Consider the following 72,089-nt stretch of genomic DNA (forward strand, 5'->3'; position numbering starts at 1 on the left):
GGTTACTTGAGGGGTTACTCGGTTAGAGTTAAACACTGACATCCATACATAATACACAATATACACTTATTATTATTATTATTATTATTATTATTATTATTATTATTATTATTATTATTATTATTATTATTATTATTATTATTATTATTATTACGAAAAAAATTGGGTAAGTCGGACTTACGGTGAGTCCAATATATTTGACTTTGACAATCTAATGTGAAATATCTAAAATTAGATTATTAATGTCAGATATTATATTATTAATGTGAGATATATTGGACTCACGGTGAGTCCGTTCTCACGAAAAAGCTTTCCTTATTATAATCATCATCGATCCTTGTCAATATTAATATAATGTACTTTATTAATTCAAGAATAATAATGTACTTTATAAAACATGATTTTGGACTTTAACCATCAACGAAACCTTAAACTTTTTCTTAAAATGATCGGTTAACATAGAGCTAGATAATTCCTGAGCCTGCTAGCGAGCCATAGTGCTCGATTTTTTAAATTATTTATAATTGAAATATATATAACACAATAGTCAATTAAAATAATAGCAATTGGTGGTTCGTACACTCGGGTGAAAGTGAAATGAACATAGTATATAATTGTAAAGAACAACATGAATTCATAAAAGAACGACTGAAATATAAAGAACTCTATAATTTTTTAGAAAGGGTTTCTAAAAAGAATAAAAGATAAATACTAATCGAGTCTTACCAAAAAATTTAATGTCAAATCATTCAAAATCTTCATATATCAAGAAGTTATCTATCTAAAATTAATTTCACCCAAATATAATTCAAATTTTCATTTTCAAATTTCAAAAATTAAAAATTCAAAATTCAAAAACATATTATACAAGTAAAAAGAACATACTTTGTATTGTTGATACCCAAAGAACATGCTTAATTTATACGAAATATACCTTAAAGAACATTGTCGTTAATATAAAGAGCATATAGTTTAAACTCAAAGAACATGTTCATCATACTCAAAAAAAACATATTTCATTCCGTTTTAAAAATGATAAAAGAACATTAATCATAAAATGAAGAACATCATCTTCAACCTTAGAAAATAATACCAAAACATTGATAAAAAAAATTAAAAAAAATACCTTCTTTCAACAACGAATTCGCCAATTACATCTTCCAATTAAAAAGATTCATCGAGATGATAAAATCAACTCCATAATAACATTAAATCACTTCAAAATCTAAACATTATCATGGTTTCTCTCTATAAAATCTCAAATTTTCTCTCTTAACAAAAAAAAAAAGAAATTTTGTTTACCAAAAGTAATACAAAATGTAAATAATAAATCAATTTCATAAATCAAAGAATATAAATAACAAATCAATCCCATAAATCAAGGACATAATCATTTTGATTTTTTTTTACTCGTGTACTTCTTAATTGCACACAATGTTCTTTACGCGTTTATAAAACTCTTGTATTTTATTGGGTGTACCATGAGCATGGTACACCTGGGTGCATGATGAAAATTTCAAAATAATAGTCTTAACAATTTCCTTAAAAATAAACATGATGAATTTCCTACGAAAATTAATGCTTCAAAAACAGGTAGAGTTCGGGATGGATAAATCCCTCCAAAAATAATAATAAAACTCTAATTTAGGGTCTGTTTACATTTACTTAATTTCAGTTCAGTTCAGTTCAGCTCTAATTAGTTCAGTTTAGTTCAGTTCAGTTTAGAGTTCAGCTCCTAATTTCCTCACTCATAAAATATTCATTTCAGCTTAGTTCAGTGTAGTTGATTTCTGCTCCAATTAGTTCAGTTCAGTTCAGCTCTAATTAGTTCAGTTTAGTTCAGTTCAATTCAGCTCAGTTCAGCAAATGTGAACAGACCCTTAGTATTGTATAGAGTAATAGATATGTTTTATTTTTATCACTTTGGATGACTTTCCCATAATGACTGTTAATGAATTAGGGGTGTCAATCGGGTTTTCGATTCGGTTTTGGGTTCGGTTATCGGTTTTCAGTTTGCAACGGGTCGGTTTTTTACGGGTTGGAATTATTATCGGGTCAGTTCGGGTCGGTTTTAAATAATTTCGGGTCGTATCGGTTTGGTTTATTTTTATCACAGTTTCTTTTCGGATCGGATTCTAATCGGGTCGGGTTATAATTGGTTCGGGTTAAATTAGGTCGGTTTAAAAATGGGATTTATCAGTTTAAATCGGGTTTTGGGTCAAAACAAATCGGTACCTAATCGGGTTGGGTTGTAATCGGTTCAAGTCATAATCGGTTCGAGTTGAACTCAGTCGGTTTGACAACTTATTTTGCCAGTTTTAAACGGGTTTCGTTAACGTATATCTTCTACTATAGCCTCTACATTCTTTAATTAGTTATTCCAGTAGATCATATGGAGGATTAATTAGTTGTTTAGTTTTATGTCCCTTTCTTGTATAATGATTTTCAGGATCAAATGATATTAACAAATCTAGATTTACCTTTTGATTCAGATTTTTTTTAATACAATTTAGTGTTCCACAAGCCATTACTCGTAAAAGGACGATAATATTTTATCATAAGAGTTTCATTGACATCAAAATTCCAAACCTATTCAATATAAATACTTTGTATTTCAAATTAAGCCCTTTTGTTTTACTATCGATAAAATATACAAACAAAAAAAATAATAAATAAATAAATTATCATCTACGGTCATAACTGGTTACAGACTTATGAGTTATAAACGGTTTGGTTATAACCGGTTACGGGTTGTAAACTGTTCAGTCATAGTTTAGTACGGGTTATAAATGGTTCGGTCCTAACTAGTTACAGGTTGTAAGCAATTTGGGTTTACCGGGTTTTTGTCGGGTTTAAACGGTTTCAGTTTACAATGGGTCGGGTTGCTACCGGGTTCGGGTGTACTCGGTTTGGGTTGTTCTCGGTTTCAGGTTGTATCAGTTTGGCTTGATAACAGGTACGGTTCATTATCGGTTCTCAAACATTCGGATCGGTTCAGTTTCAAGTTTTGAAAAATCGGGTCGGGTCGGTTTATGGTTTTAAAAGAACAAGTTCTTATCGGTTCGGTTCCTTTTTGAAACGGTTCGGATTCATTAGTTCGGTTCGGTTTTTGACAGCTCTAGGTCTAATAAATAAGTTATTTGTGTCAAAAAAAAAAAAGTTATTCGATCTCATGCAACTAGGTCCAGTAAATTCCAGTTGGATTTAAGAAGTTCAAAATTAGTTTAGGTGACATTAGATGAGGAGAATGAGCCTTTTATTTGGTTGATATTCATTGATTGCTTGGAAAGGAAAAGGGGAAAATCCCTGTTTCTCATGGTGAGAAACGAAATTTGTTTCTCATGGTGGCATTTTCGTGAATAAATCAACAACTTTTTCGTTATTGTGGGCTCCACGGTTGAATAAAGTTGTTGATTTATTTACGAAAATGCCATTTTGTTTCTCACCATGAGAAACTGGGGCACCCTCAAGGAAAAGTACGCTGCAAGCTACATTTCATGCCTACCAAGCCGATAAATAGCGAGCGGATTAGAAGACATATTAGCATCGAGCAAGAGAGAAAAAATAAAGAGAGAAACTCACCTTAAAATTTAACTCAAAAACAAAACCAAAAAAAAAAAAATTAAGAATGGAAGATTTGATGCAAATAAAGCAAAGTCTTAAAGAAAATAAAGACAAACTAATATCTTTAAAGAACAGCGAGGCTTCTAGAGTTGAGGGTGGTATTGATGATGTGAATAGGCTGTTGAAGATGCTGGAAGTTATTGAAGCCAAGCTTTATGTTGCAGAATCTACATTGCAATCGAGTAGTGGTTCTCTTGACAAAGGGTTAGTGGAAAGGGTTAAACATATGCTCTTTCTTTTGGAATCCTTTCTTGAAGGTAATTATGGTTATTCTTATTCAATTAGGAATTTGTTTATTGAATGATTTATTACTAGATTTGTTTAAGAACTTTTCTTAATCTATGTAGAATTAAATGTACAAAAAGTACTTCTTCTGTTCTTTTGTAAGGCAAATGCTAATTATTGGATTAGACTTGCATTGTAAAACTAATAAATGGCAGCCACTCACTCACCCACACACCGCACTTTCTCTATCTTCCTACAACATTGGCGGGCTACCATTCAGCCACACCCCTTCTCCTTGTCGGTGTCGGGTCATAGGAATCAGCAGTGGGGGAGGGATGGGGTGTTTTGATGGTGGCGAAGGCTTGGTGCGGCTTCTAGAGGTGGGGGAAGGGTTTTTCGTGGGTGAGGGTTTCGTAGGTGGATGTGGTTGGTCAGTGGGTGGGGGTTTTGTGGGGTGGGAGTAGCCGGCTGTGGGTGGGGGGGTATCGTGAGTAATGTGACCGGTCCGTTAGTGGGAGTGTCTGGTTTCAGGGGATGAGGTGGTTGGGTGGAGGGTGGCTCCACATCTGGGTGGCCGCCTATCCAAAATTAATGGAGGAGGGGAAGGGGAAAAGGAAAGAAAATAGGAAAACTTAAAAAATTAATAAACGCAAGCTAAGTACCAAATGTAGTACAAAATAACGTAAATGCAGAAATTAATTAATAATACGAAAATAATAAAAACACTAAAATACCTTTTTCCAAAATGGAAAAACTAATTCGCCATTTCCCCGGGCTTTTAGTGTTTTTTTTTTTTTTAAGACACCGGGCTTTTAGTTTATACAGTTTTTATTTTGCAATTCATTTTATTCGCCAATTTTTTTCATTTCATTCACCATTTGAGTCAACATTTTTTTTTTTTTTTTTTGCAATTCATTTCATTTCACCATTTCCTTTAAAATTCTTCGATATTTAATTTTTAGCGCGGCATGTAGAATTATAAATTTTTGTTGTAGCCAATTAAATAAGAGATTATTAATTTCTTTTAAAATCAAATAATTCAAATGCCACATAGGAAAAATTGCCGAATGTAATTTTTAAGTTTAAATTAACTAAATATTATATATTATCTTTTAATATTAGGTATTTTATCTAAATATATAACAAAATTTAGCACATTAATACAAAAAAAAATTATTTACAAAAAAATCAAATAAACCATACATCGCACGGGCTTCATCTAATGACCTTCGAAAATCTTAGCCACATAAGTTGGAGATTTTATTTTGTTTGATTGTTCATTTATTACAACACATAATTTTCATACCTCAAAAAAATGTTGTAGTGCACTTTATTATTATTATTATTATTATTATTATTATTATTATTATTATTATTATTATTATTGTCAATGAATTTGTCTAGTATTGAATATTAAATATGATTCAAGTTTGAATACGTTAGAATATAGTTGTAAATTAATTAGTAGGGACGATGATTATATTGTTAGGAATAAAAAATAATTTAATTTTAATTATTTAAAAAAGTGTAAAGGATTAAGGGTTTGTTCACTTCAACTTAATTTCCGTTGGTTAAGCTCCAATCAGTATGTTAGTTCAGTTCAATTCAGCTCCAATCAGTTCTGTTCAGTTCTGCTTATAATTTCCTTTTTCCATAAAATATTCATTTCAGCTCAATTCATTTCAGTAAATGTTAACATGCCTAAGTAAAATTAAGGACAAAATTAGAATATATTTTTTATTTAAATAATTTATTCTGCATATAGGTAAGTTTTTCCCTACATTTAGTACCCACCTTAATAAATAAATAAATCATGCTTTTTATAATAAAAAATATGTTCGGAGAAATCACGAAGTGACATGTAGTATTTGGACCTATCATACCGATTACCAACTGATCTAGCACCAATTGAAGCAAATGCCCCTATGTTAAGATGAAATTATTAGAATTAATTTTCCTATGTATTACTATGTTATGTTATGTAAGGCCCCTTTCATTTCACCCTATTTTTTTTTAACTGAAACTATTTTTACTGAACTAAAATTATTTTTGTTGCACTTTAATTATTTTTAGGGAACTAAAATTATTTTTTTTTACTGATTTTCTATTATATTTGTTCTTTAATTTTACTGATTTTTACTGAACTGAAATTATTATTATTTTATTTTGAGGAAGCTAAAATTATTTTTTTATTGAACTAAACTTATTTTACTGGAAAAAAAAAATAATTTTATTAAACTAAAATTATTTTTACTACATATTATTTTTTGAGGTAAAGTGAACAAGGCCTAAAGATATCATTTGCTTTTATCAATCAAATCTATAATTTTTTTTTTGACAACATAATTATTAGATTAGAAAGAACCTTATATTAAACTTAGCGTAATGTTTATCTTAACTTGCAGTGAAGAGGCTAAATATGGTGTTTTATTTATTAATTAATTTTTTTTTTTTTGGGATTGGCTTTTATCCATAGGTGATCATATGAAAGGAAAGGCCAAGATGTTTGAAGAGGAAAGTAAAGTGAAGCCTAAGAATCTCCTAGAGAAATTGTTCAAGCTTTTAAAAGATGAGGAGGTGAGTGTTAAACTGTTAATGAATCTGACGATGGGAATATGTTTTTTTCAAAGAATATACTACCTCCGGTTCAATTTAGTCGCAATAAAGGAAAATTTTGCGCAAATCAAGGCAAAAGATTGAAAGCATGAATATGGAAAAATAAGGGTACATGCTTAACTATTAATCCAATCCAAAAAAACAAAAAAAAAACCTTAATTAAATTAAAACAGTAACACACCACCACCACTATTGACACCACCAAGCATCACCCAAACCACCCACCACCACCACCCAGCATCACCGAAACTACCCAGCACCGCCGACGCACCACCACCGCACCACGCACCCAGCAACCCGTCGTCCCACCACCACCACCACCCCACGACGTACCCAGCAACCCACGAACGCAACCACTACCACGAACCTAGCAACTACCACGACCCCACCACCACCACCCCACGCACCCAGCAACCCACGAACCCAGCCGTGGATTTGAAACCCACGAATCAAACCCACGAAACCAAACCACCGATCTGCAACCCACGAATCAAACCCACGAAACCAACCCACAAACCACTATCGCCGCTGATCGGAAACCCACGAATCAACCCCACAAACCAAACCGCCGATCTGCAACCACGAATCAAACCCACGAAACCAACCCCACGACGCCGCCGATCTACAACCCCCGTCGCTTGTAACACCATGAAGCCACCATGAAAATGGGGTTGGAGGAGGAGATAGAATATTAAATGGGATGAGAGTATAATTAATTAAGATTGGGGTTTAATTTAATGAAATCAGATTTGTAATTTAATAAGGGTGTTTAAGGAAAAAAAAAGTAAGGGCATATATGTCATTTTACAAGCTAAAAGTTACCAAATAAGGAAAAAAAAAATTGTTACAAGTAATTTGAACCACCCCAAAATGGAAATTGTTGCAATTAAATTGTACCGGAGGTAGTAATATAGAAACTTCATGCTTAATTAAGAAATATTTTTTAGGTTGTCCACAAGCATAGACAAATATGATAGAGAATCTGTTAAGATTTAATTCGGTAAAATAATTTAATTTAGGGTAAATTGATGATTATCAATCCCAACTTTAACCTATTTTTTTGCAAAAATAAATAATCCCGAACTTGAATTATATTTAACAATTCGAATTTTAATGTCATTCGCTTTCATTGGTGCAGAAAATGGACCAAAGCAAGTACTATATGTTTATATACAATAATATGAATGCAAATTTATATATATTTACCTTCTTTTTCATATATACTACGTATATAATTGCATTATTTGTCTTTTTGGATTTAGTTACATATCATGAATTATACTATAAATACACAATTAAGGAAAATTCTCTATAGTAGCTCTCAACAATTATTATAGTAAGATGGTAGCTCTCCCTTTTTTTTAATGGCGCAAATTCAAAACAAAACAAAAAAAAAAAAAAAAAAAAAATAAGTCCCACAAATGGCAAATGTAGATTATTATGATAAATTTTTAGTAAAAAATTAACTAAGGTTAGATGTTTATAAAAAATAAATAAATAAAGTAACCTCATTACTTCGCAAGTAACTAAGAGACGGCTCCAGAAACTTGCTTTGTATAGGACGGGCCGTATAAACTACGAAGTACAAGAATTATTTGATTTAAAAAACACACCAAAAAAATGGTTGTAGTGAAATTTAAACCCTTACCAAGGGGCTCTATAGCAAGGATATTATAGCTAGATGTTTAAAACCAACTCATCTAGCTATCTTTTAATTTGCACAATAAATATATCAACTTTATCCATAAAAGTACTACAAAAATCAAGGCTAGGGTGGGCCATGGCCTGGGCAGGCCCGCCCATGAATATGTCTTTGTTAGATGTTCATATGTGGATGACAAAATATTGTAAATCAAATCCATACCATTTACATACATCAGTACTCTAGGCATTACTAAATACCTTCCTTTCATGTACTGTTAAATATTGTTAAAAACAAAAAATAATATAGTCATGTGAGATCTTATAGGATTCGCTCGATTGATATTAATGAATATCTACTTCATAATTATTAATAGGTTTTGTATGGACCCGGTCTACACAAAATCTATTGTAAACCCAATATTTGACACTCCCAATTAAATAGTCACATTTTGATGACATAAAATAGTTCTTTTTTAGATGATATAATTATTTTGTTGCGAGTCATATTTGAATGATATAGTTACTATTTAATACTTTTTTGATACATTTACTGTTTGAATTATATACATGGTAAATAATATAAGCAGTTTCTAATAATATAATCACTTTTGGATGATATATTTAGGCCCTGTTCACTTCATCTTAAAATAATACTCCCTCTTTTTTTTTTATTTGCATCACTTTGGATTGCACAAAGTTTTAGGAGAGTAATATAATATTGTGAGTTGGAAAATAATTATTATAGTAAAAGTAAGATGGTGATCATGAAAGAGAAAGTATGTGAGAGATGATAGATATTTTTATTATTTAGTGGGGAACATAGAAGAGAAAGAAATGATAAAATAAATTGAACTGGGTTTAAAGTAAGAGATAGAAATAATAAAATATACTTCCTCTGTTCTTTTTTACTTGAACTGTTTCTTTTATCACGCTTGCCAATGCAAAACTTTAACAATCAATAACATAAATTATCCATAAGTAAAAGTTATAAAAGTTATATATTATGATAGTACTTATTGAGAGGAATCCAAAAAGATCATACATGATTATATTTTTCCTTACATATTATTCACAAAAGATGGTCAAAGGAGGAGTGGTGAATAATGTAAAAGTCAAAGCGGGTCAAGTAATAAAGAACGAAGGAAGTAGTATAAAGTTACCAAAAATAGAAGTGGTGCATTTAAAAAAAAACACCCCAAAAAGGAAATTGATGCAAATAAAAAAACAGAGGGAGTAATATTCAGCAAAAATAATTCCAGGTTAGTAAAAATAATTCCAACTCAGTAAAAATAAATTTTGTTCAGTAAAAATAATTTAATTGCAATAAAAATAAGTTTAGTTCATTAATAATAATTTAAATTTAGTAAAAAAAATTTAGTTCAATAAAAATCAGTAAATTTAAAGATGAAATATAATAGAAAATCAATAAAAATAATTTCAGTCCAATAAAAATAATTTAAGTTCAGTAAAAATAATTTTAGTTCAGCAAAAATAAGGTAAAGTGAACGAGGCATTACACTTTTAGAATGTTATAATCACTTTTGGTATGAAATAATCGATCACATTTCGATAGATATAATAGATGGTTGGGTACACATAAAAATAAGTTATTGTGTACCAGACCTATTAAAGAATATCTATATAGTTATTACACATATAAAAAAAGAGATATAATCAATTTAAGGAGCACCTTAGAAACCGTAAAAAGTTAAATGGGCTAAAATATTAGGGACGGAGTACATTGATAAATAAATAAAAGGAAAAATTGTCAAAAATAATACAAACTTTTAATGGTCCGCTAAAAACAAGTCAAACTTTTGATAATTTCAGAATAATACAATCTTTAGGGGGTTTTCGCTTTAAACAAAATATTTTACCTACAACTTACATAACCGATTAACATTTTTCTTTTTTTAATGATAAGTTCGATTTAGCAATTTAATTAACTCTTAATTAAACTTTAAATATAGTTGATTAACATTTAAAAAATCCCTTCCTCCACCACTAGGCACCCCACCATCCCCCACCAGAAGCTCCCATCTCTCACTCCATGGGCGGACCCATGAAGGAACAAGGGGGACCATTGTCCCCCCACTTTCGGGAAACAAAAAAACAGAGGAAAAAAAATTTAGGAAAAAAAATAATACTGTGAAAACAGTTATATAAAATTGAGTGTAAGAATAAACAAGAAGTTTGCCTTAGCTAAGTTGGTAGTGGGCTAGAAAAAATATGTCAAGGGGCCCAATTTCATATTTTCCTAGATTAGGGTTCGAATCCCCCTTGTAACATATTTCCTTTTTTTTTTTTTGAGTGTTTTATTTTAGGCTATTTTGACTTTTATCACCCACAAAAAACGAAAAATTTGGTATTACCACCTCCATAAAAAAAAAGTTTTATTTTACGACCACATAAAAAAAAAATTTGGCTTTTACCACCAATCACCTCCAACTAACGGATTCCGTCCATAAATCCGTTAGGGGCGTACCATACATGTCCACGTGTCATCATATTATTGGGTTTTGTTTTTTTATTTGTTACTTTATTTATTTTTTTACCCAATAATATGGTGACACGTGGACATGATAGGCCCCACTAACGAATTTATGGACAGAATCCGTTAGTTGGCGGTGATTGGTGGTAAAAGACAATTTTCATTTTTTTTTTTATGTGGTGATAAAATAAAACTTTTTTATGCAGCTGGTAAAAGCAATTAAGTTGTTTTTTGGAGGTGGTAAAAATAAAAAATTTCCTTTATTTTAACCAAACCACTCGACTACTCCATTCTATTTCCCAACCACGAGGCACGAACCACCACCCCACGCGGGCACGAGTCACAAAATGCAGCGAGCATCTTCGGCAAATGTTTGCTAAGAAATTAACATCACAATTTAATATGGCATTCGAATCCCCCTTGTAACATCACTCCTTTTTTTGGGGGGGTGTTTTATTTCAACCATACCACTCGACTAATCCCTTATTCCTATTTCCCAACCAAACCCAAATTACTTGTATTGTGTACCTTTTTTTTTAAATAGGTTGTTCTTAGTTGAATTATCGAAATTGTCCCCCCATTGTCAAATTAGGTCCGCCACTGCGATTCACTCCACCACTACAAGAAAATATCTTTTTCGTAGCGATTATTTTAACCTTTAGTATCGATTGTAATTGCAATAAAAAGTTTTCCCAACGAATGGTCATTCAATACAATATCCCCCGTTGCCTTAGCCTTTAGTAGTGGTTTTCAATATCGCTGGGGTTGGCCTCAATAATCGATACAAAAACCTACATCCAATCGTGGTGATTATTGTAGCGATTACAATCGCTATAAATGTTTAACTCATTTTCTTCAAAAAAAAACATGTGTATGATCTTTACAAGATTCGAACATGCAACCTCAAACTCTTATATTAAATGTTTCACCAATAAGCTATGACATATTTTATGTATTCTCAAACAATATTTATATATGTAGTGTTGAAAAGGTTTTTCGTATCGATTTTTAGGATTTCGTGGCGATTGTAAATGATACGATTTCTCAAAATTATATAAATGTGTAAAAATGGTGTGGATATGTATTATTATGTTTTCCGTATCGATTTTATATAGGAAAACCATGGCGATTGTAAAATGATACGACTCCTTAATTATTTCACAAACATACTTGCATATTGTAGCGAATGTACAATCGCTACGAAATAATCGCTACAAAAAGGCATTTTTCTTATTGTGCACCCTCGGCGATGCCAGCCCAGCTACCCCACCGAACTACCGCCAACACTGTCGTCGCTCTCCGCTTACCCCGAACCACCATCACCAAACCCCACTCCCCTATATATCCAGAACCACCATCATCAAAATCCCCATCCCTTCCTACAAAAACCCAAGAAAATTCCAAAATTATGCAACATCCTAGCAATTATGGTCTAATTTATAATTATTCATTCCTAAAAGACAAACAATCAATCAAAGATTTCAAAGGGGGATAATCACATGCCCTGTAAGATACAACCAAAGCCAAAACTTTAAACTTATTCCCACAAAGTTCTCAAGAATCCTCAATACCCGCCAAATCAAACTCCTTAATTGCTGACTTAGGGCTTGTTTACATTTACTTAATTTTAGTTCAGTTCAGTTCAGTTCGATTCAGCTCCTAATTTCCTTCTCTCATAAAAATATTCATTTCAGCTCAGTTTAGTTTAGTTCAGTTCAGTTCAGTTTAGCTCCAATCAGTTCAGCTCAATTCAGTAAATGTATACATGCCCTTAATAAGCAATTTGTCCCGTGTTTTTCGTTGACCACGAGCTAAAATGTGAATAATGGTGACGATGGAGGAGAGAGAATGGCAGTGACGCGTAGTGAAAAGGAAGAAGCGGAAGGCGAGGTGGGGATTGTTGCATATGTCGAGGAGGATTTGGGAGGTTTGAAGTGGGCCGGGGTGAAGCCGCTAGTGAGGGAAGGGTGGGGGTGCCGCCGGAAGTGGGGTCGTCGCTCGCGGGGAGGCTGGCAGGGGGTTGCAGAAGGGGTAGCTAGTGGTTGTTTTTTTAAAATGATAATAATAATAAATATTATATATCTTTTAAAATTAAGAATTTTAAATAAATTAGGGATTCTTACGCGTGCGATGGGGCGCAGATGACAGGCTTTTAAGAAGAATTATTACGGGTGGTCTTTATGCCTTATGCATATTTGCATGGTATTTTATTATATCTATTTGCATACTAATTTTTAACTACTTATTGATGAGACGAATTAAATAAATTAAACAAGTCATCATATAATTATATATTTTTTAAAAAATAAAGTGTCTTAAAAAATGCTTTGAACATTGAAATAAACACAAATAATTAATCAATTTTGGTGATTCAAGAGACATAAAGGCCTTGTTTAAAAAAAAGAGACATAAAGGCTTTTGAATTCAATGGGGGTTAAATATGTAAAAGAACATTATTAGAGCTATAAATGTCCATGCACTATTCATAATTAAGAGCATTCTCCCAATATTTAATAAGGTAGGGATAAATAATCAAATTATATTGCTAAACAAATAAAATTTTGACACGTGTCCTGTATTACATGTTAGCTAAGTTATTTATCGATCATAACTTGTTTTGAGAAAAAACCCCCTAAATTTTTGACAATTTTTCCTAAAATACAAAAGATCGTTAAAATCAAGAAATAAAGAATGTATTTTTGATAAAACGGGCTTGGGTCACACCCGTCACAAGTGTCCACTTTATCCGACGGGAGTAGCGCCTTAGCCTTATAAAGTGGACACAACTTTCTCTTTTCTTCAATGTGGGGTACACATTCCAATATTTTTCTTCACTTTTTCACTCTTTTAATGCGGGACAAAACTTTCACTCACATGTGGATTTGCTGATAGTCCCAACACTTTTACTACATGGATGTTCTAGCACATTCATACACATGTTATATCTTGAAACTATATATGGCAATAAGAGTAATAATCACTTAATTATTAAAGTGATTTTCATCAAATTTTTTTAAACAAGTGGACTTTGTTCAAAAGCAAAGCATTCAAAGATGAAGCAAAGGAATCTAATAATGAGATTTTGTTGGAGATTGCTACAGAACTTTTTAACAAGTACCATCATAATCCAATCTTCCTAGACGTAGTAGCTGCTCTTTTTTCGTCAAAAAAAACAGCAAAGGAATGGGAATCTTGTCGTGACAAAGTGTTGGAAACTTTGGGAGATGCATCAAAAACCAATCCATTTTACTTGAAACTTAGCAACTATGAACAATTACCCTCAAACATTCAGATGTGTGCGCGGTTTTGTTCGTTATTTTCGAAGGATTATACGTTCAATAAGACCGATTTGATACACTTGTGGGCTTCTCAACAAGAGGACTTATTAAGTACAGCAGCAACAAAGTCGGTTGGGGATGAATATTTTGAGGAATTACTGAAAGAAGGGTATTTCTTTGAAATCATTCAAGAGGGTACTGGTGACATACTTGGCTATAAGATGCACTATTTAGTGAATGAGTTCCTAAAGGAAATAGCAAAACCCGAGTTTTGTTTAGTCGATGAGTCTATTGGGGAAATCAATGCTGGTAGTATTTTGAATTTAAGTTTTATTGTCGACTCTTCATGGAAAGCACCATCATGGATGCTTAATGCTAAGAATTTGAAGTCTCTTCTTTTCTTGCCAAGAAAAAACTATGAAGATTTTGTAGAAGTTTTAAAATTGGACGAAATCTTTACAAGTTTAACATGCTTACGAGCATTGGATTTGGTTGCAATGAATTGCGAAACACTTCCAAGTTCTTTGGTAAAACTGAAGGATTTAAGGTACCTTAGACTCGGCATCTCCCTTGGAAGGCTTTCTGAGAGTGTCACAAGGTTGGAAAATTTGAAGATATTGGACCTTCGACACTCTAGTATAATGGTTTTGCCAAGTGACTTTCACATAAATTTAAAGCATCTAAGGCACTTGTATGTTGGAAGTAGATTGATTGATATGCCATCGGAAATTTCGGAACTTAAGTCTCTCAACACATTAGATGAGTTTATAGTCGGGAAAAATAATGGGTTAGATACACTAGGTTGCTTGAAGCTTGTTGGGAAGCTAACAGTTCGTTTTGAAAAGAAAAATAAGCATCATGAAGTATTAAAGGATAACAACTCAATAACTGACTTGTCATTGATTTGGTCGCCTTCATATGGAGGACAAACCACAGGTGATAATAGGCATCATTTCTTGCAGCCGCCTACTAGTCTTGAGAGCCTAGCAATTCGCGGTTGGAAGGAAGAAAGGTTCAGTAATTTCCCTATACTCGAGAAGCTTGTTTCTTTGTGTATTGAAGACTGCAACAATTGCAAAAATCTACCAAATTTGAGTGGGTTGCCTTATCTGAGGTCTCTTCAACTTTGGGACCTTAAGGCGTTGGAGTACGTAGAGAATGGTGATGATAATAATGAACACGATGCTTCTGCTTCATACTTCCCATACTTGAAGTATCTAACGTTGGCTAATTTACAAGAGCTCAAGGGCTGGTCGAGTCGAAAGAAGGAAAAAGAAATCAGTTTGAATTGTCTTCAACTTAGAATAAAAGGTTGCCCAAAGATGATGTCAATGCCCCAAGTTCCAAATCTTGAGTCCCTCGAAGCACATAACATCCACAAGACATTGCTGAAATTTCTCTCAACATATTCGTCGTCGTCGCCACCGCAACCCATTACCAAAGTGCAGAATCTGGAAATTGTCTCAGTTGTTGAACTTGATTCGACTATCTCATTCAGTAATATCATGAAGTCCTTAACAATCAGACGCTGCCCAAAACTGAATAATTTGTTCTTCACGGATGATATGAATTCGCTCCAACAACTTGTGATCCATGATTGTAGTGGAAATCAAGGGTTGTGAAAAGTTGAACTTGGGGGATGACAACATGGTAAAAGTATGGGAAGGTCTCAAGAGTCTCCAAACCTTGAAACTCATAGGTATCTCCAACCTGGCGTCCCTCGAAAACAGCCTTATGGCCCTTGAAAAACTTGAGGTACTCTCTCTCCATTCATTTTATGAACTGAAAACCCTCCCGGAGTGGATTGGGAAACTCACCAAGCTTCAACGCCTCGCCATTCGAAATTTTCCTTACTTAATTGCACTTCCTGAATCACTTGGTGACCTATCTGCTTTAGAAGAGTTTCAAATTCAATGTTGCCCACTACTCAAACAAATTCCCGATTCTGTTACTCGCCTAAACTCTTTACAGCTTAAGATTTAAGCTGTTTAAGAGATATCAGAATACGAGTGATCCAAACAATCCTCTCAAATCACACACTGATCTCATTCTTTTGGAGTGATGTGATGGCCTTTTGTGTGTTATGCCTTTATATTCTAAGATTTCCTTGCATGAATAAAGTTGTTACGTTACTAATTTCATTATAGGGTGTTTTTATTTGATATACTCATTTCTACATTTTTTTTTCTTTTTGTATTTATTTTGTAAATCAAGAATAATATTTGGGAAGTGTGCACTATAATATATGCTCATGTAAATACTGTTTTTATTTATTATCATGTATCTTAACACAAGCCATCAAAGATTGACTTCAATAACATTTTTGCAATTAGTTATAACACATGCAGTTACATACTGTAGGAAGACTTAAAGTAACAAACTTGATTAATAAAAAGTTTTTGGATGTGTGAATTTAGTAGATTTAACCCCTTCCCTAACTATTTTGAAAACCAGTTTTTGAGTTGCATTCACGGATCGAGAGTAGGACAAGGGGAATCCATATTGAATTAGCACAGGATTAGAAATTCCAATCAATAATTAACATATGAACAAGCTAAGTATTAGTTCCCTAACTTTTGCACTATTTTGAGACATCTTTATGTTTAAACATCTAATAAGGCAATCATCATGAGTCATGTACGGAGTATATTTTAACTTTAATTTTAAGATATAATCAGTGTGTTTTACCTATTACTTCAAAAAAGCTCACAAAGAACGACAAAGTGGTGGAATTATTAAAGTTTTGATGTACTAGTAGTTAGTACTACTAAACTTGCCAACTGTCTTAGTGTGTCGTGCACAAAAAATGACTAGCCCCGTCTCCATCAATCTAAAAGTGAAGGATTACTACGGGTACAACTCTGTTATCTGTATACGACTATACGAGCACTCTGTAAATATCAAGTGATGTTAAATAAGAGATGCTCGATTTTCCTTTTACCTTTTTGCAATAGTCTAACTTTGTACTTCCTCGATGTTTTATTAATCGCAATACAAGGCCATAAGGGGATGTACATTTTTTTTAAAAGTGACACGGAGTAAATGATGTAATGTTACAATTTATGTTAAGCTAAAAACTACTTGACAAGGTAAGTTAAATGCCATCACTTAAACTGTCTAAAAATACAGTTAAGAATTACACCAGCATCTGATATGTTCTACACTTACAATTAGTTATCATTTATGAATAATCAGTTTAGTCCATCCAAACCCCTGATTTTGAAGGAAACGTTCTCCTAAACCAAGATGAGCCATCAACAGCCACACTAATGTGATGAGTTCCCCGCCTTTACTTAATTGCGCGACATGGGACTTGGGTGAGCAACGCGTAGCAGCATAGCATAGCAGCTCTACCCAAACCTTGCTCGTTATCTCCCATTGAATGTCACCAAATGTCTTTAGTTGCTTCGCGAGAAGACAAGCATCAAGCAGCACAGATTTGCTCTTTTCACACTTATTAGCTGTCATAGGCAGAACCTCTGCTTGCATCTTAAGGACTTTATTACAGAACTCCTGAAAAATTAACTCGTCTTTTTTTGGACATGTATTTTGGCCTTCTACTGATGAAATCTGACACATCAATTTCTTGGTTACAAACTTCTTAGCCCCTGCACATATTCTTGTAAACCAACCACTGTCTACGTTCCGGTTCATAACCTTCTTAGCCTCTTCACAGGTATCCTCGAATCGAATCTCAGACATTCCCACCACCAGTGATACCAATGACTTCTGCCTAAGCAAAAGATATGTCATGTAATCTGAAACTTGCTTACAGAAATTAGGATAGTTTGTACCTCGAACATTGTCATCAGCAGTCCAGTAGCATATATCAGTAGCAAGATGCCAAATCAATACACTCTCATCATACTCAACATCCAAAGTCCAAGGATTTAAGTACTTTGATACAAGAAAATAATCATTCTCTAAGACCAAATTACCTCTAGCAGAGTACACTTCTTTACTCGCCTTTATATCAGTAGCTAGCTTTGCTTTCTTCTGTAGTTCTTCTATGATGAAATTCACTACAAGTTGTTCATCAACTTTCTTCGTTTCAACGTATAAAATTCCCATAAGTGCATCCCTAATCCGCTTTATTATAATGAACTTCAAGAATGAAGGAGGACTCTTAAAACATCGATCTAGTAAGTTGTACCTTGAGATGGACTCTGCCCACCTAAATCGACTGTGACCTTTTGTACACCTTAGAAGCTTAAGAAACCGCATCATATAAGATCTCATGTGCTTCGGCAAGCCAACCTTAGGGGTGGTAATAACCCACCAATCCGAGACCATGAGCATGATCACGACGTATACATCAAGGGCTATAGCACCCCCCAACAAGGCAAAGGTTATGCCAATATCGGTCTCATGATAATGGTTTTTGTTCTCGAAAACAAACAATAGTAGGGATGCCACAACCGAGAGGAAGCTAACTATACGAACATAAGCTTGTTTCTTTTGCAACAAAAACACCTTCGTATAGAAGATATCATACACGAAATTAAGCTCTATTTCTATTACTCTGTATACCTTTGATGCAGCCTTATCAAGGAAAAATGAACGACTTTCTTCGCGATCCTCTAAGCTTAGAAAAGCATCAGCTAGAAGACCTTTGAATTTCATGTAAAATTTATATGCATCTTTGATCATTCCATCTTCCTCCTCTTCTGCATAAGCATCAATTCTAGCCTCCCATGTGTTAAAGGACACTTCATTCCTTATGTAATTTTTCAAGTCATTTTGGTGATCAATTCCTTCTAACTTGTTGTCTTTCGATCGATCTGTAGAAAATGTTATAAACAACCAACAAATTAGAATTTTGACAACTTAATACGAACTATGTAGCAATAATGAAATACTCGCGAGTAATATTAATTAATAAAATGTGGCACCTTAATTAGTTGGATTGAAGCTTGCATAATAACCTTATATTCATATAATTCATATACTACGTAATAACCTTTTTGTAGCTAATTTTTTCTAGTCTTTTGGGCAATTAGAGATTTTGTTATGTCCAGGAACATCTTGGTGAGCTCCTAAATTATTTTGTATTAGACTAAGTATAAAATGATATACTCCCTATGTCGGTGCATATAATTGTTTCATTAAAAGAAAATACAAAAACTCTAATTATGAATTAACATTGATATAATTGTATAAGAAATAATTATCATAAAAAAAATATTTGTGCAACTTTTTACATATAATTTTTGTCTTATTATTGATACATAACTAAAAAAAAAATTAGCTAGCAAATAAGTGTCTTAAATAACGTGAAATGTAAACTTGTAAAGGAGGGATCCCTTTCTTTGTTAAAGCAAATCAATTCCTACCACACAAATCATAAAAAGTCCTCAAATTTCCTACCACAAAGTTGCACAACACCTAGAATCTAGACTTGGAGGTTTGAGTCTATTAATAAACTACCAACCACATATACGTACACGATTTTTTAAAAACAAATTTTTTTCTGTATAGGTGGATGATGTTTTAGAGCAAAGGTTTACTTTTGCAATTTAGCAATTAGGTTGTCACTTGTCACTACACTTCATTCATATGGGTTAAGAGTTTAGACAGCCCATTTTGTATGCAACTAGTCAAATCAATCGAATAACCTCAATCGAATAACCCTTAAACATTGATGGAGTACCCATAAAATACTAATAAAGTAACCTTTGTAATAATAGATGAGAAACCTCTATAAAACTAATGAATAATCCCTATAATGGCTCATCACACGAAGTGGCTAGTTACATGTAATAATTTGTACGAGTACTTAAAAAGGTATGACAATATTTTTATTTAATAAGTTGAAGGGTGTGTTTGATTCACCTAATACTTATATTAGATCTTACTTCGTATTAAATTTACTTTAGTTATAATTTACATTTGGTTATTTTGTATATATCCTTATTAAAAATAAGGTGAACAAAACAAGCCTTAAATATTGTTAAATTACTTTTAAACCATATAAGTTCGATTTATATTCCATTTTAAAGTGTTCTAATTAATAAACTCGTCTTATTTTTTACGTTAATCAATTTTTCTAATTTGATATTATCATTTTAATTATTTATATACAATATCAACCTTTTTCCCTCACTCTCTTTTACTTTAATTACTTTTTTCTTTGACCGACTTACATTTTCATTACATCTCAACTATTTAATCCATACACTTGAACACCCATCCCACTCACTTTAGAAAACAAAGAGAGTAATTAAGCATATCAATGATCAAATTTATTAAATTAGCAAGTCTTGAAAGCCAAAATGTTTCAATTAAAAGAGAAACAAAAAACAATGGCTAGCAATTTCATTAGATTTGTTTTTCTTAATTAGACCATTTATATCATCATATGGACCATATGGTCCGACAACCAAGAAAATATCTTTGGCAATTTGACTTGTGAACTACCAAGTACTTGACAATCCAAGCAACTTGTTAGCCAACTTTACCCAAAACGAAAAAGAAAATTAAAAAAAGCAGTTGGCCATTTCACAAATAATCAGCTGTTGTTTTTACCAAACATGATCATAACCGAATAATATCCATAAACGCATCAAATTGAATACAATTGACATTTTTTAAGAGCTATACCCAGTTAATTTATCTGGGGGTATAACTGTCTTTTTAAGTACCAGTGAAGGAGTATATACGTCTTTTTATGTACTAGTTGAGGGGTACATGTGTAATTTCCTCACCAATCAGTAAAAGCAAGTTGCAAATAGTAATTAGACAGCTCACCAAAAGTACTGAACATATAATCATGTTTTTTCAATATATTTACAAAAATGTCATATGATTAACAAAAATTCGTTTATCTATCATATTAATTTGTATTTTCCCATTTTTAAAATAAATTAACTACAACAAAACTAACAATATAATTTAATTTGTTGAACCACAAAAAACAATATCATCTAACATACTAACACCTTATATGTGTGTATATACAATATACGCGTACGTACCTTGAATATCAATTGAGACATGGGAACTACCATTGCAACAATGTTCCTCCTCCTTGAACCTCGCGTAGTCAGGTCCAGACTCAGGCTTACTAGCAAGTGATTCTCTAAAACTATTCATGCTAGCAAAGTACAAAGCCTCAGTTCTCTCAGTATACTTGATACAACCATCCACATACATAAGGACCGTCGGCATCCACAACCGATTATCGCCTCGTAACGATTGTACAAACACATAGAGCGTGACAACAAGCTGGATAGCGAGCTGCAGCGCGTGCCGGTGCCATAGCTCATTGTCTTCCAAAGCAAGAGCAGTAATAGTGTCCGGACCACCAAGATGTAGCAAAAGAAATGGTGCCCAAAATGCTAGAAGATCTTGCCTTTGCGGCGAGTCTACGCCTTGGCTACTTGTGATCAATCCAATGGTGAATAATGCAACCGCGTCGGCTGATAAATAGAGCAGCCACAAGCAGAATTTTAGTATGCGGCTCGCACACCGCTTGCGATACGGTGCTAGGATTGTAAGCAATGCTTGAATCAAGAGACTAGTAAGCATGAAGAATCGGTCGTCCCATGTATTCCATAGCTGCATTACTCTCTCTACCGTTATATTCCCCATTGGGAAGATCGTGTGAACGGAAGTTGTATCACCCTTTGTTTTGTAATAATCGTAACGTAAGGAAAATTCTGGACTATTGACAAAAATAAAGTGATCAAAAGAGATTGAAAGAAACGTAAAAATAAAAGAATAATGTTGTAATTAATCTGAAACTTTTATATAAAATTAAATTAAAAGAGGAACTATATTATGTATTATATATATATATATATATATAGTGTTATAAAATACTCATACTAATAAGTGTGAATGGTTGAGAAAGTCATATATTAAGAAAAGTTGGAAAATAGAAAGGACCAATAAGAAAGACAAATAGTTTAGTCGGACAAAGTAGGGCCTGAAATGACATGGGAATTAGGAGGGAAGTATTTTGTGTGTTGTATTTTTCATTCTTTACATTGATTTTGAGTGGCCAAGAATCTTAAGTGTTTTTGGTTTGTACTCAAATTAAATCTTAATGGTACTGCTTCAATTTGGACTTACGGTTGTAATTTGTTATGCTATGGTCCTCAATAACTCATGGCTATTGAGGAATTGAAAGTCTATATTGAGGTGGCTTTGTGAAGTTTCTCGTCGTACTAATCCGTACTACTACTTTTGTTTTATTAAAATTGTAATAGTCGTTAGGTGGAGATATTTTTTAAAATTTTGCATTTCTGTTTTTTTGGATAACTTTTACAATTAAAAAGGTTTTTCCTTTTACTTATAATTGTTACTCCATCCGATCCTCAATTATATGTCTATTTTTCTCTGTTATATGAGTAATAAATGAAAGAAATTGACACTTAATTAAGGGATGAAGGGAATAATTATAACAGTTTGATTAATAAAATTTGATTTCACGGTTTCAGTCAAATGGTTGCAATAATTAATTATAAATGAATGAAAAAAAGTAATTTATTATTTAACGTATACATATACTTTTAGCTTGACCTACTCTTCATTTTTATACAAGATTAACTCCCGTGTGATGCACGGATATAATAATACAATTTATAATTGTGTAAACTTCAAAGACATACCAATAAAAATATGTAAAATCTTTGTATTATATACAAGATTATTAACGTAAATCAAATTTCCAAAATTAAAATAATATAAACAAAAGAAAATTCATTTCTACAATAAAATTTTGCGAACTTTGTAATTAGTTGGAGTAATCACACATACTGTATAAAAGATTAAAATTAAAATAATATAAACAAAAGAAAATTCATGTCTACAATAAAATTTTGCGAACTTTGTAATTAGTTGGAGTAATCACACATATTAAAGATTGATATTTGTTTTCCTTAAGATATTTAAAAGGTTTTTTTTAAAAAAAAAAAATCTTGAAAACTAAAAAGTTTAGTGTAAAGTATTAAACTACTTTGCAATCAGTATTTAGATTTTTTTTTTTAATGAAAGGAAAAAAAAGTTTAAGCGGGAAAAAAATGAATGAGAAGTTGACACTTGTACAATTTGAAAAAAGTAATGATGTTAGCGGTTGTTATTTTAGTACTCTGTAATATTTATAGATTGTTACTAGTATATATATATATATATGTTACTTAAATTACTTGTATGATATTTGTACTTATTATTTTAACTATCAATATGGCCTGGGTAAGCAACCCATAAACCTCATTTTACTTAGCTAAACTATTAAGATGTTACACAAAACTAGAAATAAATTTTTATCTACATAACTAGCATAGTGCCCGTGCGATGCACGGTTTATAAATCAAATTATTAAACCCATAGGAAAAATAAAAATAAAAACAAAGGTAATTCATTTACTATTAAAGGACTTGGTTACTAATGGTCAATAAAACAAATTAAAGCCCGTCAAAAAAAAATTAAAGGAACGTTATTTGAATAGTATATTATGTTATTTGAATTTCTTTTAATTTTTTATAATGTTATTTTATTAATTGAAAAATAATTGAATAATACTCCACATAGCTATATAAGAAGTGGACTAATTTATTTATATCTCCCGTTGAGAAAAAACTAAAAAAAAATTATCATACCATCCGCATCAGTAGCTACAATCAATCTAATATATACATGTTTTATTTACCTGTCGCACTCATTAAATCTATAGACACAATAATAACCTTATATTTGACCTACCAGAACATATATTTTCCTAAGTTAAGCATTGTGCCAAAAACTATATATTATATAATAGTCATATATATAACCTATAGCTGATTAAATATAGTATACAACACAAATACTTCGTATATAGGTATGGATACTGATAATTTTATATAAATAAAATATACGGAGTATATATTACTAAGATTTATTAATTATAAAATGGTTAAAAAAACTCTTATAATAGTGCATGGACATTTATATATCTAAAAATGTTCTTTTTACATATATTTTCCCCCATTTAATTTAAAAGCCTTAAAATTGTCTCTCGAATTCGTTAAATTGATTTAAAAGGTTATGTTGATTTCAATATTTAAAGCCATTTACTATTTTCATTTCCTTTTGTTTTAATTTTTCTATTTAGAATTTATTAGACTATTAGGTTTCAAGATCGAAGTCAATATCTTTTTACCGTACAATTACTAAATCAAAGTCGCTCAACTAAAGTTTTGGACATTGCATAGCTACACAACATCCAACACATTTAATGATTACATGCAAATAATTTTAATAAAACTACTCATTCGATATAAGTTATTAAACAATTTAACTATATATACATTTTGATAGGTTAATATCTTTCATATTAACAAAAATTTACAAATGTTATTATTATATTTTGAAAAAAAATTTAGACTTTGGAGTTTTGTATAAGATAGATAAAGGATAAGTTAATTCTCGTCATATATACATTGAGTTTTGGGTGTTCTATCCGGTTCACCCTTTGGGCTAATCCAGATTTGAGGATTTGTTCTAGGCTATTAGGCTCCACTCCCCTTCCGATTGTTGTTGCAGGGGATCGAACACAGGTCCTCCCTACCAAGTGTAGTCTCAATCACCACTAAACCAACAACCAAACACTTGGTATGGAGGACACGTGTTTTAAAATATTATATTATATACATATACTTTTTTATATTATAAAAAATATTATATTATATAATACTATTATAGTTAAAAGTATTATTATGTATAAAACAACATAAATTATTGCACATGATTGTTGTATATCTAGTATAGTACATGAGCAATGCACGATTTTAAAATCAAAATGTTAGTTTTTCTTAAAAAAAATCATAAGTAATAGCATTGTTAATACGAATATTACAATTTAAAACACGAGTAATAGTTATAATACATTTTATATCTATCCTTTTTCTGTCAAATGTCTAATTCAATTTAACTTTTATTCTTCTTGTTTAGATTAATTATTGGTTTTTTTTTTATTTAAAATGCAAGAAAAACAAAAGGCCATTGTAAAAGACATTGTATAGAAAATGAAAGGCCGATTAAAATTAGATTTTTGTTCAAGATTATGTATTTTTTTCAAGACAACATTTCGGCTCAGCATTCAGTATTTGTCAAGGAGTACAACAAACGATAAAAGTAATTTTTACACTATTTTGTATCTTTATCAAAAACTTTTGTATTCAACCGATTACTTGAATTGAATTTAGGATAACTTGTAGACTATTTTGGGTAATTTTTATCAATAAAGCATAAATAACTTTCATTCATTACAGGGTAGCTTTTATAATAGGTGCACAATATTTTATTGTACATCTAATTTTTTTTAAATGTTTGTATTGATTTCATAATTGACGTCAAACTAAATTCTATCGATTTTATTTAATTTTCATAAAAAAAAACAATATTAGTCTTTCAAAATACGAAATATTTGTTTCCTTAATTATGCCACTTTAATCATATTGCTTCAAATTAGTTATTATTCCTTAACTTGACTATAAATAAAGATTGGAAAGACTTTATGGATTATTTGTAGTATTGGAAAGTATATATTTATTATTAAAAATTAAATCAATATTTATGTTAGGAAATCATGAAAATCTTATACATGTATAGAAACTTGCTTTTATTGTTTGAAGTTTAACAAAAATAACTATGCTTGAATATGTAAACAGTAATTATATAAATATATTTTGTACTTAAGATAAGCCAATGAAAGAGTGACATTTGTCATCCTCACATTGAGGCGCTTGTCTTTTAGTATAATAGATAGATAGATAGATAGATAGATAGATAGATAGATAGATAGATAGATAGATATATTAAAGAAGATGATATGAATTTGGAGAAAGAAAGGATGAAAATATTATGAAAATATGTGGTAGTGAACTAGTGGGTTGCTGTTATGTTTATACCAATATGAAACAATATTACATTACTAAAAATTGTAGTGAAATGAGTTATTATATGCAAGCAATAATTCCTTACAAAAATGCAAGCACATAGTACTTCATATGACTCATTCACTTAGGCCCTGTTCTATTCACCTTAAAAAAAATAATATTAAGTTAAAATAATTTCAGTTCAATAAGTTCAGTTCAGTAAAATTAATTTCAGTTCAGTAAAAATAAGTTCAGTTCAATAAAATTTAGTTTTCTTACAGAAGAATTATAATAGAAAATCAGTAAAAATAATTTCAGTTCGGCAAAAATAATTTAAATTCAGTAAAATTAATTTAAGTTCAGTAAAAATAATTTAAGTTCGTTAAAAATAATTTCACTTCAGCAAAATTAAGGTGAAGAGAACAGGGCCTTATTCATGTTCATTTTGATATATTTCTTTAGTTTTATTTTAACGGGTCATTTGGTATGAATATTCAAAATAAATTGAAAACGAAACAAATAAGAGAGAAACTATAAATGAATTATTTAGGGCTTGTTTGGCATCATTTTTTGTTTTTATTTTCCTGTTTTTTTTTAAAACTAAAAACCAAAAACTGGAAACAAGAAAAAGGTGTTTCCACTTTTTTGTTGTCAGTTTTCAAAATTATCATGATTTTAATAAGTCTAAATTTTTTGATTCATTATGTGACATATATAATATACTTTTAAAAAACAAAAAATCACAACAATGCCAAACGAACCCTTAACTCTTAAATTAGATTTTCATTTGTTTGGTTGTACCATATAAATGAATCACCTAAGGCCTCTTTCGATTTACTGAAATGAACTGAATAGAGCTGAAATGAATTGTTTATGAGAGAAGGAAATTCGAAACTGAACTGAACTGGTTGGAACTGAACTAAATTTAAGTTGAAGGAAATGAGAGCTTGTTTAGTCAGCTTAATTTTAGTTCAGTTCAGTTCCTAATTTCCTTCTCTCATAGACAATTCATTTCAGCTCTATTCAGTTCAGTTTAGTTGTTTTCAGTAAATCGGAATAGACCTTTAGTCCAACCCCCTTTCTTTTTGTTTGAGGATGGCAAGGGTAATTGTTATGTTAGATGGAAATTATTATCTCCTTGTTACCCAAACCTTTTAACCAAACACTTTGTGTTAGTAATAATTAAATTAAATCCATATCCAACTTTTAATTATAAAAAAAAAAAAAAAACACTTTTACCAACACATGCTCTAAATGTTAAATTTTTTTGATACAAACAATAAAAAAAATACTTAAAAAATAAAATTGAGACGAATTTAACAAGATGTCACATGACTGTATTTTGAAGTATAGATAATAATTATATCATAAGATTTCATTTGCACCAGAGTATACGTATCAAGAGTCCAAATGAAACAAATAAAAAAACAGAAGAGTAATAAAAATCACATGATACTCCGTACTAGACATCATAAACATAAATCAGAAAAGGACACATAAGGAGATTATAGGGTGTGATAAGGATAGGGTGTTTTGTTTTCCAAGATAGGGAATTAGCTAATCAATATGCATAAGATAATGATATTTTCTTATTTGATATGAATTGAGAATAATATCTACTCTAGGATAAGTGGTTCATAGTTGTGAGAATATGCTTATCTCCCCCACTCTTCCTAGTACCTTTTAATAAAGGTATGATTTGAATTAGTATTCCCATTATGTATCCCTTCTTTACCTACTACCCTTGTATCATCTTACTGAGATAAGAAAAGTGTATATTATTATGAGGAGTTATTGTGTCAATCTGGATAGACGAAACCGAGATAAGAAAAGTATATATTGTTATGAGGAGGTATTGTGTCAATCCTTCTTAGCCAGACTGACAAAATGCACATTTTTAATATCTTCAACTGGCTGGATGATATCTTTTATTGGCTGGATGATATCCTCTACTAAATGGATGATATTCTTTATTGGCTGGATAATATTTCTACTGGCTAGATGATATCCTCTACTAATTGGATGATATCCTTTATTGTTTATATGATATTCTTTATTGGTTGGATGATATTTCTACTAGTTGGACAATATCCTATATTGGTTAGATGATATCCTTTATTGACTGAATGTGACAATATATCTACTAGCTAAATGATATCCTCTATTGACTAGATGATATCCTCTATTGACTAGATGATATCCTCTATTGGCTAGATGGTATCCTCTATAGGCTATATGATATCATATAACCTATAGAGGATACCATCTAGCCAATAAAGGATATCATAGACACAATCATAAATGATATTTCCTCCGTTCAATTAATATTGCAACAATGGACTTTTTACACTATTTATCACTCTTGTTTGACCACATAATATGAGTTATATGTTAAGCAAAATATAGTCAAGTGGGATCTTGTTGGATTTGTCTCATATAATACTTTCACAATATCAACTTTTTATAATTTTTACTCTTACACAATTATAGATATTTAGCATATAAAATGTGTTTTGGGATACGTAATTTCCTCCTTGTTGTAATATTAACAGAACGGAGGAAGTATCATATAGCTAATAGAGGAAATCATCCAACCATAATATCATATAGCCAATAGAGGATATCATCCATCCCAATAAAGGATATCATAGTCACAATTATAAACGATATCATATAGCTAATAGAGGATATTATCTAACCATGATATCATATTGACAATAGAGGATATCATCCATCCAATGGAGGATATGTATAACTTGTTTGAAGATATAGGTATAATTTGTTTGATAATATGTATAATAATGGTGGAACCTCCATTTAAGTTTTCGTATTAAGCTCATGGGCATAACATAACTTGCTCATTTCTCAACCAAAATACATGCATATGTTATTAAAATGCTCACAATCCAACATACAATCATATGGGAAAATCAATTTCAACAATTATACGTCACGTAAGAAAGCCCCAATTCGATTTTTGGGCATTTAAAAAAAAACCGAGAATCTCAAGCTTTTTATCACTTCCGCCATGGATGACCTCGTTGCTCTCCTTCGCCGTAACCTCCACCAACTTGTCGGGTGAAAACTTGTTCTTTATCGTAAGAAGATGACGGTGATCTGATACTTTCTTGAGTACTCTCAACTGACAAAAAAACATTGCCGCACCCAATACTTTGTGATATTAACCATAAATTTTTTTGACAGACATCCTGAATGACGCGTGTCACTTCATGGTGTTATTTTATCCTTCCAAAACTCTTCCTCCCCTTTTAGAAATTTTTTATTTATTTATTTTTGGAATATATGTATAATACAACTATAATATATAGTATATTAATATTATTCCTCATGTTAAATATACTGTATTATCTTTATAACAATTGTATTCCTTTTATTTCGTGTTCTATTTACTTAAAATAGCTACATAAGATTTTGAGACCTCTAATTAAGGGAGAATAAACTATAATTTAGAAGTTAATATATGGTGGAGATTATGCCAAAAATACAATATTAACATTTAAATTATCATTATATAGTTATACAATAGTGCGATTCAAGGAAAAAAATAATTATTTATTGTTTTATTTGGAATCTCATGAGATAATAATTGAATTACCTTTCTATTAAATAATTTTGTAATAATTTTACTAACTTATAACATTATTTTCCTTTTAAAAAACTATTAATTATTACTAAAAACAGGTTATGCTTACATTGATAATTTTGGACATATATTCCTATCATTAAAAAAATTTCCCACCATATGATGTTAGCTTCAAGATTTTTTAATTTTAAAATTATTTTACTTAGCTTATTTTTTGGAAGTACATTGTACATTTTTTTTTTATTTTTTTTTATAAACTAACTTAATTTATTAATAAAAAGGCATACATACGACATCTACGTTGTAGAGTTTTATTGGAAATAACATGCATCATAAATGTAATATAATGTAAATGTATTTAAAATATTTTCAACAAAACTAATCAAACATAGTTTTTTTTTCTTCTCAATGTAGTTTTATAATTTTACCATACCTTATTTTTTCATCTTTCTTACATACATTGCATTTATTTATTCTACAGGAGTTGCTTCATTTTTATATTATACCACAATTTAGGCCCCGTTCTCTTCACCTTATTTTTGCTAAACTGAAATTATTATTACTGAAATGAAATTATTTTTGCTGAACTTAAACTATTTTTACTGAATTGAAAGTAATTTTACTGAAATAAAATTATTTTTGTTGAACTGAAATTATTTTTGTTGAACTGAAATTATTTTTATTGAATTGCTATTATATTTCTTCTTGAAAGTTACTGTTTTTTACTGAACTGAAACTAATTTTATTAACTGAAATTTATTTTACTTAACTGAAATTAATTTACTAAACTAAACTTATTTTTACTGAACTGAAATAATTTTTGCTGAATATTATTTTTTAAGATGAAGTGAACAATGCCTTAATTATGGGGAAAAAATTATTACTATAATCTAGGTAAGTATAAGTTGGTTATTAGAGAGAGAAATGATAAAAGATAAGTGAGTCTTTATCAAATAAGGCAATAAGAAAAAAAATATTGCGATTATTACAGAAGTATTGAGTTTTAGACTTATGCCCGATTGCCCGGTTTAATTCACCTTAAAATTAATTTCATTTAAATAAAAAATAGTAACTCTAAAGAAGAAATATAATAGAGAAGCAATAAAAATAGTTTCAGTTGAGCAAAATTAATTTAAGTTTCAGCAAAAATAAGGTGAGGTGAATGGGTGCTTATAATACGAGTACTTAGGGCCTGTTCTCTTTAGATTATTTTCAATTAATTCAATTCAATTCAGCTAAGTTCAATTCTTAATTTCCTTCTCTCATAAAATATTCAATTCAGTTTAGCTTAGCTCAGCTCAGTTCAGTTTAGTCAATTTAAACATGCCCTCACTTACATTTTGTTTAGATAGGAAGAAATGGAAGGAAAAAAAAAAAGAGAAATAAAGAGGGACAAATTCTCTTATTTGGGTAAAAAAATTGGGGGAAGGAGAGGGAGGGTCCTATTTTGGCATTTCTCCCCCTTTCTTTACACTTTGTTTGGATAGGAAGAAATGAAAGGAAAAGAAGAGAAGAGAAGAGAAATGGAGGGGGACAAGATCTCTTGTTTGGGTAAAAAATTGGGGGAAGGAAGGGGAAGGAGAGGGAGAGATCCATTTTCCCTTTCTCTATAATAACCGTAATCTCTCCAAATGAAGCTCACCTCCCCTTCCCTTTCTTTTCCCTTCCCTTCCTCTATTTTCCCTCCCCTTCTTTTCCTTCCTTCTTTGCTATCCAAACAAAGCCTAAATAAACATAATCTCTTAAAAATTGGAGAGATTTGGGGGGAAAATGGAGCTAAACCTCCCCTCCTTTTCTTTTTTCAATTTTCCGTCTCTTTCTTTTCCTTCCTCTTTGCTATCCAAACAAAGCGTTAAAAATTGTTACCTGCGAATATCATCATTCACCGCCCCGCCACTTTACGATTCTCAATTCCGTAAATTTCTTTTCACCTTTTGGCTGTGTAACACCTCCTCTGTCTTTTCTTACAAAATTCAATTCACAGTCTTCAAAAATCTGCAAAAAAATTTCGAATTTATGAGCACGATTTGTCAATTTATGATTGTCAATACAAGAGTAAAAGGTACAACATCAATCCTTTTGATTTACATTATTCAACTTGATTTTGAATTTCAATTAGCTTCAATTTTCTAGGTTTTCAATTTTTATCATTCTGTAAAAGAAATTGCTGCTTTAATTATCTACTTAATTGCCGAATTTTCGATAGTCTATTGTTTAATTTAACTTAAATCCCGAATTAAACTTTAGTATTTAAGATAAATATTTGACAATCAGGTCAATTTTGTTATTAAATTATTTTAGTTTTACTTGGAACTTCAATGTGTCAAAATTTGAGTGAATTGAATTGTTTTGCGTTGCTGTATAATGTGCAATGCAATAAACGCTGGTCCGAAACTCGAACCCGGGGCCGGGTGGATGGTAGGCAGGTGCCCTGCCATCTTATGAACTAAACTATACTGATTGACTGGTTTTTTTTACTCCTTTCATTTGTTTGATTTGGAGTATACTTTTTGGCTACTATGCTGCATATAGTTATTTTCAAGTATAAGTGTATAGATTTTTCTAATAGTAGTACTATATACTAAGTATATATGAGTGATATGAACATATAAGTGATGCATTTATTTATACACCAAAAGTGCTTTAGTTTAGGCATAAAATCTTTTTCAAGGTTTTTTTTGTTCAATGTTAAACTGTACTATTAATTGTCTATTATATAATGAATTTAGACTGATTAATCCTTGTCGCATATCACTTATATAGTCTATTAGTCATGATTGTACGCAATTATAAGAAGTGGACAAAGTCGTCCTTGTGTTGAGATTTTTCAAAAGTGTTAGTAGTTGATTTTCGGTCAGTTTAAGTTGCATTGAGAGTATGAACAAGAAAATTAACACTCGCATTGTGACTTTTATATACAGCAGAATCATTTGTTATATTGATTACAAAACATCTGATTTTTTTTTTCTTCCTTACAGAAAAAAGTTTTTAGTACAAGTAAATAAGAATTGAAGGGCAATTGAAGGGCAGACGTCCTTCAGTCACTGGGCATCAAAGTGAAGTAAGCTCTTTCGCTACACCTAACCGCCTAACATTCTGTCAATATGTAAGCTTATGACTTACTAGAATTATGACATACTTGGCTTTATGTGATGCATTTTCTTGCATTGAGCTTCTCTTGTATCAGAACAGTCAAAAGTTCTTATGGCAAGAAATAATTCTGGAATTTGTGTTGGATATTGTTGTATTGTATACAACTTAAAATTATAAACTTGATATATAATGAATATTGGCTGTTGAGAAATTAGATTTTTTTTTCTTAGTTTTGTGATTTGACCTCTTGACATTATTACTTTTTGTTATGATACTTTCTTTGATGTGCTAGATATTGACATACTGTTAGATCTATGTTAATATTTAGAAATATTGTCATATATCTGAAAAACTTGTCAAAGTTTCACATTATATGTATACTATATTCCTCATATTAGTCTAGTAGGACTATTATTTCAGCCAGTTGTCAAGATCAAAGACTTTTCCACAATTAAGTTGGCATACCAACTATCTGACCGTATAGGATTGAAGCTACATCAATCCCTTCACCGGAGTATGTATCCTGATCCAAGTGATACTTTGTGGAAGTATTTAAAAAAAAAAAAAAAAATTCTGCTTGAGCTGTAGTGAGGTTTCAAAGATAGCAAAGTTGAAGGGAAAAAAAGGCTAGAGAAAATATAAGGGGAGAAAGAAATGGCTGAAGTCATAGTGTCAGATGTTGTTCTAAAATCAGCTCATGAAAAGATCGCCCTGTACTTTGGTGGGAGAAATAAGGTCGAAGAGCTTCAGAAAACAATGATGATGATCCAAGCTCGGGTTCTTGATGCGGAGAGGCGAGGGGAAGGAGAGAGTGGAGCTCTTGTAAAGTTGTGGCTGAAAAGACTGAAAAATGTTCTCTACCAAATGGAGGATTTGTTTGAAGAGGTTGCAATAGCTGATAAAGAGACTGAGCTGATTGCTGCGGGTAAGCTGACTAAACCGCTACACAATTTGTTTTCAAAGTTAAGTCCTTTTAGCCATTTCAGGAATAGCAAAGTTGCTTATGAGGTTAAGGCTGTTATGAAGGAGTTTAAAATCATAACTTCAGAAATGCAAAGCCTTAATCTCGGGGTGTGTTCTGTTGACGAACAACCTTCAGTTAGTTTGTCTAAAAAGGAACGTACCTGTTCTTTCATCATGGAGGAAGAGGTAGTTGGTAGAGATGAAGATAAAAAAGCACTTATAGATATGGTTTTAGACATTGATGATGTTGAGGGAAGATATTCTGTGATCCCAATTGTTGGGATTGGTGGTTTAGGGAAAACAACTCTTGCTCAGCTTGTTTATAATGACAAAAATGTTCAAAAACAATTTGAGCTGAGGGGTTGGGCTTGTGTGTCCGATGTTGTTACTATTGAAGAGTTTGCACGAAAAATTCTTAGCTCGGTCACTGGTAGTGATTGTCAACATTTGAGTATGGAAGAACTTCAGATCCGCCTTCAGAATTCTGTCAATGATAAGAAATACTTGCTTGTATTAGATGATGTATGGGACGAGGATCGTGAGAGGTGGCTTTCTCTGAAGCGCCTTCTGTGTGGTGGTAAACAAGGAAGCAGAATAATTGTAACCTGTAGGTCTAGGGTAGTGGCTCTTAATATGGGCACTGTTGTACCCTATGAATTGAAAGGCCTGTCTGAGGAGAAGTCTTGGGAGTTGTTTAGAAACCTAGTATTCAAGCAAGGACAAGAGCATAGAAATCCAAACTTGACAAGCATAGGCAGAGAGATAGTTAAAAGATGTGCTGATGTTCCACTTGTCATACGGACTATAGCTGGCCTTCTTTATTCTAAAGATGCTGAGATAGAATGGAAGATTTTCAACGATAAGGAGCTGAGGATGATAAAACAGAATGAAGATAGTATTATGTCAACTTTGAAGCTAAGCTATGATCACTTGCCTTCACACTTAAAGCAATGCTTTGCATACTGCTCTGTCTTTCCCAAGGATTATGTGTTGAGGAAACAGCATCTGATTGATCTTTGGATGGCGCAAGGATTCATTATGTCATCATATGGTGGTGAAAGTGCTACGGATGTTGGTGATGTATATCTTATGGATCTTTTGAGAAGATCTTTTTTACTAGAGGATGTTAGAGGTGAGGATGGTGATATAATCAGCTGTAAAATGCATGATTTGATGCATGACTTGGCACAATATGTGGCTGGAGAACACACTGCTGTCCTAGCTGGATCAAAACTACAGATAAATGACAGCATAAGGCATGCAAGCTTTATTGTGGGCTCCTCTTGGGAAGTTCCATCTTCTTTGCTTTCTACCAAGCAAATGCGATCTGTTCTTCTCTTATCACATACTACATTGCTAAATCTCAATGAAATGTTTTCCAAGTTGAGGTGTTTACGTGCATTAGATTTGTTTAAGGCTGATTGTGAATGTCTTCCGAGCTCCATAGGGAAGCTGGTGCACCTAAGGTATCTTAGACTTGGCTGTTCCATTTTATTTCTTTCTGAGGCCATCACAATGCTACAGAACTTGCAGACTTTGGATATTCGGGCATGTAAGTTGCTTAGGGAATTTCCAAATGGCTTCAACAAATTAACCAATCTAAGAAACTTGTATAATTATAAAATTGGATTGAATGATATGCCATCTAGATTTGGGCTGTTAACATCTCTCTGCACATTAGATAAATTTGTAGTGGGCGAAAGTAACGGTCTAGATGCTCTGGCTTGCTTGAACAATCTTTTTGGACGATTGGTGATCCATCAAGTAAAATATCGTAGAGAAGCTGTATCTGAGGCAATGGTGGCCAATTTAAAGGGTAAGAAGCTTGTTGACCTAGTATTAAGATGGTCATCTGTATATGGAGATTCAACTAATCGTGCTGATGAGGATGAAGAGACCTTGGTGCTAGAGTACATGCAACCTCCTCCGACTCTTAAAAGGCTACATGTGATGGATTGGACAGGAGTGACATTTCCAAGGTGGGGGATTGACGAGTCCCCTTGCATACTCCCTAACCTTGTTTCTTTGTGCATTCAATTTTGCCACCGATGCAAATGTCTCCCTCCCATGAGTCAACTGCCTCATCTCAGGTTTCTTGAACTTGCTTACCTTGAAGTATTAGAATATGTAGATTTTGACGACAATGATATCCCTTCTGCTGCAGCATACTTCCCATCCCTAGAACGTCTGGAGTTGCAGAATCTGTGCAAGCTGAAGGGATGGTCAAGATTACAAATGAAGGCTGATGTACATCAACAAAGACATGACTGGAATCAGCAATACTTTTCGACGCAGCGAGTTTTTCCCCGTCTTTCGTGGCTTAGAATATACAGTTGCCCGAAGCTGAGGTCATTGCCTCTGGTGCCAAGACTCGAGTCTTTGGAGGCATATGGCATCCACGGAACTCTGCTAAAGCATCTCTTGTGTGGAGAGGATCCATTAGGAACATTGTCAAAACCTTGTTCTGCAACTCCTTTCACATTAAAGAAGCTGGACATTGAATCTGTTCATGAACTGGATTCATTCACAATAAATATTTGTTCACTGGAGTCATTTTCAATTAAGGGATGCCATGAATTGACCAATTTAGTGGCTGAATCTCCATCATCTCTCAGGCAACTTATAATCAGTGATTGTGGGAGACTGAGAGACATAACTGGTGCATTACAGCGTCTCTCTTCCCTTGAGGATTTGAAGCTTTGGCACTGTGAAAAAGTGGATTTGTGGGATGTCAAGAATGATGATGATGGTGAAGATGAAGCTAGTAGTGGCAGGCCGTTTTCTTTGCAAAGCCTGAAGTGCCTTAGCTCCTTGAGCTTGTATTCAATCTCAAAACTGAAATATCTTCCTAGGAGCCTAAGCTATGTCACAAGTCTTCAAGAAATTTACATTGATGAGCTCTCTGAATTAAGGGGCCTACCAGAATGGTTTGGCAACTTAACCCGGCTCCGGCGGTTGTCAATAAGGAATTGCCATAACTTGGTGGCGCTCCCAGAATCTTTTCGTGAACTTACTGCATTACAAGAGCTTAATATTTGGAAATGTCCAGAACTTGAGAAAAGGTGTGAATGGCCAGATGGCCAAGACCGGTCGCTTATACCATCCACTGGCAAGTACATATCCCTACTTTCATTTTCACCGTTAATAAGCTCTTTTTGCATTAATAGTGCTTAAGATGGGCTGCTGTCTTTTTGTTTGTCAAAAATCATTTATAATTATATAATATGGTTGCAGAAGCTGTCAGTGCTATTTGTTGTTTTATGTTACATGATTTTACTATTTGATTGTCTACTATCCACTTATGGTCTTATGGATTTTTATCAATTTTAATTTTAATTTTAATTTTAATCAAAATTTGCTTAGGTTTTTTTATTCCTCCATTGCTATATGGTTTGTTGATTATAGATTGTTATACTGGGAGCTGGATAATCAATGCCAAGTTGCCAACTGACTCTGATATTCACTTTTTCTTTTCCCTGTTTGTAGTGTCCATATGTCGGTATTGAGACATCGCAGGGGCATTTTAGCTTCCTGGATTAGAAAAACCATATTATCATTCTGGGTTAATTCACACAAAGGTTAAGGTTAGTTGACTTTTGATTCTTAAGTTTGTCATGCATTTCATTTGCTACTTAGATTTGTATCCTGTTATCTGTGATACTGCAAGTCTTTTCTCTCCGCAACCTCAGTTTTTGGTCCAGCCAGACTCTTGCTTGATCCTTGTCATTTGAATTTACCTGATTTTTTGAACTATAAATACACGAGGAACTAGGGAAGCCCAGTAGGCAGCAAGGTATATTGAGTTTACAAGGTTGACTCTGTAAGTGATATGACCCTGTTCAAGTGATTGCTGGGTGTTAAGGGAGCATTCTTTTAGGTATTGATGTTATAGTCAACCACAGCAGCTCTTCATGTTTTCTTTCTGGAATACTACTATGGTCGAGAAAGATTGAAACAACTAAAGAACATTTTTGCTTAAGTTTGTCCAGGTAAGACTATCAACGTAGAATATTCAATATTAGCTGCAAGCCCAACCTATAATCAGGAGAATTCGGTGGATCAGATTGAGCTACTTGAATTGTTGATTTTAAATGGAATCCAACAAGGCAAAGGAAAAAAAATACGCCCTGTTTTTTGTGTTTTTTTATTTTAGATAAGTTTTATTTTCGATTCTAAAACTAATGTGTATACGTAGTATGTTCTCCGAGTGCTTAGTTTGTACAATATTACAATGTGGAGTAATTGTATAGAATAAACAATCCCTGAATACTACCTAATTCTTTCTTGCTGGCCATATCTTTAAATTCCAGAAAAAATTGTTAATATGGCCTATGGGCTCTGATTGTTTCCCCCCTTCTCTTTTATCTAGCTTGTTTGTACTGATTGTCCATTAGGAATGCCAATTCATTTGCCTACACTTTGCTTCACATTAGTGCTGTATTTAGTTGTTTATTTTGATTTTTTTTGTAAGCGGGCTGTCATATAATCTCTATTCTGCTCAAGTTTATTGGTCACCAGACATTAATTTTATTAGAGCAATGTACAGATCTAGTACAATATGCGATGCACCTTGCCTACTAAGTAGCTGGCTTCCTTCCATATAATATGTGGGCATGTGCGCATGACAATGTGTCAAATTTGGGTGGAATACACTTGGTGATAATACTTTATTACTTTTGTCAGAGATGATTTGGTGATTTTCGTTTCTGACAGACATGTAAACTTAGGTGCTATGCATGGAGTACAAGGCAAGAAGAATGTTGGTGAATTGTCCACAGCCACACAGCCAACAACTAACCAATGTTAGGCTAGAGTTTTATATCTGAATCTACAAATGATGACAGCATATCTTAGTGGTAAGTTTGGGGCATTTCATCAATGAGATTCATATTAGGTAGCTAATCACTCCCTTACAATAAGTAATCTCATGTTTCAGGCTTAAATAACAGCACTTCATGGCCTGTAATAGCAGAGCAAAAACAGAATAATGAAGTGGGAGATTTATTTGCGCAGCATCCAATTGTTACAGTTTACATGACAGTTCAGGTCAGCTTTTACACACCAATCTGCTTCATGCTGCTTAGAACCCTCCAAGTGTTGTTCCAGTTTCCAGATGTGTTCATAGCTTTAAAGTTTATAACTATGATGCTGTGGCAGCTATATATCCTACAAGGCTCCAAGTTTTAGCATAATAGCATTCACTCATTTATTCACTTTGAATATAATTCTTCGTATGAATCTTTAGTATGGATGTCTCATATGTGTTCATGGGCCATCTTGTATTTTGTTCAAAGAAATATATTCTAAACTACTGGATTTTATTTTCAATGGAAAATTAGAATTCAAGTTTCAAAATTCATTTTCTTTTAAGAAAGAAAAGGAAAATAGGAAATAAAGGGGAAGCTGATAGCTATGGAAGGATGAAGAAGCTGAGGGGGTGAAGGATAGGGAAGAAAAGGCGGTATTCTTTTATACGGAGTAAGAGAAAATAATTTTCTTTTTTTGGGAAGCTTAGCAAGATGCGGAGCAATTGCACCAAACATAGAGACTCTTATTAGACCCAAAGAAACTTTTTAATCCACAACATGGCCGAGATACCAAACCTGGTCCATTTCTATTTTACACTTAAGTAAATATTACTTTCGTTAAAGGTTATGTGCAACGATTAGACATTTTCCCTCTTCTTTATGTCAAATCGTTGCACATAACCTGTAACGGTGGTAGTAATACCTACCTGAATTTTGTTTTTAGCTATGTTCCTTTTGGAGTGTATATTTGTGAAAATGTGAGACTTCTTTTGGATAGTATTGGGCCTATTAGCAAGTTTATATATAGGTTAGTCCGTTAGTAAGGCCTATGAAGTAAGAATTAATGTTATGAAGTCTTGTGATGTCATCACATGCATGTTTAAAAACTTTCAATTGTACTCGATCCATTTTTGTACACTTACCAAATGCAACCATTTTTTTTAAGTTACGCTTTTATTTTTAACAAACAACTACATAAAAATCGTTATGTTAATTCCCTACTTCTATGGACATGACAAGGAAGTCAATTTTTTTTTCCTTGGTTAATAGTTAGCACAAAACACTTAATTAACTCAATTAAGTTAACATTGGTATACCGCTAATTGAATTAGCGGATTCTTTTTAACTAAACCCAGACAAATTGAAAGTGGAGATAGTAAGAGGTTGAATTAGAGTGCAACTCCAATTAATTAAAGATTTTCTCGGCGAGTTTTGACAATTGTAATCATGGTTGCTCGGAGACTTGGAGTTGGTGTTGGTAATTGTGGGCCTCGGGGATTGCAAAGGTACAGGGAAATAGGAGAATTGAGGGTCTTTTAACTATTCCTTTTGTTGGGCCCGGATCACCCACCTTGACGGGTCGCACGCACACTCCAATTCACATTAGTATGATATTGTTCGCTTTGGGCCTAGCCCGCACGGATTTGTTTTTGGGCACCTTCCCAAAAGGCCTCATACTATTTGGAGTGTGCTTTAACTTAGGAGCTTCTCACTTCCTTAAATCTTTCCATGTGGGACTTGGGATGAACACCCCAACACCTTTAATTTCTCTATGGTTATGCATCTCTGGTTCTTGCTACAAGACTGACAGACTGTAGTGTTTGCTTTATATATATATATATTTTTTTTTTAACTACCAATAAGAAGCGGTTCTTCTTCTTTTGCTTAATCTCTGTAATCCCATAATTGGGGTCGGCTTGTGCGTGATAAAAAAAAGTTACTCGTATTTAAAAAGCAATTGTTGACATGGACAGTATAGTGGGGAACTTTGTAAAGGGTATAGTTGGGGAATTTTGATAATTTTTTTAGCATTTTTAGCGGAAATCCCTCGCTAAGACAATATAGTATAAACGTAGTGAGTAAAATATAATCAGCATTTCTGCATAACATTACATTTCTTAAACCTGATAGATGTTACAAAATCTCGCTATGAGTAATTTTATTCTCTTCCCACACGCCATTCTCATCGCATGGGAAGAAGATGAGATTGGGGCATTCCAAAACTACCAGACGGGTTAGTTTTAGGGAAAATGTCGATAAATTCATCCCAATTGATGCGTAGCTCAGGCAAGTACCGGAGACGTACTGTGTGTACATGTTGAAAACAATGCATCTCCATGCCTAGATCCCAAAACCGGCCTCCTCTAATATAGAGTTTCTCCAAAGAGCTCTTTGTATCTTCACTTATCAGCCTTAGCAGTCGGGACATTGTGTCCTCTGGGGCAGCCTGGAGCTCCAGTTTCTTAAGGCTTGGAGGAAATGTTGCTGAAGCACTGTCACTTGGACCATCAGCAGAACTCCACACCCAAGCAACTCGGAGATTTTCGAGCAACTCCATCGAACTTAATGTTACAAAATCATCGGTGGTTGGAAAGTTGATTCTTCTAGTCCGGATGGTTAATTTGACCAGCTTCTTGAGTTTCAATAAATCACTAAATAATGCTGTTGGAGATGCATTTTTTCCTTTAGCTTTTCCATTATTTCCCCTTCCTTGAGTATCTTCGGGATTAATTACAAATCCCTTGAGCACTCTAAGCTCGGTTAGGGAAGTGATTCCCTTGGGGATGTAGGCAAGTAGGTAGCACTCCGACAAGTCCAAGTGTGTAAGTTGTTTCAACGAATCGATCCCTTCTGAAAGAGACTCCAAGTTAGGACATGCTCTTAGATCCAAGACCTTTAGATACTCAAGCTTGTAAACTGAGTCTGGCAATTTTACAATTCCTGATATCCCTTCAAGGCTTAAATAAGTCACTTGCCCCATTTGCTTTATCAAAGCCTTCAAGGCTTCAATATCTTCAACCATAATATACCTCTTGTGGTTATGGTCCCAGCTACCAAGGTGTAGCACTTTAACAGTGCTCTTCTTATCAGAGAGCCGTTTGAACGTCGTACCACCCAGAAAGTTCTCTCTGATGTTGAGCACCAAGGTCCCTGTCACATCTTTGTCATCTTGACCCTTCTGATTGAATGTAGAGATGCGATTTAGGAACGATTTTTGTTGAACTACAGCCGGAACAGGATTGTTACTAGCTGGTTGTGAGTTTTGTGACTGTTGATGCTGTTGCTGTTGCTGCTGCTGTTGTGGCTGATGATCCATTATCAACCAAGGACCCTCTTCTTTTATGTTCACCTTTGGAGCAACCATGTAGCGGACATTTCCATTCATCTTGTACCTGTTGCACAACATTTTGTTGCCAATAGTGCGCTCAATGAATCCGTTGGCCACAAGCTTAGCCAACTTTTGCGCACCCTCGGATTGATTTTGAACTAAATTCATGCCAATCCACAAATGGATCGGCTCTCTTTTCTTTATCTCTTTACCAGCAGAGAACAAATAGAAGCATATCAAACAACTCTTCTCTGTATCACCGAGGCTTGCAAACCCATCTTCTAGCTGATCATTTGAAGTACTAGAAGCTTCAAGCTGAGTAGAACTACGGGCGAGTGACGCACTGTGATGTGGCTGCACACCAGGTTGTGGAGAGGCTCCAACAGCTAATGATTGCTTCTTGTCATTAACAATCTTTGCAAGTTCCTCGTATTTTGAGGCATTATTAGTGTCATGCTTGATGAAATTATGAAGAATGGTTTGGATTTTTTGATAGAGTTTAGGAATGATAGTTTCAGGGAAAGAGGAAGGAAGTTGGTGACTCTCAATTTTTTCGAGTGCTTGATGAACCACCTTTTGGACATCTTCATGAATGATTTTTAGCCTCTCTTGCCTGGTGATGGTAGAACTATTATCTTCTATCTTGGTTTGGTTTTTGGCCTTCTTAAGTTGGCTCGAAAGAGTTTTACCATTTTCAACGAGGGATAATATCAGAGGATTCATGGAGGAAGAAACTGTTACTACAGCGTTGGACATTGATCTAATTATTGTGGTTATAGACAGAGCAAAGCAATAGAAGTAGTGAAATTGAATTTTGTGGGTGTTGCATCAAACTTTATAATTATAACTCTGATTATAATTATTTCTGGTTCTAAGATCTGTACAAATAGTCAAATTAAACAGAAGACAGTTCATGCTTGATAATTAAGCATCAGCTGGGAAATAAACGTCATACATTGGTTGATTATTTAGTCAATCAATAATTAGTCAACGGCTACAGTACAAGTCCTTATTAACTAGTACTCCCTCCGTCCCCAAAAGAATGACCTATTTGGCCTAATTTTAGTCCAAGAATGACCCATTAGCATTAAAATACCCACCGATTTGCAACAATATTTGTACAAAATTAGCTTTCCCATATAAAATTTTGTTTTTCCATATACTTTTATTATTATCTCTCTTTACTTTTTTGTAAACTCCATGTAAATTTATTTTTCCAATATACTTTTACTTCTTTTTATTTAACTTTATTAATACCCGCGAAATCAACCCAAAAGGGTCGTTCTTTCAGGGACGGAGGGAGTACAATATTCCATACAAAGTCTATAATATTTTAAGTCTTGATCGAGAAACTAGTGCAACAATGTGCAGGTAATTAATTGATACTGTAAACCAGAATCAAGCAAGAATGCTACCAGAATCAAGCAAGAATCATGCAATGTGCAAGTAGATGCCTCGTAGAAATTTCCCAACAATAAGTTTATTATACTACTAGGTCGGTTTATTATTGTTATGTGTAACTTTTATATTATTTATGAGATAAAAAATTCAAAAGTTTCAAATAATTATTATTATTGGAGATAGGTTTAGAGGTGAAAAAACTACCTTCACATATAAGGATCTACATACCATTAGTGAATTGTCTCACACCAGAAAAGAGGTGAAAAAATCACCTTCATATATTAGGATCTACATACCACATTACTGATTGACACAATTTTAACCTTTAAATAGCTACAAATTAAAAGATATGATTTATTTAATTAAAAAAAATAGGTAGGGAGATTAGATTATTTAACTAAGTTCATTATCTTATGTTACATAATATTATCTCGAGATCCATGATTTTCATTGTATATATAAATTATGCATTAATTAACTACTGCATATTAGGATGGGACAAATATCAAGCTGGCATGTATTAAAATTTTCAGTTTATTAAAATCCAACAAAATCGTTAAGTCAACTTAAAATCTTTATTTCATTTATTTATTTTATACTCCGTATTATTTTGATATAGAATGACCAAAACTACCAATCATATATGCAAAATAATTCTGTCACAGTAGTGTAAGCAAAATTATATTTCTTGAATCATGAGCCCATTGTTAAAATTATGCACCTAATTACCCTTTTCTTTTTTTTTTTCTTTTTTAATAGAATTTGGACTAACCAACAAATAATTCCTAGCTTAGTTTACCAATTGAGATAATCAAATGGTTAACCAAAGTATAGAGAAAGTGAAACATTTGTTCGAAATTTGGGATGTTCGTGTTTTCATATTAGTCAGTCTGTTTATCCAAGCATTTCTCACTTTGCTTGCTCCCTTAAGAAAATCTAGTGCAAATAGCTATCTGAGGTTCTTTATTTGGCTGCTCTATTTGTCAGCTGACGCGATTGGAGTGTTTGTCATTGGGTTGATCTCTAGCAACGATGGAGCTTCACCTGAGACGGTTAAGCTATTCGCATTTTGGCCACCATTTCTTCTTTTGCATCTTGGTGGTCCTGATACAATAACTGCTCTAGCTTTGGAGGACAACGAGCTGTGGAATCGACACGCTCTTCAGCTGGCTACTCAGGTATCTATCACTGCCTATGTCTTTTTCCAATCATTTTGAGATAAAAATTTGTGGTTGCCTACGGTATTTATGTTTGTCGAGGGAATAATTAAGTACTTCGAGCGAACATGTGCTTTGTTTTTCGCTAGCAGTGACAGTTTTAGAGACTCCCTAGTGGCTGAACCCGAACCTGGGCCTAACTATGCCAGGTTAATGGAAGAGTACAATTCTGCCAAGGATGCTTATATTCCAACTGTTTTTGAAGGGAAAAATGGGCGGATAGAAGGTAGTACAAAGTCGGAGGGACAAGATACATATGATGATCAGCAGCCGTCAATGATAGATGATGTTACCAATGATACCAACGACACGAATGCCAGTGGTACTTCTTTAGATAAAGAGCTGAATCAGGATGAGAAGCAAGTTGTACATGCTCATCGATACTATGAGCTGTTTAAAGCACTCCTAGCAGACGGTTTTTTGAGCTTAAAAGATCGTAAATTAAGTCGAGACTTTTTTGCCAATATGCCGATTAAGGATGCCTTTAGGATCATCGAGATTGAGCTGAACTTAATCTATGATGTTTTCTACACAAAGTTATTTTTGTTGCAAAGGAAACGAGCTTTTGGTCGAGTATTCTGTTTCTTTTTTGTTATAGCATCTCTGTTGCTCTTCTCTATCAATGACAGAAGCAAATACAATAATATTGATGTTATAATTACCTTTGTGTTGCTTGGAGGGGCTATAGCATTGGACATATGTGCTGCTCTTATGTTTGTAATGTCAGATTGGTGGATAATTATCATATCGTTTGATAGCAAGCTCAAAGGCTACTACCAACCACTTATGCTGATGTTTCTTAGGTGGTCAAGGTTGGCAAGGCAACCTCATCGTAGAAGATGGTCTAAATGCATCTCAGAGTATAATTTGTTAAAGCGATGCTTCAAGCCGCTCCCTTCATTCATCGGCTTCCAGTACATTTCAAGAATAAAGCGTATTAGGGATATTTTACTTGGAATTCTATATGTCCAAGAACATGAGGCTGAAGAGGACCTTATCGAGTTTGTCATAAAAGAGATAAAGGACAAAGCTGATCTAGCCACTGAGATAGGGGTAGCTAAAGAAGTCTGCTCTGCTAGAGGTAGTTTTATAATGCAAGATGAGTATTACCTTGCTTCCGAGTGCTTAAGCCCTTGGACAGTAGATGTTGATTATGATGAAAGTCTTTTGATTTGGCACCTTGCTACTGATATCTGCTACTGGAAAACAACTGATGCTGCAACGTCAAAATATCGTAGTTTCAGCAAGGCACTCTCAGATTATATGTCATACCTTCTGCTCAGACAGCAGACGCTAGTATCCTCTGCGGTGGGTATGTCAGATACTCGATTCGAAGACACTCGTGCAGATGCTCAGAAGTTTATGAATTATGAGAGCATCAACGTCAACTGGCCTGCAGATTTCTGGTGGAAGACTAAGAGGTTCTTCAAGAACTGGTGTTGTTTAGCCATGAAAGAGCCAATTCCTTCTGAAAGAAAGGAAAATCCTTTCTTTGAGAAGTTTAGTAATATGATGTTTAAAGTCAAAGCTGATGTACAGCCTATTGTAGCCAAGGGTGATAAGAGCAAATCTGTGCTTTTCGATGCATGTCGTCTTGCTAAGCAACTGGAAATGTTTGGAGAAAAGAAATGGGAGATAACCAGCAAAGTTTGGGTGGAGCTGCTCTGTTATGCTGCGGTCCGCTGCTCTCCGAGGTCTCATATTGCACAATTAAGGAGAGGCGGGGAGCTTATTACACTAGTGTGGCTGTTTATGGCTCACCTTGGCTTAGGGGAACGTTTCCTACAAAACCAAGGCTTTGGGTGGACTAAGCTAATAATTCAGAAATAACAGCATAGTATATGTGTTCACTCACAAAGATATTGTACTCTGTATTAGATTATTTATCCTATTTTATATGTAGTGGGTGTTTTTTTGGTTTTAATATGCATCACTTTTTTTTAAAAAAAGTTTTAAACTCTTATATATTCAATGCCATCGGGGCGTTCTTAAACAAGATCCTTTATTTAATGACTTTAGGGGGTGTTTGTTTGGAGGGATAATTAAGGAGGTAGGGATAAGGATAAAAAGGAAGGGACTAAGAAATGTGTTGTTTGTTTGAAATGATAGGGAAAAATATGAGGGATAGGGATAAAATGACCTTTTATCCCTTGAAAATAATACCTAGGGGGGTTAGGTATAAGATGGAGGGATAAGATTATTTAAGAAAATGACTACTTTGCCATTAATGAATTGCAAGGAAGTAACAAGGTATATAAAAATAATAAGGGTATATTAGTAATTTCATTACAAATGTCAATCTTATTCCCAACCCTTACCAAACAAAGGACAGACATATATGTATCCTTATCCTTGTCCTACTATCTTATCCTCCTTATCCCTATCCCTATAGCTAGTGCTGTCAAATTTCAAACCGAAACCGTTTAACTGCCCGAAACCGACAGACCCAAATGAGAACCGAACCGATTAAAAACCGATTTTTTTGAAATCGAAAACCGACCCAAATCGTATTTTAGTAAACCCGAAACCGAATCGACCCGAATAATGTTAAACCGTATAAGAACCGAACCCGTTAACAAACCGAACCGAATATAAACCGAACTGAAAGAAAACCGAACCGAAAAAGAACCGAACCTTATCTAACCCGAAACCGGTTCCAACCCGAAACCGTTTAAACTGGCAAAAAAACCGCTTACACCGAACCGTTAGCAAACTGCTACCCGTTTGCACCGAACCATTTAAAAACCGAACTGATTGTAAACCAAACTCGTTATAAACCGAACTGTTTATGGACCAAACCGCTTCTAAATCGAACCGTTTACAAACTTTTTTATATAATTAAATGGATTTTTTTTTTGACGGGGATATAATTAAATGGATTAAATATTAGAAATCTTAGAATATTTTTTATAAAATAGCAAGGCAAATCATTCATTAAGGTCTTAAGGATAATCAGTGTTCACAAACAAGAGCAAAACAAGCAGGCTCAGGCCCTGCCTCAAACTATTAGCAACACTACTGCCTCTAGTCATGTATACATTTGAGGTGAAGAAACCAAATGAACAAAAAGCTTGTAATATTAACTACCAAGGCTTGGCTCAAGGTGTAATAAATAAAATTAATTCACAGAGACTATTAAGCATATGATTACATTGATTTTGTGAGTAATAATGAAATAAAGATGGGAGTGTTCTAGTGACATGAATATACTATTAGGCTATGTTTTAATTCAGATTCAACTATAATTTAGTAAACTTGAAATGGAACCGATATGAATAACGTTAAAGTGGTTAAACAATCGAAGAACCGAACCAGTTATAAACTGAACCGAAAAAGAACCGAACCAGTTATTAAAAACTGAACCGAAAAAGAACCGAACCAGTTATAAACTGAACCAAAAAAGAACCGAACTGTTTCTAACCCGAAACCGTTTCCAACCCGAAACTGTTTGAACCGGGATAAAAACCGTTTACACCGCACCGTTAACAAACCGCAACCCGTCTGCACCGAACCGTTTACTACCCGAACTATTTACAACCCGAACCGAATTAAAACTGCTTAAGAATAAACCGGAACCGAATCGAACCGATAACTATTTAAACCGAACAAAAACCGACCCATGAGACATCCAAACCGACCCGATTAAATACCGAACCGATTTCAAACCGAAACGAAACCGAACTGTCAAACTGTTTTGACAGTGCTACCTATAGCCAAACAACCCGTTATAGTTCATAACACTATCGTATTAGTTACAATATTTTTCATTTTTAGTCGTTTCATATTGGTTGTAAAACTACTATATTTGGAAAAGACTCACCATTATTTTATAATTTTTCTCTTTCACTAACCCCACTTTCACAAATATTTTAGAAAAAATTGATTTTAATAATTTCACCTTTAATTTGATCGGTTCGCTATTAATAATACCACCTTTGGATTATTATTTAATACTCCAACCTTTATAGTGGATCTTCTTCTATTGATCCCTAACCTGTTGGTAACTAGTTTTGATAAGTTAAGATGACACATGTAATTTTATAATTGGTTGAAAAAAAAAATTAAAACTTTTAACCCCCCCCTACCACCACCCTCACCCATCATGAAACCCTTAGCCTCAACCTAGCCCCACCAATAACTGATCGGTCGCCACCCTAATCTCCCTAAAACAGCCGGCTAAAACCCCCCGTAACAAAAAAGCACCTCGCCGACCAAAAGCCATCCCCTAAATCACCCCCTGACCCATATATCCCAACCTCGAAACCACCATACGACCACCTTGAAAACCCCGAAAACCGCCAAAAAAAACCCATATCACCGCTGAAAACCGCCGAAAAGTTCTTCTAATTGCTGAAAAGCCTCGTAAATCCTACCCAATTCAATATCAAGCCATCTCTTTTGCTCTTGAAGATTTTTCTCTTTTTACTTTTTTTTTCTAATTCATTGAAATCAAGGGCTAGTTTTTGCCACGTAAGGGTGGAAATAGGGGTTCCTGCGGTGGAATTTGGGGTTCCGGCGATGGGGATGGGGGAAGGGTTATTGGAGGTTGGGGAGGGTGGTTGTTGGGGTTTGGTGTTTTTACAAAAAAATCATTTTGACCAGATTTTTTTTTACCAATTATTTAATGACATGTGTCACTCAAATTAAAAAAAAAAAATAATGTACAGGTTACCGATCATAAGGGACCAATAAAAAAAATCCATATAAAAGAGTGATTATTAAATAATAATATAAAGGTGGGATTATTAACAGTAAACCGGCCAAAGGTGGGATTAGTAAAATCAATTTTTCCAATATTTTATTATTTCTCTTTCCTACCAACCCCACCCACACTATTTTTTTTATTATTATTATTTCTCTTTTTTAATTACAATACTATATACTCCGTATTATTGCTTTAGTCTATAATTTTCTTAAACTATGAGTCAAACTTGTAACTTATGTAAAACAGAGCGATTATATATGATTATTTCTCTTTTTTACTTAAAATTTTATCCAATTTAATTTTTTTTTTTTTGAAAAATGACAAAGAAAAATCCAACCTTTGAGCGGTCTTTTCATAAAAATTCAACCTTTATACCCCACCTTCTTTGATAAGTCCATTTGACCTTTAAGACCATTCTCAGCAGTGAGGAAAAAAAAAACCTCTCAATCTCTCTCTACCCACTTTCTCACTCCTCCCATACAATTTCTCTCATCAAATGTTTTTTTCACCACAACAATGAGGAGAAAAAAAACCTCTCATCACTTTCTCCTCCACTATTTTTTAATTTATTTTTTAATTACGTTTAAAAATAATTTAATAAAAATTTATAATTACGTTTAAAAATATTAATAATACTAACTGGAAATTTTTTTTATAAGAAATAATTATAATAATAATAATAACAAGAAGAAATTGGGAAAATATGTTAATTTCTCTAATTTATGGGTTTTTTTGAAAGTATATCAAAATGCATGTCTATTTATAGAGAAAAAAATTTTATGGTCGTTGGTGAATTTTTTTTTTTTTTTTAAAAATAATTACAACGGTTATATTTCAAATACAAAATATAACCGTTGTAAAAAAACAACAAAAGCAGTGGGGGCCACATGTTACTGTTCATCACCAAAAGCCCTCAACTCTTGAGGGTTTTTATTTTCACTCATCGGTGAGTGTTTTTTCACTCACTGATGTAGTGTTCGGATTTTTTTTTTTACACCCTTATTTTTACTCGTGAGGGCTTTTCTCCTCACTGCTGGGAGTGCTCTAAGCTGTTAAACAGGTTAAATTTTTTTGTTTTGTTATTTTTTTTTAAAAATTCTCACTTTCCTTCTCACTCCTCTTCTTTCTCTCTCCTCTCTACACCACCACCATCTCTGCCACACTGCCACCACTTACCCCACCCTACCCAAACCTAAAACCTGTCAATTACTATGAAATTTGGGGTAGCCCACGCAGCCTCCTCTTACCTCCTAATCCCTCTTCTATGCCCACCATAACCACCACCCCAGCATCTCCCTCACCCAACCCCGACAACCACATCTAAAGGGTTTTGATATTGGGGCCGAAAATATGCAATTGAGATTTCTCTGTTCGAATTGGTGGTGCGACAGTGGAGCAGCACCGCCGAATTAGGTGGTTTGAATGTTGATGGATGCTTGCAGTCAATTGGGGCTGTTGTGGTGGCTTAATATTTGCAGGTTGTTGCTGGTGACTGGACACGATTGTGATGGAGTGTGCAAGAGAGGAGTTGCGACAGTGGAGTTGTTTGGTACGGGTTGAGTGAGGAGGTGGCTGCAACGACGACTAATTTGGGTGGAGATGGAGCAGGGACTAGCAATTGTCGGCGGCAGTATAATTGGTGGTTGGTTTGGGATTTCGAGCTGCTACTATTGGTTGGCCGTGATTATGGTTGGGCGGTTTGGAGTTGGTGGTTGCTGGTGTCTCTGGGTTACGTTGGGCGGTGGGCGGTAGGGATGGGGTGGTCAGGGAAGGAGGTGGGGTTGGCTTTTCTGGTTTTTTTTTTTTGTTTAAATTTTTTTTGTTTTTAAATGATTAAAAAAATAATTGATCAATTAATGACTAACACGTGGCACATAACTTTCAAAAATCAGTCAACAACAGATAATGGATTTGTTGGAGAAAGTGGGGTATAAAGGTTGAATTTTTATGAGATTAATGAAAGGTTGAATTTTTATAAGAAGATCGCTAAAAGGTTAGATTTTTCTATTGCATTTTTTTTAACATTTCTCTCTCATGATTTTCATTAAAATGATTAATACTTCCATAAGTTCCATAGCGGACTCCCCCAAAAAAAACAATTGGTCTTGTATGAACCCAGTCTTTAATAAATTATTGTAGACCCAAATTTTGATACTTTTAATTAATATAATCATATTCTAGATAATATAATCACTTTTTTAGATGATATAATTATTTTTTGTGAGTCATATTTTGAATTATATAATCTCATATTAAACCATGTCCTAATTATCTTTAGAATGATAAAATTTAAAAATCATGTTTTGAATAATGTAATTTACTATTTAATACTTTTTATAATGATAAATTCACTTTTTGAGTTATACATTTACATAACAGTTTCAAAATGATATAATCACTTTTGTAGTAATATAATCGCATCTCGTATGATATAATTACATTCGTATGGTATACAAGAAGGTTGGGCTACAATAAATTATTCTAGTCTATTCTAGTCTTTATACCAAAAAAAAATACTGCGTATCTACCAGTAGACTTTTAAAGTTTTAATTAAAATATTATCACAAAATAAGTGGAAAATTCTTGAGTGAGCCATAGTCACACACGTCATTCATCTTTCCTTTCCTTTTTTTAAAATAAATAAATAAATTATAAAGTAATATTAAGAGCCCAATAATACTAAATTACTCGGTAGTCAATTGCAAAACTTGAATAAAGAAACTCAAGGAGGGGTGTGAGAAACAAGGTATGAGAGAGAAAATAAGAGTTGTAGCTAGAAAACAGGGTGTATTAGAAAAACAGAGTAAAATTGGAGTACTTCATGGAAGATGTAAGATTTAAGGCTACCTTGTTATATTTGGTGGAGCTCACGGCTAAGTTATTGATTTATTTATTTATTACTATTTTAGAATGACAGATTTACAGTAAAGTGGGATGGTGTCAACTGTCAAGTTAACGGTGGTGTAATTTTGTTGGTCGGCGGCAGAAGGATGGGGCAGATGACGGTGGAAGGTCATCATCAATGGATAAGGGAGATAATGCTCAACCCAATAAGTAACAACACTCAAAATGTTTAATTATATTCCATATGCAATAGCTTGAGTTCTGGCTTATTTATATTTCGTTTTTAAATACTTGTTTCATTTCTTTATTTAAAAAACTTTTACAATATTTTATTACTTTCTCTCATCTTATGAACCCACCATTAATTATATTTTATTAATTTCATGCTCTCTCTCCTCTAATTATCTCCACTACTTTTGTTTTTTACCCTCTATGTTTTTAATTGTTTGCTCCACTTTCCTTTTTAAGTTGTCCCTAAAAGATTGCCTCATATTACTTTTGACATGTTTTTCCACTTGCACTCTCTCCTCGTTGATATTTGTGTCAACCCATGTGCACCGAATTTTGCCCAAAACCTTAATAAAGTAGATTTATAGTTGGGGCAAACAATTAGAGACAGAGGGAGTACCATTTTTTATTCTTCCACTTACCCCACTACCTCTCTATTAGGGCAAGTATTTAAAAACGGAAGGAATATAACAAGTATTTAAAGGCTTGTTTGCCATGTTTTATATTATTAGTTTTATAAAAATAGAAAATAAGAAAAAAGTGTTTCTACTTTCACGTTGTCAGTTTTTTAATACTAGTAGGCTAAGCTATCGATTGCTTAGTATATATTCCTGTAATTGCTGCTTTCACTGGGCAACACATAGGAAGATATATGTACTAGGAACAACATCTATGATCAATTTTATCCTTGCTTTCGCTGTTTTTGTCAGTAATCTGTCTTAGTATGTTGCTAAGCTTCTTATACTAGGAGAGTCTACGCCCGCGTTGCACGCGACATAATCAATGTTTATGGTCGAGTTGTAATAGCTCGTCATGACATCCAAAACTTATTGGGTAGACTTTTGAACGCATATACTAATAAATAAATTGTTGATAATCATACCCTTGCATAGGTACAAAAATGTAACACTTGAAAATATATAAACACTATTTACTTTTTAGTTGTAAGTTTCTTATGGTGTAATATGACTTTTGTTGTGAGTTATAAAATACAATTATATATCATCCGTCACTTTTACTTGCAACACTTGAAAATATATACATTTTTCATTTATTTTAATAATTGATCTTTATTTTATTGACTTTTTTTGTTGGCAAAATAGCCATGTGGGATCTTATTAGATTCATTTCGATTTATATATATGTTTTAAATACTTAATCTTTAGATTATTTATATGTCTATAATTAGAGATACAAGAGATTGAAATTATGTATTAACAAGCGTGAAAGTTAAATTGTTACAACTAAAAATTTAACGGAAAAACTTTAAAAAAAAATTCTAATTAAATGATAATTAAATTCAGTGGGTTTGTGTGTGTGTGTGTGTGTTTGTTTGTTTGTTTTAAAGAAAATAATAACAAAGTGGGTTATATCCAAACTATTACCCCACCCTATAAAGAGGATTATTTTCATGTTAAATAGTTTTGCCATTAAATTCAACAGTTTTCTCCTCCTCCTTCTCCTTTTCCTCTTCTTCTTCTTCATGTGGCTTAGCTCGGTAGGTGCTTTAATGGAGGAGAGAAAGAGAGTAGGGAAGTAAAGGAGGAAGGAGAGAGAAATGGGGGGTTTAAAAAGAGGAAAAGGTTGGAAGTTGGAAGGAAAGGAAGACTAGAAAAATAAATACGGAAGCATAAGAGTTAATATGACATAAAAGGGTGTATGGGTAAATAAACATTTTTAGGGGTAAAAAAGTCATCACACTATTCATAAGAGTTCTTTTGTACTTTTTATAAGGTAGGGATTATTATGATTTTAATAAAATAGATTATTATTATTTTCTTATGATATCATATGATTTTGAAAACAATGATGCAGCGGCAAAACCCTAAGTTAATGCAAGAAGCTAATTAATGCTTGGAGTAAATGATACGAAGTATTGTTGAATTTTGATATTGTCGACATGAGGCAATTAGAGATAGTCAAACCGGAGGGGCTTCTAGAGCTATTCAATTCAAACCTTGTCTTTTGTATTGTACTAAACTCATCATTGGGGTGAGCAAAAATTCTTAATACCCTGACTTACGGAACATGCTGAATTAAAGGTTCCAGATTAGGAATTGGAAACGTGTTGCAACAGGTTCCGATTCCGGTTCTAGATTATAAAATTTTGGACATGGAGCATGTAGAATACCCTGATAGTATAGGTTCCGTATAGGGTACAAGAAATCAGAATCTATCATTTAAGCCCAAGTATAAAAGCCCTGAATCAAAATTGTTTAAAAGCCATCACCTACTTATTCATTTTTGTACAAGTATTTGTACAAAAATACTTACTCTTAAAGGTTTAATTACTGATACAGTATTAATATAAATATTTGTAATTTTGTATTAAATATTCTACACAATCAAGTAAGTACTAACTATTAAGCTTACTTTGAAAGACAGGTACCTCGTTTCGGAACCGGAACCTGCCGGTTCCCAGTTTTTAGGAATCTGTTGAATATATTCCGGTTCCTATTTTTAGGAACTTGTTGTGGTTCCGATTTTGGGTCCTGAGATTTTTACCGGATACTCTGCGACACCTGTACTCATCATATAGTGGGGACAAATTAGCAAATTAGCATTAATTAAACTGAATATTTTATACTGCCATTTTTGCCTAGAAAGCTTCATCTTTAGCGTTAGTATAATGTATGTACTCCGCAATATTTACTGATTGAGTTTCCCATGATAGTCTAGGTGAACTTTGATAGGATTGACAGTTTTTTGTAGGTTGATTTTCAAGTTATGACATATTAAAAAGGTGTTATTAGTAAACTAAACTCCTCCACCCAGTTGAATGTATGAAATTGTAGTTTATTGCCTCGTTGGTTTAGTTTAATCATCACCAATACGTTGAAGTGCTTACAAAATTACTGATTAGATAAATTGAGAGTCTTCCCGGAAAAAGAAAAAGAAAAAAAAATTAAAAAAATCCTGATATTTTCTCAATCCAATTCATACAGATTATAAGTTTAAACACTGAAAGAGGCAAGCAGGGGAGAAAGATATGGCAGAAGCCATTGTATCTGATGTAGTCGCGAAGCTTCTTGAATCTCTGGGACAATCAGTAGTTGAGGAAATGGCTCCTTACTTCAATGGGAGAAAGAAACTGAAAGAGCTAGAGCAATTGATGGGGATGATACAAGCTCGACTTCTTGATGCAGAGAGGATAAGGGAAGGTGACAATGGGGCTTTGATCAACCTTTGGCTGAAAAGGCTCAAGCATGTACTTTACCGACTGGAAGACTTGTTCGAAGAAGTCGTTATGATTGATCAAGATGAACTTCCTAGAGGTAAGCTTACCAAACCACTAGGTGTTTGTTATTCATGCTTAAGTCCCTTTAAAGTAAATAAAAAGTTAGCTTTAGAGAGCAAGGCTATTATGGAGGAGTTGAAATCCATTACATCTGAAATGCACTGCCTAAACCTGAGAGTGCATTCCATTGAAGTACAGTCTTCTGTTAGTCGAGTGAGTTGGAGGGAAACACATTTGTTTGTGTTGGAGAAAGATGTAATTGGCAGAGATGCAGATAAAAAGGCAATTTTAGAAATGGTTTTACATTGTGATGATATAGTTGGAGAAAGTGTCTTAGTAATAATCCCAATTGTTGGGATTGGTGGGTTAGGAAAAACAACTCTCGCTCAACTTGTTTTTAATGATGATGATGTTCATAAACATTTTGAGCTTAAAGGTTGGGCTTGCATTTCTGAAGTCTCCAATTTGGAAGAATTATTAAGAAAAATTCTGAAGTCTATTGATAAAAGTGATTGCCATCAGCTGAATATGGAACAACTTCAGTCCTGCCTTCGAGAAGCTGTCAATGATAAGAAATTCCTGCTTGTGTTAGATGATGTATGGGATGAGGATCGAGAGAGATGGTTGTGTTTGAGACGTTTGCTATGTGGCTGTAAAAGAGGAAGCAAAATTATAGTAACCTCTAGGTCGAGAGTGGTGGCTGATAATATGGGTACAGTTGAAGCTTATGCTTTGGGGGTCTTGCAAGAAGACATGTCCTGGGCTTTGTTTAAAGGTTTAGCATTCAAGGAGGGACAAGAGCACAATAATGAGCATCTGACCAGAATTGGCAAAGAGATTGTTGGAAAGTGTGGCCATGTTCCACTTGCTATAAGGACAATTGCCAGTCTTCTTTATACTAAAGATACGGAGCAAGAATGGGAGTATTTCAAGGATAGTGAGCTCGGGATGATTGAACAATGTGAAACAAGCATTATGTCATCGTTGAAGCTGAGCTATGATCACTTAGCTCCACACTTAAAGCAGTGCTTTGCCTATTGCTCTCTGTTTACCAAGGACTACGAGTTTGATAAGATGGATTTGATTTATCTGTGGATGGCGCAAGGGTTCCTCAAGACAACGAGGGATCATGTAAGTCCAGAGGATGTTGGTCATGGATATTTCATGGAGCTACTGAGGAGATCTTTTTTTCAAGATGTTAGAAGAAATGAGTATGGTGAGATAATAAGCTGCAAAATGCACGATTTAATGAATGACTTGGCGAAAAATGTGGCAGGATATTGTTGTCTTCTTGTAGATAAGCCTACAATGCAGATCAATGATAAAAATGTCTGGCATGCTAGCTTTACTGCTAACTCAACTTGGAATGCTCCACCATGGTTGATTGCAGCAAAGCAAATTCGCTCTCTTCTTCTGACTACCAATAGCCTTTCATTTGCTGTACCAGATATCAGTAAAACCATTTCAAGTTTAAGGTGCTTACGAGCATTGGATTTACCTCGGATGGATAATGATAGCCTTCCAGATTCTATAAAACAGCTGAAGCACTTGAGATACCTAAAAATTAGTGTCTCATCTTATTCTCTCCCTGAATGCATCACAGGACTGCAGAAATTACAGACTTTGGATCTCCGAGAATGTTGGTGGCTTAGAGAACTTCCAAGGGAATTGCATAAATTGACTAGTCTTAGGCACTTGCTTTGTAGAAGTTCTATTGCATTGACTGATATGCCGCCTGGATTTGAGCGATTAACTTCTCTTCAAACATTGAACTTGTTTGTCGTGGGTGAATGTACAGGGTTAGATGCACTGACTAGTTTCAATGATCTTGCTGGAAAATTGAAAATCTGTTTTTCTGAACGTCGTGGAAAAGCTGTATCAGTAGACACAGGAGCAATTTTGAAGGCCACAAAGCTAACTAGTCTGGAATTAACATGGTGGGCATTGCAGAATGGAGAACCAGCTTGCCATTCTGACAAAGTAGAAGATGAGTTGGCTCTAAACTGCTTACAACCCCCACCATCTCTCAAAAGCTTACAGGTTGAGGGGTGGAGGGGGGCAAGATTTCCGGGGTGGGGAATGGATGTATTTCCTAGTCCGCTCCCTAACCTTGTTTCTATAGAGATTGCACGTTGTGAGAAATGTCAAATTCTCCCACCATTTAATCTGTTACCTCTTCTCAGGTCTCTTGAACTCTGGTACCTAGAAGCTTTAGAGTGCATAAGAATTGGTGGTCTCAGTAGTGTGACTTCTTCTTCATCAACAGCATTCTTCCCATCCTTGGAACGTCTTGTTCTCTTTCAGTTGCCTGTATTCAAGGGATGGTCGGAACAAAATAATATCAATCAACAAGAACCTGAAAGACCTCAGGACTTGTTGCAGCCATCATCTTTCCCTTGTCTTTCTAAACTCTTCATAGGGTATTGCCCGAAGCTGATGTCAATGCCTAAGGCGCCAAGGCTTGAATCGCTGGGTGCCAACAGCATCCATAATAATCTGCTGAAGTATCTTCTATATGGAGATGCAACACAAATATCAGTGCCTTCATCACTCATTCCTTCCATGTTAAAAGACTTGCATATCCGATCAATACATGAACTAGACACTCTCTCAATCAATCTAATAACATTAGAATCCTTATCAATCTACTTTTGCCTCCAGTTAATCAGATTGACTGTGAAAGCTCCAACTTGCCTCCGAAATCTTGAAATTCATAATTGTGTTAGACTTAAAGACATATCCAGTGCACTGCAGCATCTCACTGTCCTTGAGGAATTGAAAATCTCTGACTGTGACCAGTTAGTCTGGGAGCCTATAATGGGTAAAGATAATGTTAGTTTTGTCGATGAGGGGAGGGATGTCAGTAGTATTACTAGTAGTGATGTTAAGTCAGCTGATTGGCAAGGCCTTAAAAGCCTCCGTTTATTAACATTGAAGAGCATCTGCAATTTGGATTCACCCCCACAGAGCCTTGGCTGCTTAAGAGCACTTCAAGAACTGGAGATATATCATTTCAGTAATCTGATTGTTCTACCAGAGTGGATAGGGCACCTCACCCAACTCCGTAGACTTGACATTCAGGATTGCCTTAAATTGGTGACACTTCCTGAATCACTTCGCAACCTCACCAATTTACAGCGTCTTGAGGTCAGGGATTGTGATCCCGAGCTGACAAGAAGATGCAAACAGCCTGATGGTGAATATTGGCCCCTTATTCAACATATCCCCCATATTGAACTTGACTACTAGGTTGGCAAATCACAGTCAAGAAGGTGCCAGGAACCCTATGGTGAAGATTGGCCTCTTATTCAATGCATTCCTTAAGCCATTATTGAAGAATTCAAGAAGGGACTATATATCATAGTCAAACACTCTACATGCTGAATCAGACTCTCTGGAGTAACTCATTCAACAGGTGAATGCTTTTTTCTGTGAGTTCATTTTGCTCCCTCCACCCCTTTCCCTTTATATAGTTCAGGAAGAAAAGGTAAGAGTATTGTTTGTTATTGCTAATTTTAGATCATTTTATGCTCTTTTTTTTTTTGTAGCTAGGAGCGCTCTGATTCTTGAGACTGTTAGAGAAGAAATGTAGCAAAGTATAACCTATAAGTCTTATTTTGTGCCAGGGGAGAACTAGTGCTATGAGCATTGCAAGATAATCAAGTCCATCACACTAAAGGTAATTTGAGCTTGTTCCCAAGTCATGTACTTTTAATTAGTTGATGGACTCAATATCTGCAATTAAATCAAGGCCTGTCATGGCTGTTGCCTGCTGTGATACTCATATCAGGAACTTGTATGTTTTTCAATATGTCTAATACACTCAAAACTTGGATACGGTAAATAAAAAACTTCATGTACAATAAATTTGTAGAGGAAAGCTTTGTCAACTGATTACCACATATCCCATATTTGCTAAATTCTAAATCTTTGTAAGAGGTACCTCAGTTCTAATTTTGGATTCATGTACAGTTACCTACCTCAGTTGATGCATGACTTTGTCAGTACGATAGTGCAGTGATTTCATTCTGCTTTTGGGAATTGTTAGTAAATTCCATGAACTTCCTTTCAGTGCATTACAGATTACAGAACTCATGGAATTGATATCACAGAACTCGCAGTATTGATATCATCTTAATGTGACTCCTGCCCCAAGTACAGTTACCGCATTAACAATCTAAATTATAATTGAATCCCAGCAAATTCTGCTGCTGATTTGCTGCAATATCACACTATCTATTTCAGATAAGAAGATGAGACCCTTTGATTCATTAATTGTTTACACGAATTCTGATTGCTGTCAAGTGTCAAGTCTATGTAATTACTAAGCTGTATGCTTGATGTCTTGATGCAAGGACTACATCACCCTGCATGCTAATTATATTAAATTACTAGCTAAAGGATCCCATATCTTCTTAGTTCTTACAGACTTCTTAGGGCCTTCATAAGGCAAATTTTCTCATTTTTTTTCGAATTTTTTAACAGTAGCTTTTGTATATTGAAAATTTGCAATCTTTAGTATTTCCCCCGTTTTTTATAGTTGTAAAAGTTTGACTTTTACACTATTTATGTATTTCACTTTGACTAGATTTGACGATTTATATATAGGTAAATATATAGTCATGTGGGATCTTGTTATATTCGTCTCGATCTATACAATTTTAATATCTAAAGTTTATAATTTTTATATATTGGTAATTAAAGATATTAACGATTGCAAATATACATCGACAAGCGTGAAAAGTGAAGTGTTGCAACTAAAAAAAAAAAAAAAACAGAGGATGTATAATACAAGATATATTTATTGTGTGACTATCCACTGTAACATCCCTTTTTTGCAAGCCTAGATTTATTAGCTCCTCCCTTATTAAATCTAATCAATGTCTTGAGTCCAAAGTAGTTATTGGCAACTTATTACATACATCAAGCATCACATGTGGACATTTAGTACTTGCTTTTGATTAGCCTGTGCATTATACATATGTCGGATCCGTGCATGATAGGGAGTGTGCACTGGATCGGTCCACTCCTTCACACTTGTACATTAGAGCGCACCCTGCAAGCTTGGAGCATCATTCTCGGTGTCTCCTAGTGTATAGTATAAATTTTGCACTTCTACTTGGTCACACTCCATTAATACTTCACGAGCTTGCTGTAGCACCCCATATATCTTTATTGGTTCGTAGTTGCAGTCAATGACCACTACTTGAAGCGCTTAGTCACCCTTGTGTTGGTTTATTAGCATATCCTTCTACTTTTTATTTAGATCTTCTAGTTGTTCTTGAAATGCCTTTACATCCAACCATAATTTAGAATTACCTAAAATATATACAACAGATGTATTACATTCCAATAAAATGATAAGTACTCCCAAGTTCCAATTCACAAATAACTCTACTTCACAAATGTTCAGTGTTTTGAGACTAAATTTATGGTTTACCCATGATGGTACTTCATTTGTTTCTTTTAAATTTTAATATTTTGATTTTTCTATTTATTGCTAACAAATAATTTTATTTATTAATATCTTTAATTATTAATAAATAAAAATTACTCTGTATAAAGTTTTCATCTTGAAAATATCAATGGAGTTATCTATTTTAAGATTTCACATCAGTCACGTGACTTTTTTTTTTTTTTTTTTTTTTTATTCCTACTATAAATTCACAAATCAACTAATAAACACAACGTTGCAATTGTAGATATAGTGGAAGTATGCAAGCTCTTGCCATATGAATGAGATTTCTACAAAAGGCACTAACTTGACCCCAAAAGCAAAGCCAACTTGCAATATACAAAAGCCTTGAGCCAGATTCTCTCAAAATTAGAACCAGTGATTAGCAAAAGAAAATAAAATTAAACAAGATAAAAAGAAAAGCTAAGAGAATATTTATAAAACAAAGCAGCCTTTTTCAAATCCCTATAAAATTCTCTATAAATAAACTACACTCACTTCCTTTACCTCACACCACTCAACCAAACAAAACACACCAAAACTTCCAAAAAAAATGGGCATCAAAGAATGGAATTCCAAGAAGAGTCAAAGCTTCACATTTGGAAGAAGCATTTCATTTATTAGAAGAGAAAAAATAAGCCAACAACAACAACAATGTATCAAATTAGGCCAAAAATGTGATCAATATGATGATAATAATGATCATGATCAACGGTCCAAATGGAAGGTGTTATGGAACAAGATTAAGAGAGAAAAACAGAGAATTTTACGCGCTAATTACAGCTTTAATCATCATCATAATCATGGTTCAGCAATTGCAGCTTATGACCCTGAAGCATACTCAAGAAACTTTGATGAAGGGTTAGAATGTAAGGAGCCCGAGTACTTGACCCGCTCGTTTTCGGCCCGATTTGCTGATCCATCAAAGATTGTTCATAAACATAGGTTCTAGCTTTATGTATTCCTCTTCTTTTTTACTTTCTCAACTTTGTTTTAAGCTTGATTAGTGGGTGATTAGTGTTAAGTAAAGGGCAATAAAAAGTAATTAGCATAGCTTGGTGTTGTGTATCAAGATACATTGTGTAAAAGTTTTGATCTTGATATAAATTATGCTTCCTTCAATTTTTCCTGGCCAATATATTTGAGGAATACAAATAGGGTCTAATACTTTTGAATAAGTATTATGAAAATCTTGAAATTGAAAGTAACAAATTAGCTCATTCGACATTATTAAGGAGTTGTATGTAACACAAAGACAATCTACAATGTACATCGTGAATGAACTGATTATCAAATTTGTAAATAGTTTGTACTCTTTTTTAAGGTATAAACTTGTAATTTCAAAACATTTGAAATTAGATCACGAATAGAGTATAATGATATTAGCATTTTAGACAATTATCATACGAAGTATTGCTTAAGTTCTAATTAAACTTGCATCATCAATATAGATTTTTTTTTTTTTTTTTTTTGTGTTCTACCCGGTTGGTTCACCCTTTGGGCTAATCCGGATTCGGGGATCAGTTCTGGGTGGTTAGGTTCCAGTCCCTTCCCAATTGTTGTTGCGGGGGATCGAACACGGGTGCTCCCTACCAAGTGTAGTCCCAATCATCATACACCAACAGCCAATTGGTATCATCAATATAGTTAAGCACCCTTATTCTTAGGTAAGTATCAATAATGATCAAGTACATTTGGTGAATAACTTAATTACCAGTGATACGAGGTTTGCCAATTCTATGCAAGTTTATTTATTAATATTGAACGAACAACAGTACAAATGTACAATAAAGATATAATAATAATATCAATAGGATCTAGATCATGAAATATTATACTGTAATATCATTATTTAATTTGTAGTACAAAATTTCTAAATTTATTGATGTGACAAATTCCTTTTGCTGTGCATAAAGTTTGAGCTTGTGATTTAAGTGCTTCGCATGATCCTTTGTGTTATATGAAAGCAAGGTACAAATTTATACGTAAGACAAAAACATAAGTATAAGATTAACTTAATTACATTATTATTGTTTACCCTTTAAAGTATGATGGTTTCTTTATTTCAAATTTAATTAAGTACAAAGATGCTTTTTGAGGATATTAGAGGTCTTCACATGCCATAGCCGCTGCGGTCCTGTGAGTGATCCTAATTAATTAATTTATTTTCATTATTATTATTTTTTAGCTTTTACTTACTATTATAATTTTATAATCCTATAAGATCAGATAATACTGTCTCCGTTCCATAAAGATCTTTCTTATATGACTTAAAAAGTGCATGTGTTTTAATTGGTTGTCCTCTACGGACATGATACGTGTCTAAGGTTGTGCCGCTTTCTAAGGTTTATCGGAATTTGGGCTTTTAAGGCTTTTACGAGTATTTTCATCGGCCAGTCAGCGCGAAACTAATATAATTTGTAATGATTAACAAGATATTGGAGATGGAGTAATGACTAACAAAGCAGCACAGATGATTGTACTTGTGATTTAAGAAGTTAGGTTTCTAGCTAATTTAACCAATATACTAATCTCAGTTTTTATGCTAATTAAGCTAGAGGTAGGTGCACAAATGCACAATCATAGACCACGCTCATTCTCATCTTTTGTTAAAGAACACAAGTTGTTGGTTAATTAAAAGTGGTTGATTAATTAATTCTATGGCCATAATTTCTCTATGATCATGAACCCACGCTTGTTATCATGACAATTCGTACTTGAACTTAATCAATTCCTACCTACAAGCTTACTCAAAAGTTTAATTTTAAACTATTGCACCTTTTAAGTAGATATAAAAGGAAATAAATAAACTTATTTACTTTTTCATTGAGAACGTATATATAATATATAGACTAAAACATACTTTGTATATACTACCTCCGTTAATTGTTATCTGCAACGTTGGGGTATTATTTGAGAGATATAAAATATTCCAAAGTTGCAGATAACAATTAACGGAGGTAGTATTTAAAATGGAAATTTGTGGAAATTTATCAAAAAAAAACTTTTTCAATGGTCGATTTTGTGGAAAAGGTCCTTATATAAAAAAGATGGCAAAAAATGTTCTTATATCTTGTGAATTAATTGAATGAGGATTGATTAAGTTGATGATATCACTACTAATTGGGGAATTTATGAATAATTTTATTTTACTTTATTTATATAAATAAAAGGTAATGGTGTAGATCATGGCATTATTTTATGAGCTCAATTCATTAAAGATCACATTTTGAAATCGATTAAATACTTCTTATTAGATCAATTAAAGGCGATTAAACATAAAATTATTATTATGTTACCTTTTTTTAGCCCCTAAAAGCTTGAAGGAAAAAAAATCATAAAATATTTTTTTTAAAGGGAATTTTTTTTTGATAAAGAAGGGAGTAATGTTTGTTTCCTAAATTTAACGCAATTTACAATCCTCCAAAAATAAAACAATGTCTTAAAGGGAACTCATAGACTTAAACTTTTAAAAAAAAAAAAAAAAAAAAAAAAAAGAAGAAAAACCATAGAAAAATAATCAAACCAAATACTTCTAATATTGCTTATGCATTGAAAGGAATATTAATCTCTATGCAACCAACACAGTTGAGAGGTATGCATGCATTCGTCCAAAAAGAAAAATGCAATATGTGGAAAAACATATAAGCGGAAGCATGCACAATTTGCAAAAATACACCTCCTCGACACATTGCGTGCATCGATATAGGGCTAGTTCTATTTTATAGAAAGTGGGCCCCGTTCTCTTCACCTAAATTTTGAAGAACAGAAATTATTTTTACTGAATTGAAATTATTTTTGCTGAACTTAAATTTTACTGAACTGAAATTATTTTTACTGATTTTCTATTATAATTCTTCTTTAATAAAACTGAATTTTGCTGAACTTGAATATTATTTTTTTAAAGTGAAGATTACAGGGCCTATACAAAAGAAACCATGCTTTGCTTTTGCTTAAAAAAAAAAATGTGAAACGAACTTGACATTATTTTTACTTTAGAGTTTAGACTCTTATAAAAAATAATAATAATAATAATAATATTATCAAACCTAACCATTAATTTAATAATAATAATAATAATAATAATAATAATATTATTATTATCAAACCTAACCATTAATTTAACAATACATAAACTCTAGCCTAAATTGTTGGTTAAATAATGATCAAGGATTAGGCGAATTAGGCCAACGGAAGATTGGGTAGCCAAAATTCATTGATCCGTTCTCAATTTCCGGTGGTACTAGCGACTTATAATAGCAAGTGTTTGGGTCCAGTTTAGTCCAATTGGGCCTAGGCACTAAATGATCCAATTAAAAGCCCAAGGTCAAGGTTCAACTCTCCAATTGTGCTAAAGTCAAAGGTCAGCCCTCAAAGCAAGCCAATTGGGCTAAGGCCCAACCTCTCCATGTATGAAGAGGTATAAAAGCCATCAATATTCATACATTCATATTCATTCATAGATTCATACATTCTCATATATTCAAACAAAGCCTCAAGCAACTAATTCTCTTGCATAGTGTTCTCTTTCTACACATTGTACTGACTTTAGCATCGGAGGGGCCTTCCTCGGCAACACCCTCGAGGCTAGTTTACGTGTTTTTACTGTGCAGGAAACCTTCGGCCCAACATAGCTTGGACCGAATCCAGTCTTCTCTGTTTCAGCAGACCTTCGGCAAGGTCCCATTGTTTTCACCCGAAACAATTTGGCGCCGTCTGTGGGGAAGACTTTCAAAAATCTTTAAGCCAAATTTCAAACCAAGATCATCTTGCAATTATCTTAGTAGCAATGGCTAAGAACCGCAAGAGCAAAAGCCTCCGTCAAGGAGCGGGCGAAAAGCCTAAAACCCCTACACCATCACCCTCGCCGGACCGGAACTCTCCCAAGGGTGCCAGCTCGGGGGGAGGATCATACAAGGAGGGTTCCCTTTCTCCCGTAATTCATGACTCTCATTATAGGCCGAGTCACTCTCGGTCTAGCAGGGGTGAGTCCGATCATAGGACACATTTAGTGCCCCAAAGCCAACCATCGGCTGCGCGCCCTCATTCCCATACTCGGCCGAGGACCCCTTTGACGGGGCCCAGCTCGGAAGAGGTGGCAAGAGCGCTGGCAGTGCTCATGGAGGCGATGAGGGCACAAAATATGCCACCACCTCGTGATCGAACTCCTCCGCATACCCGGCATCAGCGGAGGAAGTTAGACCATGATGGTGGGAAGCTTCCTTCCTTCCGGGAACTGGAAGAGTGGGAAGAGGATTCCTGGAAAAATGAAAAAGAGAGGAAAAAGAACCCTCAATTTTTAAAAGGATCCTCATCCTCAAGACCAGAAGCGCATAAGAGCAGCAGCTCAGCTTCTCGGCCAGAATCTACTCACCGAGAACCTGAAACTGTTCGCCGAAGCGTCCTTGACCGACTCGGCGGCAAGGAACCGAGCGTGCGCAGTCGCCTCTCGTTCCCTGCAGCCGAGGCCCAGACTTCCCAGCCAGGGACGAAAACCACTCCTACCTCTCTAAGAGGGCGGAGCGCGGTCCCTTCGGCCAGGAACAAGGGCAAGGCCGTAATGCTACCCGCTAGTTCACCATTCGAGCAATGGATACTGGAAGAGCGCGTACCCACGGTTAAAATACCGTCGCACATCACATACGACGGGACCTCGGATCCGAAGGATCACGTGGCCTCGTATGAGACTCATATGCATCTTTGCCCCAGATCCGAGGCGACTTGGTGCAAATATTTCCCAACCACTCTCAAGGGGTCGCGCAAGCGTGGATCTCCAAGGGAGTAAGGCAAGGCTCCATAACAGGGTGGGATGATCTGTCCTCCAAGTTCAGGAGCAAGTTTTCCACGGCAAACCGCCGAGAGAAGACTACTGCAGAGCTCATGGGTCTACAACAGGGGGAAACCGAAAGCCTCCGAGACTATCTGACCCGTTTCAGTAACGAGTCATCCAGCGTCTCTCAGCTGGACCAGGGGCTAGCCGTTTTTGCAATGCAGAATGGCCTTCAGCCCGGAAAGTTCCTAGACTTCATGGTCATGCATACCCCGCAGACCTTGGAGGAAGCTCTAAATGCCTCGGATAAGTTCATCCGAGCCGAAGAATGGAACAAAGCGAAAACCCAACCTCAATTTGGGGGAGGGAAACAAAGGCAAATACCCTTGTCTGAAGGCCAAGGCCATAAGGCAAAGGGAAAGTCAAAGGCCTCGGAGCAATCTTTGGCCACTGACCCAAAGAAGGAAAGATCTGCCTCATACACAGGCAGATACGAGTCCTACACTCCGCTCTCTCTTCCACGCGCCAAAATTTACAGCGTGACGAAGGAGGAGCAGAGTTACCGAAAGCCGAGACCACTCCCAGAGTGGTATCAGCGAAAAAATAAAAATCAGTGGTGCGAGTTCCACGAGTCTTCGGGACACAACACTGAGGAGTGTATCCAACTGAAGGACCAGATAGAGGACATGGTCCGGAAGGGATACTTGAAAAAATACATCGCGGATCACCGCGAGAAAAAAGAATCCGAGAAGTCAGCAAAGGACTCTCGGCAAGACCTCGACTTCCCCCGGAAAAACAGTAAAAAGCCGGAGGGGAAATTCCCTCCGATCAATGTTATCTCGGGAGGAATATACTCTCGGAGGGAGCACAAGCGACACCTTAGAGCTTTGACTCACCAGGTGAACAACGCTGACATTCAATCTCCCCAGTCGCCGGTGCCGAACATGACGTTCACAGCCGCCGACTGCCGGGGGATTACGTTCCCTCACGAGGATCCGTTGGTGATCATCGCCACGGTGGCCAACCACGACGTCAGTAAGGTCCTTGTTGACGGTGGCAGCGGAGCAAACATTCTGTTCCGAAAGGCCTACAATCAAATCAAGTTGAAGCCCAAGCATCTTACGCCGGTACCCTACCCGGTATCCGGGTTCAACGGGGCTTCAACTTATCCAGATGGGAAGGTGACACTTCCTGTCACCATCGGCTGCGATGAGGCAGCCAGGAACGTCATGATTGAATTTTTGGTAATTGACGCTCCTTCAGTGTACAACGTGATTTTGGGGAGACCCATAATTCACGAGATCCAAGGGGTCGTCTCAACTTATCATCAGCTGATGATTTACGTCTCAGACGCCGGCTACCCCGAAAGGATACAGGGCAACCAAAAGGACGCCCGAAGGTGCAACTACCTCAAACCATCCAATAGTCGCCCAGGTGACAAGGATGAGGAGGAGAAAGAAAAATAAAGAGAGCCGAGCACAAAAAAGCCGAAAGGCCTAAGTGCTTCGGCCCAAGGATCTGTACCCAGAGGTAAAGGGCCCGAAAGGGAAAAGGCTAGCTCTTCAGCTGAGCCGCAAGACTCAGAGAGCCAGCCGAAGAACAAAAAGACTGGGACACCTGCTGACATTGGCAGCAGGCCAGATTATGAAGAGTCAAGTCCATCAGCAATGGACATGGACCAACAGACTGAAACAGTTGAGTTGACCGAAGGAGACGTTGAGAAATGTGTAACAATCGGGATGGACCTTGATCCGAACACCCGTTGTGAACTTATTCAGCTCCTTCGGGACAACAGAGATGTGTTTGCTTTCTCGGCAGCTGATATGCCCGGGATAAGTTCAGACCTCATCTCCCATAAGCTTAATGTTGACCCAACGTGTCGACCAGTTAAGCAAAAGAAGCGGAATTACTCCGCCAATAAGAACCGAGACATCGCAGCCGAGGTCAAAAAATTGTTGGAGGCAGGATTCATCGAACCTTGCCAATATCCAGAATGGCTGGCAAATGTGGTGATGGTTCAGAAGCCCAATGGTACCTGGAGGATGTGCGTTGACTTCACGGACCTAAATAAGGCTTGTCCATAGGATTTCTATCCCTTGCCGAGGATCGATCAGCTAGTCGATTCGACAAGTGGCCATGCCTTGCTTAGTTTCATGGACGCATTCTCGGGGTATCATCAGATCTTTATGCACCCCGACGATCGAGCAAAGACAACATTCGTCATGAACGCTGGGGTGTACAATTACAAAATGATGCCCTTCGGATTGAAAAATGCGGGGGCAACCTATCAAAGGCTGGTGGATCAAGTTTTCGCCGATCAAAAGGGCCGAAACATGGAAGTCTATGTTGACGATTCGATCGTCAAAAGCAAAAAACCAGAGGACCATGTAAAGGACCTGGCTGAAACTTTCGCCACCTTGAGAAAGCATCAAATGAAGCTGAATCCGAAGAAGTGTGTCTTCGGCGTGAAGTCAGGGAAATTCCTTGGGTTCATAGTCAGCAAAAGGGGGATTGATGCCAATCCCTCTAAAGTCAAAGCGGCGCTCGACCTTCCTGAGCCGAAAACGAAGCGGGATGTTCAGCGGCTCACCGGAAGAATGGCAGCCCTCTCGAGGTTCATTTCCAGAGCTTCGGATAAGGGGTTACCTTTCTTCAAAGCCCTGAAACTCCCGAAAACAAAAGAGCTCGTTTGGGAGGAAGAGCAAAAAGACGCCTTTAAACAGCTTCGGGAGCATCTCGCTCAACTCCCAACGCTGGCTAGCCCAGCTGAAGGAGAAACTTTGTACCTATATGTGGCCGTTAGCCCAGCCACCATCAGCGCAGTATTGCTGAAGGAAGAAAGTAAAATTCAGCAACCGATCTACTTCGTCAGTCATACACTGACGGATGCCGAGACTCGCTATCCTCTACTCGAGAAAGTTGCTTTCGCGGTAGTAGTAGCTGCTCGGAAGCTGAGGCCCTATTTTGATTGCCATCAGATAGTGGTCTTAACTGATCAGCCGTTGGAAAAAGTTCTCGGCAAGGTTGAAAAATCTGGTAGGCTAGCCAAGTGGGCTTTTGAGCTCACCGAATTCAGCATCAGCTACCGTCCGAGGGCTGCCATTAAGGCTCAAGCTCTAGCGGATTTCTTGGCCGAATGCTCATACCAAGAAGCGTTAGACAGTGAAAAGAAAGTCTGGACCGTGTTTACGGATGGATCTTCCACCGAAAACGGTTCAGGGGTAGGAGTAGTGATAACTTCTCCCGAAGGCAAATCCTTTGAGTATGCACTAAAGTTTTCTTTTAAGGCCTCGAACAATGAAGCCGAGTATGAGGCAGCAATCGCCGGCCTAGAATTGTGCATCTCCCTGGAAGCCGATCATGTCTGCCTAAAAACAGACTCTCAGCTAGTTGCATATCAGATCAGTGGCAGCTACGAGGCCAAAGAGCCCTCCATGATAGCTTATCTTGCCAAGATCAAATCAGTCATTGCAGAGCTGAAAACTTTTGAGGTTCAGCTGATCCCAAGGGGTCAGAATACTCAAGCCGATGCACTCTCCAAACTTGCCAGTTCATCTCTTACCGAGCTGAACAGATCTGTATATGTAGAAGTGCGTTGAGAGAGAAGTGTCGACGAAGCACCTGAAGTGTGCTGCGCTGACCTAGAGCCTAGCTGGATGGACCCCATCCTAGCTTTCAAGCTTCGGGGAGAGACTCCCGAAGATAAAGCTTTGGCCTCCAAGATGAAGAGAACCAGCTCTAGGTTCATTGTCTTCAGGGGGGAACTTCTGAAAAAGTCCTTCTCAGCCCCATTGCTGAAATGCGTGGGACCAACAGATGCAGATTATATCCTACGGGAGATTCACCTCGGCATCTGTGGGAACCACATTGGGGGAAGGACCTTAGCCCACAAGGCATTGAGGGCTGGATATTACTGGCCCACCATGATCGCAGATGCTAAGGAGCTGGTTCGGAAATGCGAAAAATGTCAAAAATACGCTCCAGTTATCCATCGGCCAACAAGGGATCTTCAGCCGATCCTCAATCCACTCCCGTTTGCCCAATGGGGACTGGATATACTGGGACCATTTCCAGAGGCTGTGTACCAGAAAAAATGGCTGATAGTTGGTGTCGACTACTTCAGTAAATGGATCGAGGCCGAAGCAGCCTCGAACATTACAGAGCAAACTGTCAGAAAATTTATCTGGCAGAATATCATCACTCGATTTGGCATCCCGAGAGTATTTGTCTTCGATCATGGGAGGCAATTTGATAACTTACCGCTGAAGCGGTATACAGATCAGTTCGGCATCAAACTGGCATATTCAGCGGTATGCCACCCGCAAAGTAACGGACAAGCCGAAGCTGCAAATAAACAGATCTTAAATGCCCTCAAGAAGAGGGTGGAAGATCAAAAGTCCAAGTGGCTGGAGGAGCTCCCTGGAACCCTTTGGTCCCTTCGGACAACTGAAAAAGAGGCAACGGGCCACTCACCTTTTGAACTGGTGTATGGTGCCGAAGCCGTCCTTCCAGTGGAAATTGGCTCTGAGAGCCTTCGAGTGCACCACTTCTCGGCTGAGAATGAGCGACTGATGAGGGAATCTATCGATTTCCTCGACGAAGTAAGAGACTCAGCCCGAGACAGAATGGCCGCTTATAAGCAGAGAGTCAGCAAATTTTATAACCGAAGGGTCCATGCAAGGCCTCTCAAAATTGGAGACCTTGTCCTTTGGAATGCTGCTGCAGTTCAGAAAGGCCGAATCCATGGGAAACTCTCAGCTGCATGGGAAGGACCTTATGAAATCTATGATGAGCTTCAGCCAGGGACATACCGACTTCGGCAGTTGGATGGAACTGAGTTGAAAAATCACTGGAACGCTGATGTACTGAAAAAATACCATGTGTAAACCCTTCGGGGCAGAACAATCTTTGTAAGTACATTTCGAATTAATGAAAGGCCTTGGAGCCGCCATTTATATAAATATTTGCAACTTTTTATCCTTTTAAAGTTTTCTTCGTCCTATCTACTCTTTAAGGGTTTTTTATTCAGCCTCGTCTGAAACCTTCGCCTTCGGGTAACTGGGTTTCAGATTGCTGACAAAACTCGTCTTTTTAAAGAACACTGGTCTTTCAGCTGAAGTCAAACTTCAGTAAGACTTGTTCTCCAAAGACATGAGTCCATGGACAATTCTGGGATATTGCCTTAAGTGAGCCTTGTATCCCAGAGAGCCATTATCCGAAACATTGCCTTAAGTTGGCCCTGTGTTTCGGGTATCCATTTTTCAAAGATAGACAGAAAATCAAGGATAACAGCAACAGTTGAAAATTGTTTAATCAGCCTCGTCTGAAACCTTCGCCTTCGGGTAACTGGGTTTCAGATTGCTGACAAAACTCGTCTTTTTAAAGAACATTGGTCTTTCAGCTGAAATCCAACTTCAGTAAGACTTGTTCTCCAAAGACATGAGTCAATGGACAATTCTGGGATATTGCCTTAACTGAGCCTTGTATCCCAGAAAGCCGTTATCCGAAACATTGCCTTCAGTTGGCCCTGTGTTTCGGATATGCGTCTTTTTAAAGAACACAGGTCTTTCAGCTGAAGTCCAACTTCAGTAAGATTTGTTCTCCAAAGTCATGAGTCCATGGACAATTCTGGGATATTGCCTTAACTGAGCCTTGTATCCCAGAAAGCTAATATCCGAAGCATTGCCTTCAGTTGG

At 34.9% G+C, this 72,089-nt stretch overlaps 7 protein-coding genes across 11 annotated transcripts; 5 read left to right on the forward strand and 2 right to left on the reverse strand.

Moving 5' to 3' along the window:
* Positions 1-3,439: 3,439 nt before the first annotated feature.
* Positions 3,440-8,734, forward strand: LOC110723075. The gene is made up of 2 exons (XM_021902357.1): positions 3,440-3,881; positions 6,326-8,734. Exons 1-2 carry the CDS (start codon positions 3,629-3,631, stop codon positions 6,547-6,549), a joined length of 477 nt encoding a protein of 158 aa, XP_021758049.1. The 5' UTR covers positions 3,440-3,628; the 3' UTR covers positions 6,550-8,734.
* A 3,714-nt stretch (positions 8,735-12,448) lies between these two features.
* LOC110722961 (putative disease resistance protein RGA4) lies at positions 12,449-15,861 on the forward strand. Its single transcript, XM_021902233.1, has 3 exons — positions 12,449-12,527; positions 13,645-15,375; positions 15,482-15,861. The coding sequence occupies exons 1-3, from the start codon at positions 12,449-12,451 to the stop codon at positions 15,859-15,861; spliced, it is 2,190 nt and encodes a 729-aa protein (XP_021757925.1).
* A 1,019-nt stretch (positions 15,862-16,880) lies between these two features.
* LOC110723076 lies at positions 16,881-21,619 on the reverse strand. The gene is made up of 2 exons (XM_021902358.1): positions 20,853-21,619; positions 16,881-18,659 (listed from the first exon to the last, which is right to left on the reverse strand). The coding sequence occupies exons 1-2, from the start codon at positions 21,466-21,468 to the stop codon at positions 17,056-17,058; spliced, it is 2,220 nt and encodes a 739-aa protein (XP_021758050.1). The 5' UTR covers positions 21,469-21,619; the 3' UTR covers positions 16,881-17,055.
* Positions 21,620-30,746: 9,127 nt separating this feature from the next.
* Positions 30,747-44,011, forward strand: LOC110723077 (putative disease resistance protein RGA3). Of its 5 annotated transcripts, XM_021902362.1 has the most exons (6): positions 32,413-36,508; positions 36,886-36,983; positions 38,127-38,255; positions 38,336-38,445; positions 42,907-43,030; positions 43,924-44,011. In XM_021902362.1, the coding sequence occupies exons 1-2, from the start codon at positions 33,091-33,093 to the stop codon at positions 36,903-36,905; spliced, it is 3,438 nt and encodes a 1,145-aa protein (XP_021758054.1). In that variant the 5' UTR covers positions 32,413-33,090; the 3' UTR covers positions 36,906-36,983; positions 38,127-38,255; positions 38,336-38,445; positions 42,907-43,030; positions 43,924-44,011. The 5 variants fall into 5 exon arrangements, 4 of the variants coding, with proteins under 4 accessions (XP_021758054.1, XP_021758053.1, XP_021758052.1 ...); XR_002511663.1 differs by lacking the exons at positions 32,413-36,508; positions 42,907-43,030; positions 43,924-44,011 and adding exons at positions 30,747-31,405; positions 32,322-32,404 and having other exon boundaries at positions 38,336-38,553; XM_021902361.1 differs by lacking the exon at positions 42,907-43,030 and having other exon boundaries at positions 43,924-44,009.
* On the reverse strand, positions 40,390-42,291 carry LOC110722962. The gene has a single exon (XM_021902234.1). The coding sequence runs from the start codon at positions 42,289-42,291 to the stop codon at positions 40,390-40,392; it is 1,902 nt and encodes a 633-aa protein (XP_021757926.1).
* LOC110722963 lies at positions 43,752-46,722 on the forward strand. Its single transcript, XM_021902236.1, has 2 exons — positions 43,752-44,114; positions 44,154-46,722. Exons 1-2 carry the CDS (start codon positions 43,752-43,754, stop codon positions 45,981-45,983), a joined length of 2,193 nt encoding a protein of 730 aa, XP_021757928.1. The 3' UTR covers positions 45,984-46,722.
* A 7,494-nt stretch (positions 46,723-54,216) lies between these two features.
* LOC110723078 (putative disease resistance protein RGA4) lies at positions 54,217-59,121 on the forward strand. The gene has a single exon (XM_021902363.1). The coding sequence runs from the start codon at positions 54,920-54,922 to the stop codon at positions 58,415-58,417; it is 3,498 nt and encodes a 1,165-aa protein (XP_021758055.1). The 5' UTR covers positions 54,217-54,919; the 3' UTR covers positions 58,418-59,121.
* The last annotated feature ends 12,968 nt before the right edge of the window (positions 59,122-72,089 follow it).

This window comes from Chenopodium quinoa, unplaced genomic scaffold, assembly GCF_001683475.1.
Source record: "Chenopodium quinoa cultivar QQ74 unplaced genomic scaffold, ASM168347v1, whole genome shotgun sequence".
In the NCBI taxonomy this organism is placed as follows: domain Eukaryota; kingdom Viridiplantae; phylum Streptophyta; class Magnoliopsida; order Caryophyllales; family Amaranthaceae; genus Chenopodium; species Chenopodium quinoa.

Coding starts and splice junctions, on each gene's coding strand:
- LOC110723076 (XM_021902358.1), bottom strand. CDS start 21,468: ATGGGGAATATAACGGTAGAGAGAGTAATGCAGCTATGGAATACATGG. Junction 18,660..20,852: donor TGTCTCAATTGATATTCAAG/GTACGTACGCGT, acceptor CATTTTCTACAG/ATCGATCGAAAGACAACAAG.
- LOC110723077 (XM_021902362.1), top strand. CDS start 33,091: ATGGCTGAAGTCATAGTGTCAGATGTTGTTCTAAAATCAGCTCATGAA. Junction 36,509..36,885: donor GTCGCTTATACCATCCACTG/GCAAGTACATAT, acceptor CCCTGTTTGTAG/TGTCCATATGTCGGTATTGA.
- LOC110722963 (XM_021902236.1), top strand. CDS start 43,752: ATGGTTAACCAAAGTATAGAGAAAGTGAAACATTTGTTCGAAATTTGG. Junction 44,115..44,153: donor CTCTTCAGCTGGCTACTCAG/GTATCTATCACT, acceptor CAATCATTTTGA/GATAAAAATTTGTGGTTGCC.
- LOC110722961 (XM_021902233.1), top strand. CDS start 12,449: ATGGCAGTGACGCGTAGTGAAAAGGAAGAAGCGGAAGGCGAGGTGGGG. Junction 12,528..13,644: donor TGTCGAGGAGGATTTGGGAG/GTTTGAAGTGGG, acceptor TCAAAAGCAAAG/CATTCAAAGATGAAGCAAAG. Junction 15,376..15,481: donor TGATTCGACTATCTCATTCA/GTAATATCATGA, acceptor CCATGATTGTAG/TGGAAATCAAGGGTTGTGAA.
- LOC110723075 (XM_021902357.1), top strand. CDS start 3,629: ATGGAAGATTTGATGCAAATAAAGCAAAGTCTTAAAGAAAATAAAGAC. Junction 3,882..6,325: donor TTTGGAATCCTTTCTTGAAG/GTAATTATGGTT, acceptor TTTTATCCATAG/GTGATCATATGAAAGGAAAG.
- LOC110723078 (XM_021902363.1), top strand. CDS start 54,920: ATGGCAGAAGCCATTGTATCTGATGTAGTCGCGAAGCTTCTTGAATCT.
- LOC110722962 (XM_021902234.1), bottom strand. CDS start 42,291: ATGTCCAACGCTGTAGTAACAGTTTCTTCCTCCATGAATCCTCTGATA.